Genomic DNA, 70,830 nt, shown 5'->3' on the forward strand with positions numbered 1-70,830 from the left:
GTTGTTTGATTGATACGACGGTGTGGTATGTTAGCGAGGGATCTCTTTGCTTCAATTCTAAAGAGATGTCCTGATCCAGCGAGGGATCCATTTCATTTGATTCGTTGTAGCAAGTAATGCCCGCTTGATTGGTGCTTTGCTATAAAAATATGCATAACCCCAAGTTGTTAATTCCTCTGTGATAAATAGATATCCAGGGAAAGAAATTGACTGCTCTCTTTCATCCCTTCTTGCTGTTGTGCAGACGATTGATAAGCTGGGGAAAGCAGGGGAGGTGGTGAAGGTGGTGAAGGTATGCTTCTTTTCTTCTAGTCCTTAAATGTATGACAAGTATGTAGGATAATTGCTGAAAAAGCGTGAGCTTTGGTGTTTGATATGATAAATTTGTCCATCTATATGAATGTGTATTGTTCTATGGACTATACACTCCTGACATCATGCAATATTCCTTGGCACATCTGTTTACTATGGCAATTTGATAGACAGCCTAGAGCTCAGTGTAACTTTGGACTCTTTTCCATTCCTACTCAAAGTTGGCATCGATGCAGCCATAGGATACTCGATGGAAAGGGCCTCTGGCTGATTTGAGACACTTGCTGACCTACAGCTGAACATGTATGCATAAATTTAGGTAAGAAATAAGATAAAATTCATTTCATGTACAGAGTCAAGATACAGTTTACAAGGTCATGTACAGAACCAAATTTGATCTTTCACCTGAAAGACTTCCCAGAACCTGATTCCCTGATGTACAGTTTACAATGCTTGACTAAGCAAGCTGGTTTCTTTTTATTTCTTAGGGTGACAAGCAGTCAATCTTAACAGAATTGGGTGGAGATTGGCATGGTAGTTATAGGCTCGAAGCACATGACCGCTAACAATATGGTTTATTAACATTCTGATGGGTTAAATGATCAATCAGAGAGGTGCCTCCATATAACTTCTGTGAATGTATATTTTGACGGCTTTAGTGGCTGGGACCCGAACCAGCACCTGTGAACTTATGTTTTGTACATTGAAACGAAATGTTACTTACAATTTCTTTCCAACATTGAACAGTATATACGCATGATTGCTGAACTGAAATGGTGCTAAGCTAAAGGCAGCTCAAGTGTGGAGGGCCTGGATTTGGGTTGTATTCTACGTTAAGTGTGAAAGGTATGTAAATGTGTGTTCTTGAAAGGTATGTAAATTATTGACAGTGCAGTTGTGTATATATTTGCTTGCAAGCAAATTATTGACAGTGCTTTGTCACAATTTAACACAAGCAAGCAAGTTAGCTGGTTGCTTACTGTCCTGTAATGTTTGGAACTTGGGGAGCAAATAAAATACCATGTTTTGATACTGACATAAACCTTTAATTTAATTAGTGTGAGAGATGTCCAGAAAGCTGTTGCAATTGAAACATGATTCGTGTCATGCATTGTTTCATACTGCTAGAGGTGTACTGAAGCAACACATACGTTGCGGAAGAATTCTTGCTACATTCCTTTTTTTGGATGCCTTTTCCATACTTGATTCAATTTGTCAAGTACAATGTGTGTTTATGAAACATATCGTCGTGCACTTGTAGATCCCTTCTGTTGCTTCTGATGATTTCTATTTAGATCTATTTACAAGGCAACACGCATGTTTTACTGTCTACACCCTTGTTATCTTAACATTTGGAATAATACATCGATTGCTTGTGAATGAAAAAATAGTTGATTGCGATCCTCACATTAGTGATGGGTGAAAAGGCGGTGTGGGATAATGCCACTTTGAAGCACTTCATTGATATTTGCAAGGAGGAGGTTATTCTTGGGAATAGACCAAATGGTTGTTTCACTAGAACTGGTTGGAAGAACCTTGAGGATAAACTTCTTGCAAGAACCGGGTTGAAACTAGTGAGGTCACAATTGAAGAATAAATTGGACAACATGAAAAAAGATTACACCGTGTTCATGGAACTAAAAAATGCTACCACTGGGCTTGGATGGGATGATGCGAATCAAACTGTTGAGTGCTCTAGCACGTGGTGGGATGAACATCTTGCGGTGAGTTACGTTATGTTTTTTGAAGGGAATTCTATTTGCCTTTGTTATATGTCGTTCCTAACCTTGCTAAATTTATTTTACAGCGATGCAACAACCCAGAGAGAGGTATCAAGTGTGTCCATGTCAAGTTTCGAAAGAGGGGGCCGAAGCACCTTGATGATTTACATCTGCTGTTTGAGAAGGTGCATGTCACCGGTGCTTCCGCATCATGTCCGGGAGATATTCCTTCAAGTGACTCGAGTGATGAGGAACCAGTGGAGATTACTCCCATTGAGAAACCAAAACCAGCAGGAAAGAAGCGCAAACAATTGTCTAGTCAGATTGAAGAGAAGGAGGAGAAGAGTCCATTTTTCCGGATGACAAGAACACATGCATGAGGATTGAAAGTGCAGCTGATAAAATTGGCTCAAGTCTTGAAGCATCATCGGCTCCTCCGCAATCCAGCCGTGTTCCAACTATTGCAGAATGCATGAGAATGGTGAAGGATTGTGGGATTCAGGAAAAAACTGCTTTGATGCACACTGTTCACTTATGCCTCATGAAGCCTGAGTTTAGAGAGTTTTTTGGTGCGCTTGAAACAAACGAAGGAAGGCTTGATTTGATTGAGAGGGAGCACGAGTTAAAGAAGGGCACATAGATCAATTTCTCTTGTGTTTGAACCTTTTATTTGCTTACGTTCTCGTATGTTCGAACAATTGTCTTGTATGTTGGAACCAGTGTTGTTTTTTAACTTGGAACGAGTTTTGTTATGTATGTTGGAACCAGATTTGTAGTGTATGGTGGAACTATTTTTTCCCGTGTATGTTTAATAATTTTTTCTTGCATTTTTTGAACAATTTACTTTCTTTATGTAGATGGATGCGAATATGGAAGAGCTGGCTAGAAAAGGCCAGCAGTCTCTTCTTTCATTAAATGAGTTATCTCAACATGCTGCGCTTCTTGGAAATCTAGCTGATCTTTACAATGATCGGTATGCTAATAAAGCTGAATATAGAGCAAAGGAAGATTCGGAATCTAGTTATGATTGGGTCATGAAGTGCTTCAAGCGTCCAAGATACTTTTACAAGATGTTTCGGATGAGTACAGAGGTTTTCATGGCTCTTCATGATTTATTGGTGTCTTCATATAGTTTGAAATCCTCTAGAAATGTTACATCAATGGAATCATTAGCAATATTCTTATGGATTGTTGGAGGGCCTCAGTCATTTTCCCAAGCTGAAAACCGTTTTGTCCGGTCAACATGGACAGTTCATATAAAATTTAAAGAGGTATTGAAGTGTTTACTTAAACTAGCAAAACACAACATCGCACCGAAGGATCCAACATTTAGCAATGATCATGAGAAGTTAAAAGAACCTCGTTTCTGGCCTCATTTCAAGGGTGCTATTGGTGCAATAGATGGATCACATATTCCGGTTATTGTTCCTGTTGATGAGGTAATTAACTACACTTGTCGTAATGGATATACATCACAAAATGTACTTGCCATATGCGACTTTGATATGAGGTTCACATTTGTGGTTGCTGGATGGGCGGGTTCCGCCCATGATACACGGATCCTTAACCATGCATTGGCAAACTTTCCTTCATTTCCTGTACCTCCTAAAGGTAAATTGTCCCTTATACACTTTCATCATCATTTTGTACAATGCTAACTTATTTTTTATTTTCAGATAAATACTATCTTGTTGACTCTGGTTATCCAAATCGAACCGGATACCTTGCACCTTTTAAGGGGACTACGTACCATATACTAGAATTTCGTCATCGTCGTGGATGTCCACCGCAAAGGAAAGCATGAGTTATTCAACTTTTTGCACTCCTCTCTCCGCAATGTCATTGAGCGAGCATTTGGAGTTCTCAAGCAAAAATGGCGCATATTGAAAGCTATGCCGAGTTTCTCAGCTGACCGGCAGAAAGAGATCATTATAGTATGTTTTGCGCTACACAATTTCATTCGTGATAGTCAGTTGCGTGATAAGGAGTTTGAGAGGTGTGACGCAGATGAGGAGTATATGCCACGAGCATCAAATGTTGAGGAACAAACTCAAGATGATGGTCGTGAAATAGAGGGAGAGAATGAACTTACTATGAACACAATTCGTGATAGGATAGCTGCTTCGATAGAAAATGCAAGGGGAATATGAGATTGCTATGTAGCTCACAACTCTTTTGAAATTAACAATGCATTTATTTATATATGTAATATAATTTCGTGAAAAATATGTCGCCAATGCAAAGTTTACATCATTACGCTCATTTTACATATATACAGCATATCAGGATCTCAGGGGCATTACGGATATTTTACAGCAATTCACAGTTTCACAGCAGATTGAACCAAACGGTGTTCAGCTTTTTCATAGCAGCTTTCTCACAGCAGCTTTTTCACAGCAGCTTTTCCACAGCAGCTTTTTCACAGCTCACAGCCGAACCAAACGCACCCTAAGAGGTGCAACAATTGTAAGGAATGGATGTTACCACCCAAATTGTCAAAGTCTTTCGGTGATACATTGGCGCATCCAGCGTTCAATGAGCAGTCAAAACATTGAACAGGTATTGGCAGTAAGCGTAGATGACAGAGGCATACCTGGTTGCACAAAATTTATCTGGACGTTTAAACTCCTTGCTAGCAAGGCGCTGGCGGCCTCCTCCTGCTTGATGTCAGCAAACTGGTGTTGTTCCTGCTGCAGCACCTCATGATCGTCGAACTGATCCTGCTGCAGTACCTCATGCGCGTCGACGGAAGAGCGGCGGATCTGCGCGACGGCGGGCCGGCGGACACTCCGCGCAATACCATCCGGCGGGGTTGCCGACGCTCCAAGCATCGGGAGGACGGCATCTCTGCACGGCTTCGATAGGTCGGCGACGCATGCCCGAAGTGACAGCGGGCCAGTGGAGCACCCACGCTCCCTTCCCTCGCTGCCTCGGCACTGCACGCTCGCCCCTGCGCCTCCCTCCGTAGCCAGGTCCCTCGCTCGCCAACCGCCGCACTCCGCGCCGCCCCCAAACCAGCGCCTTAGCTCTCGGTCGTACGGCGCGTCCCGGAGGGCGGCGAGGCTCACCGGCGAGGGGCGGAGGCGCGAAGAGGCAGTGGCGGGGTTGCTCCACGCGAGGGACGACGGCGAGCGGCGGAGCTCCGCCGGGACCCTGCGGAACGAGGAGGAAGGGAAGGGATTAGGCCTCAAACGGGTCGAGGAAGGCGAAGGGAAGCCATGCGTGCAAGGAATCGAGGCGGCGCTCACCGGAGGCGACGGATTTCGACGGCGGCCGGCGGCAATGGAGGAGGAGGAGAAAGGGTTAGGCGAGCAGAAAGCGGATGGCCGGCATGATTTTGGCGAGTGGACGTGGGGCAGGGGGCGGCGCGTTTTTGCCGAGCGGTGATGCGGGATTATGGAGCGGCTAGGATTATCTAGCGGCAGGACCATAATCGTCAGGTGGCGACGGTGGCACCCGGGACACACGATGGAAGATTTCGTTCCTCTTAATCCCTTTTTAGGGCGTGTTTGGCATGACTCTGGAGTCCAACTCCGAAGGGGAGCAGGCCAGAGCCAGCCAAACGTCCCAACTTCGGAGCAAAATGCTCCTTGAGTCGTAGTGGATTTTGGATCGGAGCAACGGAGTACCTGGTTTCCAGCTCCAAACGCTCGTGTTACAAACTTCGTCGTGGAGTTCGGATGAATTTACCCGCCACTGCCACTCGTTACAAGAAAACGATTCGTTTCTATCTTTTCTTCTCTCCCGAACGCGTCTCTCCCGCTCCCCACATCCACCGCCCCTTCTGCCCTATCCGCCGCCGCCCGGGAGGCCACCCGCCGCCGCCCCTCCTCCGGGCCCCCGCCGCCCTCCGGTCCCCCGCCGGCCTCCGGCCCCCCGCCGCATCGCCCACCGCCACGACTCCCCCCGCCGCCGCATCTCCCCCCAGGCGCATCCGCCCGCCGCCGCATCCGCCCCCGCCGCATCGCCCCCACCGCCACGACTCCCCCCGCCGCATCTCCCCCCCGCCGCCGCATCTCCCCCCCCCCCCCCCCCGCCGCCGCCCCTCCTCCGGGCCCCCGCCGGCCTCCGGCCCCCGCCGCATCGCCCACCGCCGTGATTCCCCCCCGCCGCCGCATCTCCCACCGCCGCGACTCCCCCCGCCGCATCTCCCCCCCCGCCGCCGCATCTCCCCCCCGGCGCATCCGCCCGCCGCCGCATCCGCCCCCGCCGCATCGCCCCCCACCGCCACGACTCCCCCGCCGCATCTCCCCCCCCCCCCCCCGCCGCCGCCCCTCCTCCGGGACCCCGCCGCCCTCTGGTCCCCCGCCGCATCGCCCACCGCCGCGATTCCCCCCCGCCGCCGCATCTCCCACCGCCGCGACTCCCCCCCCCTCCCCCCGCCGTATCTCCATCCGCCGGCAAGGTTAGTACAATTGCAAAGTATTCTGTGTTCATCTGTTGTTGACATTCCCATGTTCATCTGTTTCTGCTGGCAATGCAGTCGAATGCCTCCACTGGCCCCCAACTATGAACTTGTAGTAGTACCTGAATGAGTAGGGGATTAGTTTCAGTTAACTCCATAACCATCAGCATTACACATATATTAACAAATGTTTCAAGAAAGAACAAATAAAGCAATAAGATCCCAAGTTGCCCAAACAATTGCAGCTCTGCATGTTAAACAAATCCCTTAGTTCCAAACCGATAATCATAACAACTGCAATAGCAATTACAATAGGCTGCTCTTTGATATCACAACTGCAATAGCAATTACAAATCCCTTAGTTCCCAGTGTAAGTATGATATCACACATGCTGGTGATCTATCATATCCGGTGGTACAAGTCACATAGATACGGTAGTTCTTCCTTATAAGGCGCAACAGAAGACCAACACAGAAAGGAAGCTTCTTCCTAAGGTCCATGGAATCCACCTCTCTGAAAAAAAATCCACCATCGACAGTTTAGTGAATATTGGATTGCAGAAAAAGGGTTTTAGGGTTTCCTATCATATCTAAGGACCAAGAAAGAATTTCACCAAAAGTCCATTAGAACCTCCTTTTTTTCAAATAAGAATTAAGGTGATACTGGATGAGCTTGCAAGCTTGAAAGAAATAGTACACATAGAAATAACAGTGAGCTATTTTTCTGTGCCTATGCCTGTTGATTGGCCTTTTTTTTAATATTGCTGAGAGGTGTCAGCGACATGTTATTGGGGATGTTTTGGAGGATAGAAATTGATGATTTCTAAGTTGTTTTAGATGGTTGAAATTGATTGGAATGCTGTCAACACTCGGGAACTTTGCAAATTGTTTGCTGAACAAGTTCGTAGAGGGAATCGCCCCAACACGTATTTGAATTCGGTTGGGTATGCTGAAGTTGAGAAAGGGATGAAAGATAGACTCGGTATTGAGGTGAGCAAGCTGCAAATAAAAAACAAATGGGACAAGCTGAAAGAAGATTTCAAGGCATGGAAAAAATTGTTGTTGAGGCAAACAGGAACAGGTTGGTGTCCTACAAAGGGCACCATCGTTATGGACGACGAATGGTGGAAGAAAGCTAGAGCGGTAAGTGTTGAGCTGTTGCTTACATGTTGCATCTTTGTGTACATTTTAGGTTGTATTTATGTGGTTTTTGCATCTTTCAGGACATTCCAGGTTGTGGAAAATTCAGGAAACAAGGACTCCAAAATGAAGAGGAACTACAAGTGTGTTTTGGTAGCATCATTAGTATTGGTACAGATCATTGGTCTCCGCATATGGCGAGTGCTGAGGAAGGACAAAATGGCACCAATGAAGAAGACACAGCAGAGGGTGCAGCTGATATTGGTCAAAATAGCACCAATGAAGGGGACACACAAGAGGATCCATCTCCTGTCAATGAAAATGGCAAAAGAGCACCAAGGTTTATCCAAGAAAAAGGCAAGAAGCCGAAAACAGGGACTGCATTACTCATTCAAGAGGCAGTGACATCCATGGCTACTTCAGCTAGCTCTTATGCTTCCAAGAAAGAAGGAAAATATTCTATTGATGAAGTGATGGGACACGTTCTTGCTTGTGGTGCCGATTATGAGACCAATGAATATTTCATTGCATCTGAATTATTTGTGAAGAAGGAACAGAGAGAAATGTTCATGACGTTTCCTTCTAATGAGTTTAGGTTCAGCTGGCTTACTAGGAAGTATATGGGCAAGTATGGAAAGTAGAGATTGTGTGGCTCCTTTCATGGTTTGACTTGTGTCATGTGTTTTTTCCAGATTTTGGGGCTCCTATGTTTTTTTCAGATTGTTAAACATGTATCCTGTATCATGTATCATGATCTTTTTCAGCTTGTGTCACTTAATAATTTCTTGTATTTTCAGATGTCAGAAAGTGAGAGTGACAGTTCTAGTGATGATGGTGACCAGTTTTTAGACATTATCACCAAAGGTGCTAAACTTGCTGAGATCTATTGTGATTTGTATTTGCACAAGGCTCCACCAAGAGTATCAATTCAAACTGGAATTGGATGGTTACAAGAGACCCTGAATACACCAGGAGAGTGTCACAAAATGCTTCGGATGAACACAGAAATATTCATTGATCTTCATGATGTATTGGTTGAGAGGTACGGGCTACAACCATCCAAACATATGAATACTTATGAGATACTTGCAATTTTCCTCTTCATTTGTTCCGGTTGTGAGTCCAATTGGAGGTGCCAAAACAAGTTCAAACACTCAGGTGAAACTATTAGTAGAAAATTTCATGAGGTGCTAGATTGTCTGGTGGCGATGGCTGAACAGTACTTGAGACCAACCAATCCTAATTTTCCCACCGTCCACAAGAGGATTCGGAATGATAAAAGAGCATATCCACACTTCAAGGATTGCATTGGTGCACTTGATGGCACTCATATTCGTGTCTCTGTTTCACCTGATGAACAAGTCAGGTACATTGGAAAGACGGGCATTCCAACTCAAAATGTGCTTGCTGTTTGTGATTTTGATATGCGTTTCACCTATGTGGCTGCTGGTCAACCGGGGTCTTACCATGACACAAGTGTATTGTACCATGCATTTGAGGTAGATGAAGATCACTTCCCACATCCTCCAGAAGGGAAGTATTATGTTGTAGATGCGGGCTATCCTAACCGTCCGGGATACTTGGCTCCATACAAAGGTGAAAGATATCATTTGCCCGAGTGGCATAGAGGTATGGAACCTAATAGTCCAAAAGAGAAGTTCAATCGGGTGCACTCGTCTGTTCGTAACATTATTGAGCGGACATTTGGACTATGGAAGATGAAATGGCAAATATTGTACAAAATGCCTAAATATACCATGCACACACAAAAAAAGATTGTTGCTGCCACTATGGTCCTCCACAATTTCATTCGTGAGCACTCAAGTGGTGATGTGGATTTTGCTAACTTTGATCGAGATCCTAACTTCGTGCCTACAATCCCTGATAGGTACAACAAGTATGCAGTGTCACCACATGCCTCTGATGATTCAACAACTGAAGCAAGCTTTCTTACCATGGATGAATTTCGCGATAGAATAGCGACATCTCTTTCTCTAGCTTGGAATTAAAATCTAATGTTTAGTTTAGAAGGTTAGATGAAGACAATGGCCTTGTAATATTTTAGTAATTGTGATTAGTACAATGACTCATTTCTCAGTATCGTGGGCAAATATTTCAATTTCCTTTGATGAATTAACGGCAAAAACAATTACATATGCTTCATCATGCTCAACAAACATACATTCAATAAACAGGGGTAAGAATATCTTTCCACACTCAAAAACCTCTTTTCTGGAGCTGTGGACACCAATCTTGCCAAACGCCACAAAAACTCCAGAGCAGAGTTGCTCCACCCTGGAGTTCTGGAGCAGAGCAGCTTCGGGACGGAGCAGAGCCCTGCCAAACACGCCCTTAGTAGTAGTAGATAGTAGAGAGGGGAATGACTGCACTAGGGGCCCTCGTTTGCTACCACGACAACCCAGAAGACCAAGGAGCTCCAGCACGTAATTAGCGGATCATTGGTTTTGAGATAAATTTCAAGACGCGGATGATTCATTCTCTTTTCTTGTTAAGTTTGTCCCCATAATCACTTCACCTAGATTGTTCAACATAATTTATTTGTTCTGGATCTAGAGAGATTCGTTTTGTCAGGATTGCATTGATTTTATTTGCTAGTGGTTGTTTTAGCGGAATGTTCATGATGATTTTGGATTAGAGCTGCTCTGTCACATCCGGCCACAAGAGGCAAGCAGTGCATTCTCAACCTGATGCTTTCTCCCCTTGGACAAGTGACAAGTCTATAATTTCCTTGGTTCATTTTTTACAGAGCATCGGTACTTCTTTTTTAATCAATTTGGTTCTGACAATGCATCATTGGTGGCGCGATCTTGATGTTACCATCACCTAACGCACCAGGTCCGGAGAGATGGGGAGGAAGAAGCGATTGGTTGGTTGTCGGCGGTTTTTAAATGCAAAATCCAATCGGAGAGCAATCTTACTTACTCATATATTTGTATCACTAATCTAGTTCCACAGATATAATATCAACAAGCTATTTCAAGGATACAAATCTAAAATAAGAGAAAAATACGTAGAGCACACAGAAGAAGTACATAAAAGATCCCATTCTTGAAGATCAGGGCAAGGATCCACCTATCAGCCAGCCAGAAGAAATCAGCAATGGGGGAGGGGCCACCAAGGGTCGGCCGACCCAGGGGGTTGGTCGAACCTGGTCGGCTTCCCGTCCCCCTCTAGCAGAAAGGCTCACATCGTCATCCTCAAATCGGTTTCCAATGTTACCGTACTTACCTAGGTCAAAAACCATCCTCGGAAGACTATAAAAGGAGGAGGAGCATCTCCTCTTTCCACACACCACACTTGAAGCATCTCTCCTTCCATTTAGTTGTGACTTGTAATCCTTAGTCCAGTGGAGCTAGGCTAGAACTCTTCTTAGCGAATTCAAGTCGTCCTCGGGGTCGTTGAGGAACCTTAGGCCCTTGGTATGGCTTTGTATCCAACTTGTCGGTATTCTACTCATAATACAGAGTTAATTCGTGGTTATCATGCTATCTTGATAGTATGTTATACCACATCTTATGCTCTCTCAAGTTATATAACCATATTTAGCTTAGCATTAAGTCCCAACATCGACAGGTTTGGTGTGCTTTCAGGCTTGCGCTAGTTCTACGCCTATCGATCATCATGGTTGGAGTTCGGAGGGGCTAGAGCAGTGATCATGTGCATGGGCGTCGTGCCCAGGGCACATATGAACCATCGAATATGACTGCATCCCACAATGTGTTGGGGGTAGGCGGCAGGTGGTGACAGCCATATCCGTCCCTTGTAGTCCCTGTCGGTGTTTTACCGCCACGCCCACTGAGGGGTACCCCCGAGATGGTGAGTTTATAGGTAGGGTGTCGCCGAGATCAAGAACTCGAAGGTGCAAGGAACATAAAGTTTAGACAGATTCGGACCGCCGAGAGCATAATACCCTACGTCCTGTGTGTGGTTTGTATTGCCTTAGGTGTTGATCGGGTTGATCTTGTTTGGAAGGGGTTCTTGCCCGCTCTTATATAGTTTGGCGGGATAGGGTTACATAAAAATTCTAGCCAGATACGAGCTCAGGAGTCCTACCAGAGTACTTTTCGAGTAGTTTCCTTCTATTCCACTAGTTCTACTACGGTACGAGTAGTTACAATTGGTGTAGGGTGTGGGCCATGTTCCACCCCTATCCTAGAATATGTACGCCATGTGCGCAGTCCTGTGATCCTGGGTCTGACAAACCCCGAGATCTTCGTAGTCGAGTACTGCAGACTTTCAAGTACTTCTGAAGGCGTCTTCGAGTTCTCCCGAACTCCATCTTGAAGGTGTCTTCCGAGTATTTCCTTGGCTGCATCGAGGCTATGAGGTGCTCGTGCCCCGAGTAGTTGCCAAGTCTTCTTTTATATGGGGTGCAATTAAACTCGCACTCCGTATGGAGTAGCCCTTCAAGTCTTAGGTTGACTTGAAGAATCGGGCTGAGGGTCAAATTAGTCTTGAATCTTTTGTCCTTATCTTCTAAAAGATTTAAAAAAGTCGTTGATGACACGTGTCCCGCAGCCCCCGAGCCTTGAATCCAAATCCCCAAGGTCTGAAAAAAAGGATCCAAAGAATCGTGTTATGCAATATATGACCGTAAAGATTTGATGGTTAAGATGGGCAAATTAGTTCAGAAATTCAAAAACCGCTTTTTTCAGGATGAATTCCTAAAAAGATGGTTAACAAATGACTTCTCCAAAAAGCGCCCTAAATTACCACTCAAATCAAACCTTTTTCTTTGAGTCAATGGTTAGATAAGATCTCTGTGTTAAAAATTTGCAAAATCATTTATTTCGGAATAAAATCTCTGAAATAATGGTTAAATAATTATCTTCCCGAGATAAATCTTCAAAAGCCTCTTAAATCAGGTTCTTCTACGAATCTTCCGAATAGTTTTGCGACGTCCAGCCCCCAATCGTGGCCCTTTATATTTATAAGGAGGGGAGGTCTTACCCCATTAGGAGTCGAAACTCATACAGATCTTGTATCAAAATACAACTCCTAACTCGGATTATACAGCTTGGACCGGTCTGATCGGTCTACCGGACCGGTTTGACCGGTTCGATCTGGGCCAAGTGTTCCTGAAGTCATAACTCTCTCATCCAAACTCCAAATCGGATGTTTTGTATATGCATTTTGATTGTCTCGACAAGAACTACGCAATGGTTAAGTCAAATTGATAATTTGACAATGTTTCTTAGACCGGTCTGACCGGTTTCTATGACTGGTCAGGCTGGTTTGCTCAGATTATCCAGCAAACCCTAAATTATGCTAATTTTGGTTGTCAAAACAAAGTATCTACCCATGACATCAACAGGCAGGTATTATTAACTCAGAGCGTTTGCCATAGATCCAACTTCAAACTTCAGCTTAAGGCAAAGCCACCAAACAACTCAGCTCTACCAATGTTTAGAGCAGCCTAACTCCATGGAGTTGGTGATGTGGTGTATTTTCTTGGAGCACCTCTTTCGCATCTCCAACACCTCCAAAATAAACCTAGGGGGAGTTAAGAGATACCAGTTACACAAATATCTCCACCTCCTCATTTTGTTTTATGCTTCTACCGCGCTTGCGTCTCTCCCCCACCGCGCCACCTCCTTCCTCTAGCGTTGCCCCACCCCTTGCACCCACCCCCCCCCCCCCCTCCTCCCATGCCTCCTCCTCCATCCACGCCAAGAGCAATAGCGACGGGTTTCTGGAATAAGAGGTTGGAGTTGGTTCTTTATAAAGATTTGTTGGAATTTTATTCCAGCTTGTTGGAATTAGAGGTTGGTCAGAGCATCAATTGAATTGGGTAAATAACTGTGAACAAGGGTAAGATTGGGAATTCACCATCAAAACCATCTTTTGTGAAGACGAGGGCACCCTCCTAGTCAAACATTCCCTTCAGATAGCTCCAACTTTACATTTCCTTCAAATAGCTTCAACTCTACATGAAACATGCTCTACATACAAGTTCTGGAGTGTGGTAGAAACTAGTGGAGTTGGAGTCATACCAAACAAACCCTAGTATCTGTAAAACCTATAACTCCACATGATTTAGGGGAAGCTAGAAATTTCCATTTGGTATTTCTTCTTTTCATTGTCATGCCAGAAGAAATTGGGCCCTTTCTGCGTTTAATTTTATGATGAAAGTAGGTTGTTTTATGCTCTATGGTAACGTTTCATAGATTCATAATTACAGAGAAAACAGACGAAGCCAATGCTCCCGTACCGACTGACACCTTTCATTTCCATCCAAATAGGACTGACGCCTTTCAGGCTCGTAATCTCGTTCATCCGAGAACATTTTTTAAAAAAAATGAAAAACAAGAGAACATTTTTCTTAACACAAAGGGGGGAACATTAAAAACCCTAGAGCCGGAAACATCAAGCAGCCATGAGAATAAAGTACATACATATGAACAGCATAGCATACTACGATACGTGTATTTCATGTCCAGAATCCAACCCAATAATCCAAACAGTATACAGCCCAACCGGGACCTCATACAAGAACCTAGCAAAGAAACACCAAATCCAATAGCCAATTACACCGTCACTACTAAGGTGATGTTAATAAGAACATTGCATTCCTCCACCACGAAACGAGCTGAAAATACCGTGGCTGGTCTTCACCAATCTCCTTTAGGTGTAAGGGCCCATGCCGATGCTGGAGGCGCCATAGGGTGCGCCACCAGCGGCTTCACGCGACTTTGAGTAGCTGAGGTAGTAGACCTCGCCCAGGATGGCCGTGAAGAAGGTGAAGGCTGCGCCAGCCGCGAAGACACCCTTGCGCACCGTCTCGCAGGAGAGGGGCTCGCCATAGAAGTTGCCCCTGTACCGGGTGTGGTACGCGTTGCGGACTGATCCTGCCAGCAAGCACACCTCCGCGATGAGGAAGGTCACCCTGTCAATGAGGACGAGACAGGTTACTGGTTAATGTTTTTGGATATGCTGAATCAATGTGTTGGGTACCCGAATCTGTTTGACATATGACATTCCTGCACCAAAATATAGTATAGCTCCAATTGTAGGTACTGAATTAAGAAACTCTATTCATGTCATAACAGCTTGAAGCTGGCAGTGACGATGCACCCAGTTCAGGTTTCATCATATGAATTGAGGAAGGGAAGCAAGCAAGCAGCACCGAGAAAAGAGAGACAACTGAAGTGATTCCAAATGAAATTTAACTATGGCACTGGCACTGGCTTTTGCGAATAGATTATTGCAGTTGATTCCACCGGAAGGCTTGCTAGGCAAGGACACAAAGAAAGCAAGGCTATTAATTGATGTTGACTTAGGAAATGTTATTGTCACATGGTGATCCCAAGAGAAACAGATAAACAAATCGATGACAGACTATTAAAAAACTAATGTGGTTCAATAGGTTCATCGAAAAACTTAACAGAAGTCAACTAGTGTGCAAACAAATAATCATAAGCGTAAGTACTAAAGTTTAATCAGTTAGGATATCATATCAAGGCATAGATGGTGAACTGTACCAAGGTACCTAACATTAAGGTCTTGTTGGGCTTCTAAGCGTACAATAGTGAAAGTAGTTTTTTTGAGGCTGCGGATTGTATTAAAAAAATCACTCATTTGAGACTGGAAGGGCTTTCAACGTCTCCATGACATCACAGAAAAATATATTCAGTAACTGTTACACTAAAACTCTTGGGAGACACTAAATCCTACAAAGTGACCCATACAAGTACACTAGGAGCAGTTGGACATCTACCATCACCAACATAGAAAATATAGCAGATCTACGGCATGTACTGAAGTCGACCACTAATAGCTTCGTACCAAGAATTAGTTAGATTCCTAGCAGAGCTTAGCTTGCACGAGGCTACAGAAATGTCAAAAGTGAAGGACACGACTGTTATCAACTTTGAGGTGCTGAATGGCGTGCAAGTGTAGCTCCTGTAATGGAAGCAAAAGCCACATGCCAGCAGGGGACTAAACCGGAAAAGGTGGGAGTAATACCTTGCATCTGGATAGAGAAGCAGTAGTACTATCTGATGGATCTCAGTAACTCACCACTCCCTCACCCAAAACTAATAGAAGGAAGCACTGGTTAAGTACTTGAATTTTGATTTTGTATAGACAAGAAAGCGACATTTTACCGCTAGAAGAGCACGAGGCGCTTCACCTACGATTCAAATTAGAAGAGGGGGGAATGCCCCAGCGCAAAGATTCAGTTCAAAATTGCAAGATCCGGCTTCAGACCACCCTGCGGCAAACGGATCTTAGGCAGTTAGGCTCTTAGCTAGCGCCGTGCGCTAGCAGCTCAGACCACACAAAACACGATTTGCAGATCCCAATTCAATCCGCTCCCAGAACCATCCCCTGGGATTGGATCTCGGAGAGCAGAGCACGGGATCACCCGCCCAATCTAGCGTTGCCGGTTACCACTACGCCCCCGGCCGCAGCGGAGACAAGCAATCGAATCGACGGGTGGGCGTGGTCAGTCGAGCTCGCTTACCATGTGAAGAGGAAGAGGATGAGCGCGCAGGCGCGGGAGCCCCCGGGCTTGAGGCCGCGTCCGCAGCAGAAGCATCGGCTGGCGGTCATGAGCACGACCTGCGCGGCGGCGAGCAGGAGCAGCGCGCCGACGCCGTAGCCCGTGGCGATGTCGGAGTCGTAGACGCAGTAGTCGTACTCCTTGGCGGCGTCCGGGGTGACGGTGGCCCGGCTCCGGCGCTGCTCAGCGGCGACGCCCAGCCCGAAGGCGATCACGTCCAGGAGGATCACCACCGCCTGCACGATGATGGACGCCATCGCGCTCTGCTAGCTTCTAGGCCCCCGCGCGCCGCCGCTCCCCTCCTTCGGTTCGCTGCGCCCCTCTCCCTTGCGGCTGGCTGGTGGTGTGGCGGTGTCCTGGGGGCTGGGGGTGGTGGTGAGCTTGAGCTAGCTGGGGGTGGGAGGTGGTGGGTGTAGTTAAAGGCGGTGCGGTCGCGTGTCGGTGTAGAGTGCGGCGCGGAGCAGAGCAAGGGAGAGGAGTGAGACTAGGAGGAGCCTCTGCTTTTGGGTGGGTAGTCACGCGGCGGATCTGGTCGTGGTGCTGAAGGGGACCGCCCAACGAATGCGGGAGGTGGGTGGGGGCCCGCACGGCAGCCGCTACCGGACGGGCGTTGCGTTGCGCTCCCCTGCCGCCGGGTTGGTGCGCTTGGCTTGTCGTCGCCGACGCCCCGGTTCCCCACGGCCTCGGCCCTCGGAGGCGAGTGCCACGGCCCGCGGCTGTAGGAGAGCTCGAATACGCACCCGGCAGTCCGGCACGACGTGTACACGCCGCTAGAGATCCATATGCTTTTCCATGCGTGCTGTGCTCCATGTATTCTACAGTACATTTCTTTATTTCCGAAGTAAAGATATTCTACATTTCTATGATGCTCTACCGATTGATGGTTTCCAGGTTGTGCACGGAGGCCACGCCTAGCACAGGCGTGTCTTTCGTGGGCTCCATCTAATTCTGATTCTTTATAAAAACTAATTTTTTGCGAGAAGTGATTATGTGGCTAATAATGATTTTATTTGATTCTCTAGCATAAACTCTAAATCAGGAGAGAGAAAATTACTTGATAGAATCAGGAGCAGCTACTTTTTCAGCTCCCAGCTTCTTAGTTTATTTCTCTTAAAAACCGTTTGGCAGAGCTCCTGCTAAATTAAGCAAAGAATCAGCTCTAAAAGCTCTGTCAAACGCACCTTTAGTGCTCACCACTCACCAGTTGTTCCTTGCTAGCAATAGGGCGATGCACATAATTCCACACTGCAAAGGTTAGTTGTGTCAGAATTACTTACACCCCCTCCATCCCCCCCCCCCCCCGGTCGCCCCTCCCAGGTGACACGGGGGCGCCCCGCGCTGCTGCCCACCACCCCACCCTGGGCCGCCGCTACCGCCGGCGACCATCTGGGTGGCGGCCCACGGCCGAGCTGAAGCCGGCTTTGCTTGCAGTCTCCCCCTTCCCTCTCTCTTCGCTCCCGTCTCCCTCTCCCCGACCTTCAAGCCTTCGCTCGTTGACGCTCCTCTGCCAGCCGCCAAGCCGGATCAGGCCTCCTCCCGGCCGGATCCAGGGTTCCCCGAGCCGGATCCGTCACCGCCCCCCCCTCCCAGCCGACTGGCGTGCTGCGCCTTCGGGTGGCCGGGGGTCGTGGCCGCTTCACCGCCTCCATTGCTCGCCCCAGGGCGGGTCACCGGGCGCTTGCGCCGCCTCCAGACAGGCACTCTTCATCGCGGGGGCCGAGGCCAGCGCTTTACGCGGAGTCGCGGGGGGCGGGGGGAGGAGGGGGCAGTGCTCTCTCAGCTCGGTTGCTAGCCGCCGGCCTTCGGCCGGGGGTGTTAGCCCCCACTCGCTCCACCCTTCCACTGGCGTCTGGGTGGTTGGCTCTACCCCTCGCTGGCCGTCCCCACCTGGTGGCCTCCTGCGGCAGGGTGCCGGCCTGCGAGCTTTTCCAATGCTGTGGCGGCGACGTTCTAAGGAGGGATTAGGAGGGATTAGGGTGGAGGCAAAAGCCTTAGGTCCGCTTGCGGGCCGATGACAGCGACGCCCTCAGACGCCATTCACCTTCTTGGAGACGTCATTTTTCCTCCTCTTCCCTCCTCTCTGGTGTGTTTTACGAGTGAAAGCCTTGACCATGTTGGTCGGATGACAACGGCGTATGTGGTGTCATTCCCTCCCTTGGGGCGTCGTCTTGGAAGCTTTGGAAGCTCTGGTGGTGGTCGTCAGCTCTCCTTGGAGAGTTTCCGCTTCTGCGCCTGCCTTCACTCTGTTTCTTCTATATCATCCGGGTTGCGTAGGTCGTCGTCTGGCGGATGCATTGCCTCCCCTCTCGTCGTTGGTGGATACTTTGCCGCCGTTCTACTCTGGCGGATGCTTTACCACCATCTTCATGTTGGTTCGCTTCAGGCGAATGCTTTGCCACCTTGGTCGGGTGAATGCTTTACCACCTTTGATGTGTTGATTGATCTTTGCACCCTTGATGTTATAGTATATTTTAGCAGATTCAGCTGTATGATGGTGTCTAGATTTGAGGGTTGGTGTGTGTCTCCTCCCCTATTATTCTTGCTATTGGGGTCGCCTACCTATTGCTTGGTGGAGCTCTGTTTCCGCTTAATAGTATCTGCCTAATCTTTTTAATGAAATACGTGCTTAGGCACACGTTAAAAAAAAAGTTCAGTAACTTCTTTTTTAAAGAAAAAAATGGATCCAAGTTCTGAAGTTCATTCTCTGGACGTATCCAAAAACACGTAACAAGAGGCCGTAGGGAAGCAAGCGCTTTCTAGTTCCGCGTTTTATAAGCACCGGCACGCAACGCAACAAGCAAGCACATTTTCTTTTTCAGGACTACGCAACACACGGTTGTTTTGACGGTGTGTTCGTTGGTTCTGCGTGCCGGTGCCACGCTGTGCTCCTGGACCGTCTCGTGCGTAGGGCCGCAGGCACACTGGTGGTTGTTGGTCAAGGGTCCTCCCGCTCGTGACAACTTGCTTGCGTGCACACCTGTTAATAGTATAAATCTGGCGCTGGTCTTGCCATGGATCGCCACGAGTTCTCTCGGCAGATCAGCAAATGGGCCGGAGCACTGGAGCAGTGTCAGAATTTTATTTTTTTCTTATTATCTATCTATTTATTTATTTATCCAATGTTTTGTGCTTTGCGACGAGGCGTGGGTGATTGACGCCGGGGCATAGCGTCAGAAATTTTGAAAAAAATTCAGACAAGTGATGCTCTGCAAATGCTTGCACGGCTTGGCTCATGCGCCCGACACATAGCACTCGTATCTCGAGATAGATTTCTTCTACTAGTAGTTCCTACTTGGTGATAGATTGAATACGGCTGCACAAGATGTAGGCCCAGCTGTGCTTAGGTGACGGGATTAAAAAAGTGATATTGACATCAATACAAGATTGCTACAAGATAATTGTGCAAGGAATGGGATTGTAAGTATTGTAGTATAATTCTCGGAGTACGTGTGACTGCCGAGTCTACAATATTTTACTTGTGAGTATACCAGGGTTGCATGAGATGAAGAGAGTGGATAATATCTGGCTTACCAGGATCGATTTGTGCAGGTACGGGCTACACCACTACACTTAAGTCGACTGTAAGTCGTCTTACTAACAAGCGGGTGATCCTAAGTTTTTCAAATTGTTGGAGCCCGTCATTTTCACAACATAAAAAACAAGCAAAACATACGAATCTTAACCACAAAAGATTGAATTTTAGGAATATTAATACGAATGAAAAAAATGAAAAGAAAAGATACAGCAGCTCGTGGCCTCGTGGGCTTTCTTTCTTTCTTTGTTTTGCTGTCCCTTTGGAGGCAACGATGCGTCGGTCACTCGTCATCCATCATTGCGCCAAATCTGCCCGGGACTCGGACCGCAGTCAGCCACCGAACCGGAGGAGGCAGGAGCAGAAGCCAAACAGGCTTGCGAGAAGATGCCGCCGCCGCCGCCGGTTGATCCGCAGCGGCTGTCGCCGGCGGAGTCCCGGGAGCGGACGCTGCACTTCTTCCACGGCCTGGGCGTGGACGTGCCCCTCCCGGCATCGGCCGAGCGCGCCGACGCCTGCTCCGCGCTCGTCCGCGCCATCGTCTCCTCCGCCACCGTCTCCTCGTCGCGCGTCTCCTGCACCCTCACCATCTCCCCCGGCGTCGCGGTGAGCGCCCTGCTTCTCAAGTAGCTCTCTCGATCCATCACAGTCTCTCTGCCTCTCCTGATTACCTCCGGGCCGGCGCGTTGGGTGCAGAACCAGTACAACACGCTCCACGGCGGCGCGGTGGCGGCCGTAGCGGAGGCCGTCGGGATGGCGTGCGCGCGCGCCGCGGCGGGGGACAAGGAGATGTTCCTCGGCGAGCTCAGCACCGCGTACCTCGCCGCCGCGCGAGTCAACGTGAGCATCCTCGAGAAACTCTCATACACCCTCTGATGTGCAGATTTTGTTTCCCCCCAATTGTTTCTTCCATCGCCATCCAGCACTCGCTGTGCAGGATCGAGTCGATCTTCACAAACAACAGTGCTCTGTGCTTTGAGGAAATTTCTTGAAGTAGTTCAAAGATCTAGCTCCTTGATAATTTGCAGCGATTGGTTGATCTCTCGATCCAGAGAGAGACAGACAGACAGACAGACAGACAGACCAAAATTAAGCTAGAACGCCGAGCATCCGGGGTGACCGTCGTGTCTAGAATATTTGCTTGTGAAATAGTATGCCAGGGTTGCAAGAGATGAATAAGGGCAACTCCAACCAACCCCTCAAATTCGAACCCCTACTCTCTCATACGAGGACCTCTCACCCATATTCTAGCCCCCTACTTGTCTATGCACTCCAACCAAACTCTCATTTAGATCCTTATATTTCCTCTCGTATCTACTTTATTCATATTTTGTAACTAACAAAGTTTACTTTTCGTATATGTAAATCATAATTTTTGCAACCACAATTTGTGGAAGGATAATATTTGCAACATTTTTAACTGTTATTTTAAAGCATGTTTTGAGGTTATTTTTTTAACCAAAAATCGATGAGGGCGGGGTCGCGATTCAGAGGCTTCCGAGCCATGGCGCGAGTCGCGGTAGTTGGTGGCGGGGACGGATGAGGGCTCGTGTAGGAGTTCCTATATCTAGGAGGTCGGGGGTATGGACAAGAGTTCGGATGAGAGAGGAGGCTCAGGTGAGGCGTCGGTTGGAGACAATTTTTCGCGTCTGAACCCTCAAAAGATGAGTAGGGGTTTGGATGAGGCATTGGTTGGAGTTGTCCTAAGGTCCCGTTTGGAAGCCTGGGTGGATTTTGGAATCCTGAATTTTGGATGGATTTGCAAAATTTAGATTATGACTAGAATCTGAATAGTGCTGTCTGGATTCTTGGACTCTAGAATCAGATTTTTTTGGATTTTGGTTCATACATTTCTTATATGCCCTTGATATTTTTTTCTTTCGGCCACCAAATGGAGCACTACTTTCCACCAATACATATGACCTTTAACCTGATCAAACTGCTGCTCAACATTACTCACGAAGACACATAAAGATACAACGTGCAAGAGTACAATCATGTAGATATAAAAGCAGTACAAACACCCTCACACCTTCCCTACTAGGGCACCTTTTGGACGAGATTCTAGATTTTGGAGAAGTTAGATTTTGATGGATTAAGAAAATTTGGTTTACATTTGAAAAGGCTATGACACCTCTCGTACCATAACTAATGCAATTTTGTAATCCTTAAAAAAAATGCAATTTCGTATTTCATTTTGTATCCATTTCACCGGTCTATGAGATATCTCTATTAAGGACTATAAGGACTATACTGTAAAATGGTAAGGATATTTCCATCTTATCTCTTCTCCCTCCCATTGACTGTTTCTCCGATTCTACTCTCTCTCTCTCTCTCCCGTGATCCCGTTTCTCTCCCCTATCGACCAAGGAGATTGCAGCAGGCCCAGCGGGTGGCCTCTCAGCTGCGGGCGGGGAACGGTGCCGGCCGCGGCAGCCGCACGTGCCGCCTGGCCGGCCACGGCGGGAAGCGGCGGCGCGTGCCTCCTAGCCGGCCTCGGCTGGGAGCGGCGGCGCCGGGCCAGCCGCATATGGGCGAGCAGCGGCACGTGCGGCCCGCGTGCGGGGAGTGGCACCGCCGGGCTGGCATCCGCCTAGCTTCTGGGATTATAGGAATCCGAAAATCCAATTTCTGTAATCCTTCCGGCCCGTTTGGAAGCTGGCCAGATTCTAGCATTTGGATTCTGAGAATATGAGGGTTTCAAACGGGCCCTAAAATGGATAATACTCCATCCGTCTAAAAAAATACAACTGTCGTTTCTGAAAGAGTCAAACAATTTTAACTTTGATCAAATTTATATAAAGATACGAACATTCATTTATATCTCTAAATAGATTTAATACGAAGATATATTACATGATTAATCTAATGATATTTATTTGTAATATAAATGTTAGTACTAAGTTTGATCAAATTTGGGATTGCTTGACTGCTCCGGAAGCGAGAGTTGTATTTTTTTTAAAGGAGTAATTGGGAACAATTTGTGTGGTACGCGGGTACGGACTGCTACTACCATGGAACGAGTGGTAGCTCTGTTAGCTGTCGGCTCAAATAATAGGAAGGGGTCTCTTGACAGAAACCGGTTTGGGGACATCCTTTTCGATTTCTTGTTGCTTCTTGTAACTTTTTTATGCAATTCAGAACTGCATCTCATGGTTTATTTGAGCATATAACTCACTTTAAAAGAAAAGAATTAACTTAAATCGAAAACTTGATAAAAAGAAAAACAGCTGCACGGTACCGGCCCAGGCGGCCAGGCCCACAGCCTCCGGCCTGCCTCTTCTTTCTCCCTTCTCTCTCGTCGCGGCGCTCGCGGACCTCTTCTAGAAGGTCTTGGGCGGTTGCGCCCCACCCGATTTCAGGTGGCTGGCCAACATCGTCTCTCATTTATTTGGATATCCTAATCTAAACTTTAGCTCAACTGTTAAAGATTAGATCCTCAAATGAAGAGTTTAAGTTTAAATTTTTTGCTTAGTTTTGAGGTCTAAAATTTAGATTAGAATATTAAAAAGATACCTTTTCCCTTTAATTATGACGGGCAGTTAGAGAGAGAGAGGGGTGAATGTGAAGATAGGATGTGTTTCTTCCTACTCTAAACCACTTTTAGACTTTTTAGCACACCTTGAAGGGCTAATGGTCTAATAAGGTCTAAACTTTGGACATGCATTTTTAAACCACCTGTTTGGTTCTTCAAGATCCAAAAGTGGACTAAAAGTGCAGATCTAATCTCTAGATCATGGGAACCAAACAAGCTCTAAAACCCCGTTTAATTTCGAGGGACTTAGCCTCGTCACTTTAAAAAATCTTACTATTTAGAAATATTAAATAAAATCTATTTATAAAATTTTATACGGTGCTAATCTGCAAGACGAATTTAATGAGTTTAATTAATATATAATTTACTATTACAATAATACTATATTGACCCTACATTAATCATAAATTAATATACCTCATTAAATTCGTCACGTGAATTTTTAGGTTCTGCAATTAATTTTATAATTAAATTTTATTTAAGATTTCTAAATAACAATAACAAGATTCTTTTGATAGCGCTCCGGAACAAACACCACTAGGGCTAATCCCAATGGAAGTTTCATGGGATGTTTCATGGCACTAATTAGCCTGCCACATCAGCAATTTGGATAATATGGCACATCATTTAAGAAATAAGAGTTTCATGGAGTTTCATGAGGATGAAACTATGTTAACCCATTTCCAAGAACTTGCAAACCGTGTGAAACCTCCATTGAGAGTGTTTTGTTTCATCTTCACACAATTGAGTAAATTCTATTGGTTATTTATTTGCAGTATTTAAGTAGTACGTTGATATATGAAATAGTGAGATAAAACTCTCTATTGAGAGAGAGGCGTTACATCCTTCTTTGTAGAAATGTTGACGTAGTTTTCGTAGAAATGTTGACATGAAACACCGTTGGAAGCCTTAACTCACATGCCCACCCACCCAACCCCGCCCGTGATTAATAAGACGGACTCGCCCCGACCGCAGCCGGAGCAGCAAGAAAAGCGAGCAGCGAAGGTGGGGGAGGAGATGGAGAAGGAGGAGCCGAGGCGGAAGCTATCGCCGGCGGACTCCCGGGCGGTGGCCCTAGCGTTCATCCGCGCCCTGGGCGCCGGCGCGCGCCTCCCGGCCGCGGCCGACCAGCCCGACGCCTACTCCTCGCTCGTCCGCGCCATCCTCTCCTCCGCCGCCGTCTCCGCCTCCCCGGCCCCGCGGGTCTCCTGCACCATCGCCGTCTCGCCCGCCGTGACCGTGAGCTGCGCTTACTACTGCTACTGAGCGCCCCGTTGAAATTCCTCTCTGCTGCTCTGCTCCTGCTCCTGCTTCTTACCTACCTACTGCTCTCGCGGGGGCTGTGCGTGCAGAACGCGTACAACACGCTCCACGGCGGCGCGGTGGCGGCCGTAGCCGAGGCCGTCGGGATGGCGTGCGCGCGGGCTGCTGCCGGGGACAAGGAGATGTTCCTCGGTGAGCTCAGCACCGGTTACCTCGCCGCCGCGCGCCTCGATGTGAGCTTCTAACTAAATCCTCGGCACCACGATGCATTTTGGTTTCCCAACAATTTCGACCTCCATACCATCCGGCATCCATTGAGTGGGTTATTCGTCAAGCTTGTGATACCATGGGGGAATCGGGGTTGGGAAACTTGCTATTGCTTCTTTAATCAGTAAATCCAGTGAATGAGTAACTGTTTGTGTGTCGTTTTACAACCTTTCAGAAATGGGTTTGTTTGATTGAGTGAGGTCTGTTTGTTGTAGGACCTCCACCCAACATTTGAGATCAAGTTTCTTAAAGTTCCATCGCGTTCTGATGTTGACATCTATTTTGAAACAGAGGGTTTAATATGGATTTTGGCCTTTATAATCATTATAAGAGGGTTGGGTTTTCATCCTCAAAAGATCCGAAGTTGTAATAATTTGAGATTTTGATTTGGATGTTATAACTTTCACATTCTAAAAGGTTTTGACTTCTGTATGATTTATATAACCTAAGGAAAAGGATGAGAGAGCTTGAGGTTGCCACTAGTAATTCCTCATCCATTCAGTAGTAATCTGTGTTGTGCTACTTAGTCCTTGTTGGGAAATTGGAATGTGATAAAGCGGACCCTGAGCCTAAATTTTGGGTCTTGATTTGGAATAAATCTACCAGATGCCACTTCATAGGTCTATATTCTTCAACATGCTACTCGCTGTGAAGCGGCGAAGCCCCATCTCAGTGAGACATTAGTGCTTCAGTATCCTTACATTTAACTCCCATAATCATGCAATTTCAGTTTTGAGTCCAGTACATGAGAGTAGGAGAAGTATGAAAACGAAGTATTAAGTTATCTCATCTGCTGATCGCAAAGAGAACCTTGTAGCTAATGAACCCCATTGATGTTGCTGTGAATAGTATACTGCTATCAATTGTTGCCAGTTCCATAAACTTGGGAAGGGCAGCACAGAACTTGTTTTTTCACTGTTGCCATAATTCATTTTTCTGTGCTGTCTTTGTACTAGGGTTGCTAAGTTTCTTTTCAAGCATTACAAATCCACTCCCAAAATTTCATGGCATTACCACTCTCCACCGAAGTTAAAACTCGAACGTAATACTTCTAGTAGAAAGGTCTTTCAAACATACTTCTAAAAATCCAGGCAAGTGAATGAATGATAGGAATATAAAGCATTAAAGCCATTTGAGTTCTTTCCTCTCATTTTCAGATATTTTACATGTCAGAGTGCAAGCGTTTACTCTCTTAATTCCATTGTCCATGTTCATGCAGTCTGAAGTGGATGTTGAAGCGCAGATACTGAGGAAAGGCAGGTCGGTCGTGGTTACCACTATCGAGTTCAGACTCAAGGACACCAAGAAGCTCTGCTACACATCTCGGGCCACCTTTTACATAATGCCCGTGGCAAGCCTATGAACAATCAAGTTTTATATGTGCAAATTGTTGTATTTACAGGACCAGATTCTGTATTGTGTATAGTTAAATCGGATAACATATATCTGTTGCATTAATGATGAAATAAAAACCATATCGACTCATGATGCCGTGCCGCCGCAACTGTTCCCTGATGAAAGTAAAAAAAACAATCACTAGTAAGGATGCTGTTGGGGCTCAGAGCAATGGTAAATATGCAATTTTCACAAGATATAAAAGCCACCTTTTATTAACTTTTGCTCCTATGGTTTCCAACGGTTGCAGCGGAAAAGATTGTGTTCTGGCTTATCCAGGAAGTGGAAGATTATGACCAAGTGATTCTTCAAGTTTCAGGTCGGAAAATGTCTGTTGTGTTACTTCGTCGTTCCCATCTTCACCAAGGAAGGGATATGCGAGTCCAGGCTATAGATTGCAACAAGTGAGGTTTGAAGAGCCCTCATTTTAGTACATCAAGTCTGTCAGACCCGTGGCCACCAGTGAGATCGAGCCGGGGACGTGAGAGAGGAAATCACGACGGGATCTCGGTATGGTTGAGACTTGAGAGGTGGAAGATGTCCTCTTTCTCTCTGAGTCTGAAACTCTGAATGTTAGATGATGTCCCACCCGCATATTCTGAGGTTCAGTTATACTCGACTCGCGCATTACGTTGTCCGCTGGGCCCCCCATGCTCCACTTTGAAGACGTACTGTTGCTTCCCGCCGACGACGCCGTCACCACTACTTGACGCGTGGGCTGCTCCGCTGCTGTGACAGAGTCCAGCTTGTTTACTCTGGCTTGTTTGACTTAAGGGTTGGTCAAGGCCGGAGTATGTGCACCACCTGCTATATTTCCGACTCTTCTTCTTTTGTTTGAGGAGGCTAAGATTTTTATTTCTTCCTTAGTCCTTCAGTCAGCATGGTATATGAGTTATCCGAATATGGGATAATTCTTCTTGTTCCAAAAAATAAACAGAATATGGGATAATCCTCTATTCTTGCTGGCAACACATTTGACTTTTCTCCAAATCACACGTGCTCAAAATTTCAAATCACAACACAATATCACTTGACTTTTTCTCCGAATGAGATCATATGATTTGGCACAAAAAATGATCATGTTTAGCTAGAAAAAAAAGGAGGATGCCAAAAGTATCTGCAATGGGGCAACCCTCTATCCTTTCGGTCACGTGGTAATCACATCAACCTAACACATCCAGTCATGGCTGTTACAAATGTACCAAACGGTCCACGCCCATCACATCGCGATCATAATCCAGTGGGTCAGCTCCGCACACTCAAAAATCTTATTTAGCGAACATTCGTTGCAATCGTTTCCAACGAACTGCATCGCCGATACACAGGACTTGGGGAGAGGAGGGTGGGGTTGAAGGCGGCCGCAGCGGGAAGGTGGGCGGAACGGCCAGTGGCGAGTTGCCGCTGGCCGCAGGCGGCGGTGGAGGCCGGCGGGGGCGGCACAGTGGAGGGGTTAGGGTTAGGGATTTGGGGTCTGGAGGTTTTGGGGTTCCATGGCCAGCAGGGTTAGTAGGGAGGTCGGGGCCTAGTTGGTGGTTGCGGGTTGTGGGCGGCGAGGTCGGTGGCGATGGCGGCGCCGGCCAGGTGGTGGAGGAGCCTCGGTGGGCAGTGCTGGCGTGCGGGGACGAGCACCGGCAGCGATGCGGGTGCGGGTGGCGGGTGGGGTGGCGAGGCGGGGGCGGGTGGTGGGCGTAGCGGTGCGGCGGCAAGTCGCCGCCGGGCATTGGAGGAAGAAGAAAGAAAGAGGGAAAATAAGGATAGAATAAGGAAGGAGAAAAAAAGGAAGGACCTTCATTCGCTGCGAACGGGTCGCGGCGAGCGACCACCCGCAAGTTTAAAAGTCTTATTTGGTGAATGTTCGTTGCGAGTGGCCCGCACACTTCAACATGCCCACGTTGCTTGGCAAGCAGGCATAGGAACCTGGAAAGTCTCCACATTGTCTTTTATATATACGGAGTACATGCGAAAAAATTCACACCGATGTATCATGACTCGCACTATGATTCAAATGTGCATATTGTAGTTGTGTTCATATCCCAGATACTTTACAATTTTCCCCCTTGAACCACTACTACAACAAACATTTTTAGGGACGGTAAAATAATATTTGCAGGGGATTGCGGTACCTGTTCCTACTTTTCACATCTACAAATAGCTATTTATAGAAGTGGGTAATATGTCCGTACCTATAAATGCATTTTCAGGGACGGATCACCCCATAGCCTGTCACCTGTCCTAGAAATGGTCACCCGTGATCCGTTGTATTGCCAAGGACAGATCACGGGTGACCCGCCCCTACGAATCAATTTTTAAAAAATAAAAAATAGAAAAAAAATCAAAAATAGCAAAATAAAAAAGTAAAAATATCTCAGCCAATCTGCCACCACCACAAGCCTTATACAGAGGTACAATTTTTTCAACGAAATATGCACACTTGCGTTAACCGGGGTTCGAACCGCTTACTTCAAGCTTCGCGTGTACCCTCCTGTCTACCACGCTACACAGTCACTTGTGACTCTATGAGATATGACATTGTTTTATATTAACTCTTAAATAGATTTCTAGTGCAAATACATTTTCAGGGGCGGGTTACACCCCCACGTGCCCCTAAAATTGGTTTTCTATTTTATTCCAAAGATTTGTATAAATTTTGGAATATAGCTAAATAAATAAATAAAAAGATGAAACTTCTAACTATGATTATTGTGAACTAATACATATAATAGATATAGAAAAAAATATCCCAATCATATTTTGTTATATATAAATGTTAGATTGTCGAAACCTCAAAGTATGACTTAAAGTTGTACGAGATACTAGTGTGAGAAGTCGATGAATGATGAGTTTACGGAGAATGTACATCAGACTCTATGCATTATGTTTTGAATCTTCTATTATGATAAAAATTCATTTAAAGTGTGATACCATGCCAATTTACCGAAGATTTGAACCTCTTTTATATAATTGCACTACCATATTCATAATACTTCTAGATTTCAAAATTAGAGAACTTATAATAATCTTTTGAACTATTAAATGATTTTAAATGAAAAGGTTATCATAAACCTCTACAATTTTGGTATAAAGTTTAACTTCATCCAAGATCATATGAAAATATTATGAATTTATTTGTGTGGATCATTTGTAGGGGCGGATCATGCCATCACTCGTTACTGAAAATTACTTTTATGGACAGGTGACGCCTCACCCGTCTTTAGAAATGCATTTCTAAAGACGGGTGATGACATCACCTGCCTCTAACAATAGTGGTCATTTCTAAAGACCCCTCCTAAAAATATATTTTCAGGGGCGGTTCGGAAGCTACGGTAACCCCGCTTCTTTTGTTAGAACGGGTTACTTTTTTTTACCACGCCTAGAAAAAAAAGAGAGTAAAATTTATTTTTATAGCAGTGAACTTGAGTCCTATATATCGTTAACCAAACTTTTCCTATCTTTCTCCTAGCATCATGAAGCACTTTGAAAGCATCAATGCCACCAAAAATATGACATCTAGCTTCAGTAAAAAAATTTGAGTTTTTTTAACTTTTAACGATATTTGATGTGTAACTTCGATTATTTCCTCTATTAAACCTATTTTAAAATCTGATAAATTCATAAGACTATGAAAATACTTTAAAAAAATGCGCATATATGATTTTCATGTCTTCAAACTAAACATTTTAAAAATTATTGACAATCATAGTCCTAAAAAGTTTGACTGTATTTTATCCGAAATGTCAAGTATGCATTCTCGTGCAAACACTATTATTTTAAGTTAGCCACTCCATATTTTGAGAAGGAAGTTAGCAACTCCATATTTTATTTTGAGAAGTTAGCAACTTCATTTGATGCAACATGTTAGGGGCACACGATGATGAAAACCCAGCTTGTGGCAAGTTATGACTTGTGCCCTTAGGCACCTAGCCAGCTTATAGGCCGTGATGTTGATCTCTCTGTATGCGTGGACTATTCTATCCAGCTCCAACTATCCTCCGAATTGTTTGGTTGCTGGGACTGTCTGATCCTACCATCTGGTAGTCATCATCTGAGTACCATTTGACCACGTGCCCGCATCTATTGTCAGCTGCCAAGTGACGGCTATTATTAGGGGCAGGGACTGATACGAGATTTTCATAAGGACAGCTCACAGCTCCCTCGAATCAATGTAGAACGAGGGCCTGAGCGAAAGATCACCAAAGAAATAAAAAGCGGCGCTAGAAATAGAAACATCCCCGGATTGACAGGGATGCAGTGGCTAGCCAGTGATGTTTTCTAATTATAAGTGGCTAGCCAGTAATGTTTTCTAATTATGATGGCATATCACTCTAATTTATTTCTCCCTTAAATTTATTTTTTAACTTATTACTGGGTCGGCCCAATGACCAGAATATTTATAACTTTCAATCCTAAGCTTGATGCAAATTATGAGTTGTAACCTTCTAGTCCTAGGCTCCAAGCCAGCTTATTTTTTAGGCCGTGATGTTGCTTATAGGCCGTGATGTTGCTTTCTCTCCGTGTGCATGCGTGGACTATTCTATCCAGCTCCAATTATCCTCTGAATTGTTGGTGGTTGGGTCCGCCTGATGCTCCAATCCATCGACGATGGCCAATGAGACTATTCTACGAGTCAACGAATTCTCAGCCCCTGCATAATGTACACATCTATTGTCAACTGCCAAGTGACGGCTATTATTAGGGTAGGGACTGATACGAGATTTTCACAAGGATAGCCCCCTGGAATCAACGTAGACACGAGGGCCTGAACGAAAGATCACCAAAGAAGAAGAAGAGAAAAAACGGCGCTAGAAACCTCCAAGGGGCCAACCCGCCGTCGGTCGCCGAACTCACGAGCAAAGCAAAACGCCCGCAAACCAACTCGCCACCAACAAAACCACACCCAAATCACCGCCAGCAACGCGAGGAGAGGAGGAAGAAGAGAACAAAAAGGGTAGGAGAAAAATACACCTGAGCTAGGGTTTGGCCGATTGGCTCCCGCCATGGCGTCGACCTCCCCGCACCGCTCCTCTGGCGGGGACCCATCCTCGCCGTCCTCGCCGCTCCTCCCATCACCGGCCTCCCCGTCGTCCGGCGGCGCCGGGGGCCCGCTCGGGCGGCTCACGAGCCTCCGCGGCGCGGCGCGGTTCATCCGCCGCACGGGGAGCCGGCGCCTGATGCGGGAGCCCTCCGTGGCGGTGCGGGAGACGGCCGCCGAGCACCTCGAGGAGCGCCAGACTGACTGGGCCTACTCCAAGCCCGTCGTCGTGCTCGACGTGCTCTGGAACCTCGCCTTCGTCGCCGTCGCCGCGGCCGTCCTCGCCGCCTCGCTGGCCGAGCGGCCCGCCGTGCCTCTCCGCGTCTGGCTCGCGGGCTACGTGCTCCAGTGCCTCCTCCACGTCCTCTGCGTCACCGTCGAGTACAGGCGCCGGCGCAGGGAGGCGGACCAGGATGGCGCGGCTGATGGGGATTTCAAGCTCAGGTGAGCCCCTGCTCTGCTCGGATCGAGCCCCGACTCGTGCTGATGGTGGTTTGGTCATAGTTCCGTGTCACCTGACGACCTCCTTATGTTGAGCTGTGTTGACCATTTCTGTGCTCATGCTGTTGATTGTAGATTAGATTTGTAGTAAGTTCAAGTTAGCGGAAACTCGAGTCAGTCAAGCCCTTCTCGTTTGAGCTGTGAGCTAGATGGAAGTTATGAGTCCCCTCTATTGGGACTCATCATTTTTCCCCCCTTTCTTTGGTTTTCAATGGCAGTCTATGCCTATTGGAGAACCTGTGATGTTCTGTGCCTATAAATTTTTGCATAGGGGCATGATTGAAGGTTGGTCGTGGTGTAACTTTGTTATTTCAGTTAAGGTTGCCTTCTTAAGGAAATTTTTGGGAGTCATTGATGATAGCACGCTCTGACTTTGCAAGTTGCAATCGAACTAGGAAGTCGGCTTCAGGTCTGGGAGATTTCTCTATGGATCTTATAGGATTTGGATCCGTCTTTATTAGTTCCCAATGCTGAAACCCATGTTTAAATGACCAGTGTCTACAACTTTATAACAGTATTAGTTGCCAACTTCATAATTACCAAAATGCTTCTATTGAATGCATTCTCTGTAATGGCCACAAACATGCTTTGGATATATTTACTTTTGATTCTTCAAGGTTCCCTTGCATGCTAATATGCTACTTGATTGCAATCCATTCAGAAACAAGTGATTTTGATAGAAACTACCATTCGATGTACAAATTAAATCAAGAGTTTCAGCCTGTGAGCTGGGTTGCTTGTTGTTGGAGACTGTTTAATATGAACCAATATTTAACAGAGAAATGGCGCCAATAAAAATTTCCCATTGATTTTATGGAATTGTCTATTATTGGCCTTTTGGTGGTTTTGTACTGCCCTCTTCACATTTTTTCCACTCAATTTACTTAATTCACCTTAGGAAGTAGTTTAATACTTCAATGCAAGTCACCTGCTCTTGACATCCTAATTATTTTATTCATCACCTTGTTCAGTATTGTGAAGCACTTGGAGTCCGCGAACACGATGTTTTCCTTCATATGGTGGATCATTGGGTTCTATTGGGTGTCTGCAGGTGGTCAAGCTTTATCGCATGATGCTCCTCAGCTTTACTGGTATATCTATTTTTAACCTTAATGTGCGAATAAGAAAAATATGAGTGATCTTCATCAAATTTGTTCTCTAAGACGGCTGATCTTCTTTCTCTTCTTTTCTACAGGCTATCAATTGTTTTTCTGGCGTTTGATGTTTTCTTTGTGGTCTTTTGCGTTGCCTTGGCCTGTGTGATTGGAATTGCTGTTTGTTGCTGTCTTCCATGCATTATTGCGATCTTATATGCTGTAACTGATCAGGTATGCCAGTTCCTGTGACCACCATGGTCTTCTAAATACGGTTTCTTCAACTTTTCAGTCAAATACAATGCTAATACCTTCTAGATGATATAGATACCGCTGTTGTTGTCCTTATCTGAACATTGATGTCCCCATGTCACAAAAAGAGTAGCATGCCCTGTACTGTTATCTGTAATTTTAAGTGAAGCATTGCCCATGATTGTTTATATGTTATATATGCTGATATGCAATAACCATGATTTTTGAACCTTTTCACTGTAGCTTTATCCCTCTGACACTACCATGACTACTTATACTCACTATTATTGAATTGTTCATGCTTAAGATGGTTTCTGGCAGAAAGGAAATAGCTCTCTTCTCTCCGCTTCTTGAATCTTTACACAAATCCAAATGAAACGAAAAGCACTGTTGTTATTGTTTATACTGAGACAAATTTTTAACTTTAGCAGGAGGGAGCATCCGAAGAAGACATAAACAACCTTTCTAAATTTAAATTCCGGACGATGGGTGATCAAGACAAGCTAGTTGCAGGCATTGCAGCACCTGTGGGTGGAGTGATGACTGAGTGTGGCACTAATCCTCCTGTGGAACACATTCTTTCAGCTGAGGATGCAGTAAGTTTGTCATCATTATTATGAGAAGTTTTGGTGATACCATTGCATTATCATCCCCCTTTTGTAGGTATCTATGATTGTCTTGAATGGGGTAGAAATTGCCATTTAGTGTTTAAATGATTGTGGATTTTAGGATATTTCAGCAAACTGTTCACACCATGTCAAAGTTTCTTTTTTGCTCAAGGTCTAAATCTATCTATCCATATTATGATTAATCATTTCCTACACTGGAGTTTGCTTTTCAGAAAATTTGAAATTGCAGTTGAATATTGCCTAAATCTGGAAAGGTTTTGGCTTCCACAATTGTCATATTTTGGAAGTTGTCCCCCTTTCTCTGTCATAGTACCTGCATAGTTCCATTTGTGTTCACATGGCTAAGCATTAGTATGTTTAGGTTTAGTGTAGAATGTCAATTTGTTCATTTTCTCTGTTGCCTTTCTCAATTCTCATATCTTCCTAAGTCGTATGATGTGCCTTTGTGCCTATATGGTATATGAGACCTTGTTATAGCTATAGGCAGTCCTACTACTTCCTCAGCTCCCATGGTTCTGACTCTATGATCCTAGTTGTCTATGTACATATAAGCTCCGTGTTGAAATATTTGATGTGGACAATTTCATAGATAGGAGTGCGGAAGGGTTTGAAATGCAGCATTGCACTATCCATTTTTCTTTGACTTTGTTATACTATTTACATTGATTCCAAATGATTTAATATTTACATTTAAATAATCTAACTTACTTTGAATTTGTAGAAAATTTTTATTATATAGAAGTAGACTATATCGGATTTCAGTTGTGTAGTTAACCTATTTAAGAAGAATATGGATTATTGCTCAATGATCTTTTTTTTCTAAAAATGTTTTACCTTGCTATAAACTTTCAAAATACTGAGATGTTGGAATTTCTGAAGCGGTGAATTAGTTTACGATGGAATATAATGTAATGCTCCATCATTCAAGTAGTATATATATACAAAGGAAGAAAAGTGACAGTAGATCTAAAACCACACAGCTTTGTTTTGGCATGTACGTTTGCAACTTGCCATTTTTTATGTTAGGGAATCTCAAATTGAACTCTGCTGCAATGGTACTCTATATGATGGAATATGGATCTGGAAATAAAAAATAACAATTCTGGTGCTAGCTTATCTAGCTGGCTCATGAGCTCAACTAGTTGCTATATATTTTTTCAATATATATATAAATATAAATATATATAACAAAATTGGAGCCAACAGGCAAACCCCATGTTTTGTTATAAGCAATCAAGTGTGGTGTCATACATGTGGACATGTGACAAGCAGATGACCTCGATTAGCAATGGGCTTAGTAGCATTCTCAGTGCCTGCAAATCAATTTTCCCATTTGCCCATGTGTGAGCTAAGCTTTTGGTTGAGCAGCACACCTATCAGTAGGTATTACTCACTCTTGCAGTATGCCATTCACTTTATAGGTTCGTGCCAGTTCTAATGGAGCTCATGTTCAGTTGTGAATATTTTGGGCTAGTTCAAACGTTTGTCATCCTCTGTGAAAGTGATATTATGTTTGGGTCCAGATTTATTGACTTGCTAATAAAGAGTAATATACAGTATTGTAGCATTGGGCATTTGTGTTCAACTGGAGTATTTTTTGAAGTTGAGATGTTCACTTCTACTAGTCAGAAAATGCTATTCAAATCAGACTATCTGATTGTCCCATTTTAAATGCAGGAATGCTGTATCTGCTTGTGCCCATATGAAGATGGTGCAGAACTGCGTGAGCTCCCTTGCAACCACCATTTTCACTGCAGCTGCATAGATAAGTGGCTTCACATAAATGCGACGTGCCCGCTGTGCAAGTTCAACATTGTCAAGAGCAACCTTGACAGAGAAGAGGTCTAGGTATCACAAGTCAAAAATCTTGCCAAAGCTTCTTGACATCTCCCAACTGTCGTGCTCTCCATTGCTACTTCATTTGCAAACAGAGTTGTGATTATCGGTCATGTAGTTTCAAGTTATAGTTGACGCACAGATGGTTGCGATATTGGTTGTCATGACTCGTGAATATATTTTAGCAGTTTCTTGCAGCGATTGTACATCCTCTTTCTGCTCGATCTGACTGCATTGCAGATTTATATGAGTGGCCGTGTTGGATCGTACACGCCGTCAGTCATTTGTAAAATGATTCATGAATTGGAGGTTAGTATACAGTTACTTGGTGTAAATGCGTTGAGGGAAGTATGGTGTTTGATCACATATGCAGCTGATGCGAGAATGGGTTTATGCAAATATGGTGTCTGTCTGTTCACTTCCAGAACATTGCAAAACAATTTTTGCGGGCAGAACATAAGAATTATCCGATCACATTACAATGACGGTACAATATCATCTGTGTTTTAATTGCGAGAGAAGGCATATTGGCGTCGGTATGAAAATGTAGTAACAAGTGGTTAACGGAACATAACAAAATTGGCCAGCGGAATCTTTGTGCTCTTTTGTCGAGAGGTTGATGCGCCATATCTGGACCTCCCAAATCTTCAAGTCTGGGCCGTTTCAGTTCAACCAAACTTTGAATTTATACCAAACTCAAGTGAAATAACTGAAGATATACAATCATACAAACCAGTTCACTGAGTTGAATCGGCTCTATATAGTATATTTCATAAAGTCAAGTTGGTCAATTTTGTAGTCTAAACATCAAAATCCTTGAACAGGCACAATTCTTGCCGCCACTGGATAATATCTAATCAAACAACGAGACAACATACTTTGACATCTAATCCATCCATTCCAAAATATAGGCCGTTTTGCCTTTTCTAAATTCTTAGCTTTTGCTATGCACCTAAATATAGATTATATATCTACATGCTTAACAAACACTGTAAATCTAGAAAATCAAAACAACCTACATTTCGGAACGAAGAGAGTAAGTATCTAACTAGTGGTCATGAAAATTAACTCACATCTGAGCAAACGACCATTTATGCATGTGCTATCAAAACGGGGGTATTTATTCATCGTACATACGATGTATCATCGCACATGTCCATTAGAGATAATAATATTTTAGAATAAAATAAAATATTCCAAAATAAGATAAAAATATTTTGGAACATCGTTATCTCTAACCTTTTATTTTATTCTGGAATATTTTATTTTATTCTGAAATATTATTATTTCCAACGGATAAGTGCGATGATACGTCGATGAATGGCAAAACTCGGCTAAATGTAGCTAATTCGATCCCGACCGCATTGCCAATCGTGACGATCCATGATGGTAGCCAGGCAGCGTCAGCAATCTTCCCGCTCCGTGAAGCCGTTGGCTCATCGTGCCCGCATGCATGGCAGGATCTCACACCACAGCACCACCACGGCATGCAACGCGCACATGAAAAGCGTCGAAAGCAACGGGAGCTCAGCCGAAACCTCCACTTCCACCTACCCCAAGTCCCCCACGCTCTATAAGGCCATGGCGGCCACGGGGTGGTCTCTCGTAGTAGTAGTCGGCGCCGCCGTGGCCGCGGCCGCCGTCGCCCTGTCTTGTTCATCGCGGTGCGCCGCCGCGGCGGCCGCGTTCAGCAAGCCACTGGCGTACGCGGCGGGCTCCGACGACCCGTCGCCGCCGAAGGCGTCGCTGGACTGCGGCACGGTGACGTCGCTGCTGGCGGGCTGCGGGGCCTTCGTTCGGCGCGGCGAGGCTGCGCCCTCGCCGTCCGTGCCGGCGCCCGGCGCGGCGTGCTGCGAGGGCGTGGCGGAGCTCTACGCCGTGGCGGCGGACTCCGCGGACAACTGGCGGTCGGTGTGCGGCTGCATGGCGGGGCTCGTGCGGCGGTACAGCTCCAACGCGTCCGCCATCGCGCTGCTGCCGGTGCTCTGCGGCGTCCTGCCGCCCACCGGGCGCGCCGTCGGCGACACCCTCACGTACTGCACAAGGTACGAGAGCACACACGACGCACATCTTTCTTCATTTATCCATTCGATCTGGCGCTCGTTAATAATTTACTACTGATTCTTCTCGCAGCCCTCCTTGACCTCGCAGCCATGGCCCATGGCCGGGCGTGCAAGTGTGGTAACCACCAAAAAGCAATCTGATGGTGATCTGTACACAGTAGAAATAAAGTTTGGAGCAGTGATTTTTTTTAATTCTTAGAGAATAGCTAGGATTTTCTAGTAATTTGTTTAGTGTTGGCCGTTTACTGTATTTTGATTCGTTGCGGTTTAATTCGCCCCGATTCAATCATCGAAATTGCATTTGAAAATCTTTCAAAAAAATGCATTTGCATCTCAGTGAAGTGGAAAGTGCTAAAACGACATGCGGATTGCAAAGAAACCGGCCGCCATGACTCGCGAGGGGTCGGGTGGGCTCCGACCACCCACACTCCACGCCAAGCTCGACTTAATAGGCTGAAATGGCCCGTTGGGCTCGAGCAAGGAAGTGATTTCTACCCAATCCTACATTTCTGCGCATCGTAAATTTTTCTTAGATTACACAGTTACATGTCGACGACGCCGGAGGCTCGAGGCATTGATAAGCAACCGTGGGGCTATGCTCCCAAGCAGCGATGACTATTGGTGATGTTACTGTTTAGGGTTAGATTTAGATGCAAAGTTGATAGGATCCGATCCCAGCTACCCTGAGCTGCCCACCGTGATTGCAGAGGATCTAGGCGGAGCAATTGGGAATCGTGCATCCTAGGGGGTGCAGATGATGGTGTCGTCGGTGGTGCCGTTGGAGTTCGGAAGGGTGGTGAAGAAGGCGTTATATATTTTTTCTTGGTTGCGAGCGAGGTGGCGTGTTGTAAACTCTCACTTGTTTTTAATAAAATACTTTGTTCAAGCAAATTCTCAAAAAAGTGATGAAAGAGAGGAAGAAAATATGTTATTGTTAATGTGGAGGAAGAAGAGGTGCAAACAAAGAGCTAGAGATGTAAGAGCTCCCGGCGTCGGGGATGGTGAGGTGGTCGGGAGCTGGCAGAGACATTACAATGAGGTTGAAGACGGAATTTAGGTTAAGATATCGTGATTTTTTTGAACTAATTAAGAGTTTTAGTAGGCAGATCAATATATGAGTTACTTTTTCAAAGGATCCCAGAGGGTTTATAAAAAAATATTATTTACCGTTGAAATTGGAATGGTATTATTCTTTTTATCCTATCAATTTTTTAATTTATTTTTGTCATTCAAGCTGTGGTTATAGTTGGATGTTTGCGGGCATTAGGCCCCAAAGATAAGACTGTACCTGAAAAGTCTTAAATAGTTCAGCATTGAGCCTTAAATTTCCAAATGGAACTGTATGGCTTATCTCATCAACGTCTGGCTGAACTCATGCTTCAAATTTCTTTAAAATCCAGTTTGGCAGGTCTCGCAATTCAATGCCACATGACCAGCAAATAGCTGTGCCCCATAAAGTATGGACCTCCTTGTTATTAGGCATTAGTGAGCAATTCACACCTGATGTTGATCTAAATTCATGGATTCTATTTGGCGAACTAATTACACAGGTCTATCGATGATTCGAAGCAACCTTTACTTACGACACAACAGTACTAGGATGAGATTAAAAAAGATGAGTGAGCTCTCACAGAGCAGTATATTGAAACTTCTCTTTTTGCAACTATTGTTGAAAGGTTTAAACCGTGCATCTCGAGGAATGTTGGATGGAGGGTGTTGACCGTTGAACCGAACCGACCTTAGGAACTGACCAAGCTATCATCCGATTCGGAGATTCGTGCTCGGCACGCGGTCTGATTGGAGTCGTCATACAGCCACATGTTACATGCATGTACCTGGGAAGGCGGGAAGCAGCCTCACCTCCCAACCAAACCGCAGTCCGCCTTCCCTCGCGCCGCCTTCCCCTCCCACTTGCGCCACAAGCCTAGAGCAGGCGACCCCCGCAGGCGGCGGTGGCGGCGGCGATGGCGGACAACGATTACAATGACATGGATATGGGGTTCGCCTCTCCTCCCACCTAGCACCTTCCCTCTTCCCACCGTCCCTTGTATAGGTGTCGCGTGAGCGGAGGAAGCTTGGGTTGCGGCGTTCTTAAGGGATCAGGATTGAGGAATTATTGTCTAATCCTGGGGGTAATAAATCAGCAAACATGTTTCTCGGTGGTTTGGCTCATTCCACGGAAATATAGTGTGGGAATTTCATGATCCTGTGCACAGTGAAGCCTTGCACGGCAAACGGGCAATAGCTGAAATTGATAGTTTATTTTTAAGTCAGAAATTGATGATCTTTGAAATTGGTGGTCGATCTGTGATCAAATAGATGGCTGTAGGCTTCTTTGTACCCCTTAGCAGGAAGCTGTGCGTGTTCATGTGCATGAATTGTGTGAACTGTGAAGTTCTCTGTTATATGGATGAATGTGTGAGTTGGTTTTCGTGGAGTTAAGATATGTTATAAATTATGGTACTGATTGGGGGAAAGGATGGCTTTATTCTATTTTTCTTCAATTCTCGATTTTGGAATGGATTTAGATTGTTTAATTGATAGCAATGAACAAAGCTGCTCTCTTGGTGTTAATTCGCAAAAGGAAACTGAGTTTGTTCGAGCACTCGGGTGTACCTTTGGGCTGCAAAGAAAATTAGGAGATGATTAAGTTTTCCACTTGTTTGTTGCATCCTTCATGGTTATTGCTCAATCTAATAAGGCAGAACTTGTTTTTCTAGAATGTTTTGAATTACTGCATGTTGGTCTGAGCTCATAGAGAATCTTGTTGTCTTGCTACCTATATAAAGTTTAAGTTGCTCACTAGTCTATATCTATACTATAAATAGTCTATATCTATACTATAAAGATTAAAAATAATTAAAAATATTTCTCACCCATATCGGATCCGCCGTACCCCTCACGCTGGACCCATCTAATCGAGAGAGGTGGGAGGAAGGTAGATCCGTAGAAATCACGAGTTGAAGAGTGTTTCCGCCAAAAAGCAATTATTTTTCTCACCTCCGTGATCTTACCCGCACGTCCAACCCACCGCGCCCAAAATCCCATAGATTGTCGTGGCGTTGGAGGATCGGAGCTCGCCCTCCGCCCCTCCCGCTCCCCCGCCCCGGCGCTCCGCCCGCACTCCTCCATACGTTCCTCCGCCCGCCACTGCCTGCACTCCCCCTCCCTCTCTCCTGGGGGCACGGTCGAGCGTCGCCGAGCCCAAGCCGCACGCACGTGTTGCGCCCCGCCCTCCCCGTGTAGGCCTAGCCCGACCGCGTCGGCCGCCGTCGCCAACTCGCCGCACGCGCCCACATCCCGAGCCGAAGCCTCAGGACGAGCAGGCCCGTGGCCATGCCGCAAGGCAAGTTTGTCGCTGCATTGGCGGCAAAGGACCAGATCGGCACCTTCACCTACTTCCCCTCCCTCGCGCTCCACCGCGCCGCCGGGGGGTTCAGCGCGCTCAACGTCTACCAGCGCCCCGCCATTCCCGCCCCCCGCTGGAGACTTCACGCTCCTCGTCGGGGACTGGTACAAGGCTGGCCACCGGCAGCTCAGGCAGAGCCTCGACGCCGGCGCCACCCTGCCGCCGCCCGACGGCCTGCTCGTCAATGGCGTCCAGTCGCCGCCGGCGTTCGTCGGCGCCAGCGGTGGGACGTACCTATTCCGCGTCTCCAACGTCGGTCTCAGGGCCTCTATCAACGTCCGGATCCAGGTATACCGGCTCCGGCTGGTGGGAGGTGGAGGGGACGCACCCCGTGCAGAACGTTTACGACTCCCTCGACGTCCACGCCGGCCAGTCGCGCTCGACCAGCCGCAGCTGGACTACGCCTTCGTGTCCACGCGCTTCGCCCCCGCCAACCTCACGGCGGTGGGCACGCTGCACTACGACGGCGCCACCGCGAGGGCGCCTGGCCTGCTACCGGCCGGCCCGCCGGGGAAGTTCGACTGGTCCGTCAACCAAGCGCGGTCGTTCCGGTGGAACCTCACGGCCAGCGCGGCGAGGCCCAACCCGCAGGGCTTCTATCACTACGGCGCCATCCCGACGTCGAGGACGCTGGTGCTCGCGAGCTCGTCACCGGCCCTTGGCGGACGGAGGCGGTGCGCGGTAAACGGCCTGTCCTTCGTCGTCCTCAAGCTCGCGGACAACTACGACATCGCCAATGTCATCGAGTGGGACAGCCTCCCGGCGCCGCCCGCCGGCGTGGCGCCGCCGCGCGCCGGGTCGCCCGTCGTCAGGCTCAACCTGCACGAGTTCGTCGAGGTCGTGTTCCAGAACACCGAGAATGAGCTGCAGTCGTGGCATCTCGACGGATATGACTTCTGGGTTGTCGGGTGAGCATTTACCCATTTTCAGTACCCATTTTCCGGCTCTTGCGGGGCCATGGCGAGCGGAGCCGACGACAAGCACTTGGCCGAGCTCGTCTCGCTGCCTACGGCGGAGGTCGCTGCGGCCCCCATGCAAGGCTGGGGTAAAAAAAACTAATATTTGCTCATATTTATTAACATGTCTTAGTCATTTGTAGTTTGAAAATATTCTATACTATAATATGTTCTTGAGAAGCATATTCTACACAAGGTTAAATAATAATGGAAAGCGTAAATGATAGTTGCTTGTTTACTAGATTATTTATAAATATCATATACTACTTGTTTACTCGGTTTCTTGAATACTAGATGAAAATAATTATAGTATAAGAAATGGTTATAGTGTTATTTAATGCAAGAATGACAAATATGATGGATCCATAATCTTGAAGGTTTTTCAAAATACGCACGTACACTTTACTAGTTGTCTGAAACATTCGATTCCCTTGGTGATGGCCGGTCTTCGTCTTGGTCCAGAACCATCTCTGAAGTTAGTGTGATTCATGATCAAAGGATATATGGATCATGATGAGGACTATAGATATATTAGCCAGAACATTTTCCAACTATCATTTTGCAAGTTGCTGGCTGATGATTCAGATATACCCAACCATTGATTTGACTTTGCAACTTAGATCTTCTTATATAATATGAACCCTGTTTGTTTCAGGTATGAGGATGAGCCCCCAGAACCAGAGATTGAGGTGCATGCCCATTTCTGTTCAGTACTCACGTTTATCTTGTGTTTTTGTAGAGGGAAGAATTCTGATTGACTTGTTTAATGAACAGGAGGGGGCTGAGGAGGAGCTTGAGAACAACAACGAGGACGCTCCTGACGATGTCGTAGGGGCAGAAGTTGAAGACAAGGAACAGGAAAAAAAAGGCACGCGATCGGAAAACATCAAAGTATACGAGGGCAGCTCCAGCGTTGGACAAAATCGAATCGTGTGGGTGGAAAACCGAACCGAGCACACTAGAGCATTGGACTGCTCGTTGTCAGCCAGGAAAATCGGACTCCAAATTCTGTTCAACTTCAACGAGACTTCAACGAATAAACAATTCGTCACGGGCGAAGCGAACGTCCAATAAGAAGCGGGAATAAGAAGCGGGGAGAAGGAAGATTCTCAATTCTTATATGTTCCGCTAGGTCCTACCAGTCGAACTCCACACAGGAGGCCTCGAACCGTGCTTGCCGCTGATATTTCCCTCTCCAAAATCGATGCTGATAATGGAGCTGCCCTGACAAAGTATGAGCGTGCACGCATTCTTGGTGCTTGTGCTTTGCAGATTAGGTATGTTTCTATTTCTGTGTATAATACCATTGGGTAAATTCTTCCGGTTGATTTAAGTTGACATTGTGAATTACTTTACAGCATGAATGCTCCAGTTATGGTTGAGCTTGGAGGGGAAACTGATCCTCTTGAGGTAAAGTTGTGCTGCCTTACAATTGGGACTGGCCTAGTAGAATAATGTTCTTCTGCAGTCGTTTTGGCTGTTAATTTTCATATACCATAAATGAATTTGGTTAAAAGGTCTCATCCTTTTAAGTATTTTCTTTTTCGTAATCAACATTTTAGCTTTTGAATTGAAGGTTGGTTGCTTGATCTTTAGAAACTCGAGTGTGTAAACATAATGCTCTATCAGTGGCCATAAGTTGTCCTTCTTTCTGAATCTAAGAAATATTCAGCTGCCAACATATGAATGTGTTTCATGATGAAACTAATTAGAACTCAGTAATTGACATACAATGTTGGTTAAACGGGTGTTACTATGTTGTGGTAGATATATTGGCAATGTAGAGACCCAATGAACTCGCCCTCCATGGGAGGCTCTGAGTTGTGCTTAACCTCAAAGAGTTCAGTCATGCTTCTTATATAGCATCGACACTAACCGATCTCCTAACAAACTCAATCTCCTAACAGATCTCCTACTTGGAAACCAATCTGCTAACAATACGAAAACTAACAAACTCTAGCCACTAGATGATGGATCAGCCTGCTTTTATTTCTTCCTGCGCCTGTACTGGTTCCCCAGGAAGGCATCCACAACACTTCCTCCCTCCTCCCGAAACAGCTCGTCCTCGAGCTGAAATTCTAGGTAGGCTTCCTTGAAATCATCGAGCCGCTCCCAGGTGGAGTTCGATGGCTCACGGCTGACCCAGCGAACACACAGCTCCCAGGTGCCACGGTTGAGTCATGCACGCTTGATGGATGCCGGCGTAGGCACAACGCGTCCCTGCACCACCTGAGGGAGAGGCACCACTGCAGCTAGGGGATCACCGTGGTGCTTTTTGAGGAAGACCACATGAAAGACGTCATGAATCTTGGCGCGAGGAGGCAGCTGCAGGCAATAGGCCACCTCACCGATGCGTTCGAGCACCAGGTATGGACCAAAGTACCTCGGCGCCAGCTTGCCAGTGCTCTTGTCGGTGATGCCGGTGGTGGAACGCTGGTAAAGATGTAGCCATGCCCAGTCTCCGACGTCCAGAGCGACGTTGCGGTGACCCTGATCATAGTACTGCTTCATGTGCGCCTGGGCGGTGAGAAGACGATCCCTGATTTCATGAATGGAAATGTCCCGCTCCTTAAGCTGCTTATCCAGAGGTGTCGCCCGAGCCACGCCCGGCTGGTATAACGCCATGGTCGGCGGTGGGCAACATAGACAAGTAAATACTAAGGCCACTCCAAGGAAGCAGCGACTCCGTAGATTGGCTCAGGACAAGAGGGAGGCGATAAAAAAAGAGATAGCTAAACTACTCGCAGCTGGTTTTATCAAAGAGGTGTTCCACCCAGAGTGGTTAGCTAATCCCATCCTCGTGAAAAAGAAGAATAAATAATGAATGGAGGATGTGTGTTGACTGTACTGATTTCAACAAACACTGCTCGAAGGATACCTTTGGGCTACCACATATCGACCAAGTCATTGATTCCACTGCCGGCTGTGTACTACTTTGCTTCCTTGATTGCTATTCGGGCTACCATCAGATTGCCCTCAAGGAAGAAGATCAGATCAAGACTGCTTCCATCACCCCCTATGGTGCGCACGTTTATATAACCATGTCCTTCGGGTTGAAAAACGCAAGCGCAACGTATCAGCGGGCAATTCAGCTGTGCTTCGCTGACCAGGTACAACACAATGTGGAGGCCTACGTGGATGATGTGGTCATCAAGACTAGAAACCACGACGACTTCATTGCGGACCTAGAGGAAACCTTTAGCAGCCTATCAAGTTCTGATGGAAGCTCAACCCGACTAAATGCGTCTTTGGCGTACATTTGGGGAAACTACTCGGGTTCATCATCAGTCATCGAGGAATTGAAGTCAACCCGAACAAAATTTCCACCATCACTGACATGGGGGCTCCAGCCACAGTAAAGATGTCCAGAAGCTCACAAGGAGCATGACGGCTCTGAACAGATTCATCTCACAACTTGGGGAACGGGAACTACCCTTCTTCAAGCTCTTAAAGTGGCAAGATGGTTCCAGTGGACAGAGAAAGCAGAGCAGGCACTGCAAGACCTCAAGCATCACCTACAGTCGCCCCCATCCTAACGGCACCACTGTCAGGCGAGAACTTGCTACTCTACATTGCCGCGACTACCCACGTGATCAGCACAACCATTATGGTAGAGCGCTCCAAGAAGGGCCATGCATTTGGTGTGCAGAGGCCTGTTTATTTCGTTAGCGAAGTACTCTCCGAATCAAAGGTCTGTTACCCGTCGATTCAGAAACTTCTGCACAATACTCATCACATCCAGAAAGCTCCGCCACTACTTCGACGAGTACCAGATCTCAGTTGTCACTTATTTCCCATTGGCAGATATTCTCCACAATCGGGACACCATTAGATGCATCTCCAAGTGGGCAGTGGAGCTGGGAGCTCTCTCCATCAACTTTAAGCTACGCACAACCATCAAGTCGCAAGCACTAGTCAACTTCATGGCAGAGTGTCGGAAAAACCAGTTCTGACTCCAGTCAAGAAGCTAGAGCATTGGGTGATGTACTTCGATGGCTCCCTTAAGCTCGACAGCGATGGTACTGGAGTACTCTTTATATCTCCAAAGGGCGAACAACTCAAGTATGTTCTTCAAATCCTTTGGAAAGTATCCAACAACGAGGCTGAGTACGAGGTGTCAGACCCGGGGCCACCGGGCTGGGCACGTTACGAAGTTTAAGAGATTAAGCCCGTCTTGTCTCTTATTCGTTTTGTTTATCTCTTGTTTATCCCGTTTAAATAGGAGATAGAGCTAACCAATACAGAGAGGATCTACTCGAGATCAGTTCTGGTGTGATCCCTCGGAGGGGGTTGGTTAGCATCTTTGTAACTCTGACCTCTCGGATATATAAGGGAGGTCAGGGACCCCCCTCAAAATAGAAGATCATTAGGTCATTCAATACAGAAGGCAATACAAACCATACAGGACGTAGGGTGTTACGCTCCGTGCGGCCCGAACCTGTCTAAGTCTTGTGTTCCTTGCACCTTCGAGTTCCTGATCTCGGCGTCCCCTCACCCAAAACTTACCACCTTGGGTATACCCCGCGGTGGGCAGCCGGTTAAACGCCGACAGCTGGCGCGCCAGGTAGGGGAGCACGTCGAAGATCCACCGGCGAGCTCGATGGCATCGTTCAGATTCATCGGGTCAGTTCCCTCTCAGGGTACGATGTTCGTTTTTGGTTCATGGGTCTGCATCGCAGATGGTGCGGGCAGTTTCCGGCGATTCCTCATCGACATGAAGCCAAGAACCTCCGCTGCGGACCTCCGCAGCGACCTTGACAAGTTCATCGACGGGCTCGACAACTTGCCGCTCCACGCTTCCGCAGCGCAGATCGAGTTGGAGTCCGATCCAGCTTCGACTTCTTCTGGTGTTGTGGCAACTCCCCCTGGTTTGGATTCGTTCCAATCTAGGGACCAGCACAACCGACATCAACTCGGTTTGTGCGATTTGGCCACTAACCTTCAGGAGGCCCACGACTCTGGGTCCCTCTCCATGTTTGAGAAGGACATGGACTTGTCACTCCAGATCGGAAAGCTTGAGGCCACCGCGTGTCGGGGGGCTTCGGGCTGTTCCGGTACCGGTGATCTGGTGGTCACCCCCCTGCCGGAGGGGCACGTGGTGTACTGGAGGGGCATGACGCTCCCCCAACTACTCGAGGCAGAGGGTCGACTCGTGGCCCACCTCGAGCCCTTGCCTTTTCAAGAAGGCAGGCCGTTGGCCACCGAGGCTGAGGGGTCGACTGAACTAGTCGACGGAAGTTCTCATGAGCTTTCCTCCCGCCAGGTGCTGATGGCCGAAGAAGGCGAGGACGATGGGGATTTTCCCATCGACAACTTTGAAGCGGTTTCCGAGGACGAGATCACAGCCAACGTCGGCGACGAAAATGACGCCGATCGTGAAGCGCGAAGGGCCAGAAACAGGGCCCGCACAATTCGGCGGAGGAGGGCCAACGAGCGTAGGAGATCTATGCATCGTGAGCTTGATCCTGAGTTCGCCGCCGTCAGCGAACGGGGGTTTCGGACTCCGGTGGCCAACATCGCCAGGGTTACGGCCATCCTCGAGCGCAGCCATGACCCGGAGGTACGTCAAGCACTCTTGTATGCGCAGAGGGCTTGGATCCAGTTGGATCAACACAACCCGGCGCTTACCATCAGGGAGGAGCGCGTGGGCGAAAGTCGAAGTCAGAACCACAGCCGAGCGGCTGGCGGCTGTCCTCGACGTCAACCCAGCAACGACAACGCTTGCGGGAGCCAGACCCCTGGCGGGAGGCAGCAGCCACCGCAAGGGGGTCAGCCACGACAAGCCCATCATCGACTCCCTCCGGAGGATCTGCGCCAACACATTAATGAAGGCTGCGATGCGCGCACCGTGATTTCTTCCAGGCGCAAGACCCGTGAAGAAGTTGAGAATGAAGGTACTGATTGTAGCGATCGATTTCCTGCTTTTTCCGCTCGTTTCAGCAGCTACAAGTACCCGGAGGGCTTCAAGCCGATTGGCATCACCAAGTACGACGGCAAGCAGGCTCCCCAGCAGTGGCTTCGTTGCTACTCCACAGCCATTGACGTCGCGGGGGGCTCAAATATCACCAAAGTCGTCTACTTCCCGATGGCTTTGGACCCTGCGCCGCTCACTTGGCTGGAGAGCCTCGGCAGCAACACAATTGACTCCTGGGAACGGCTTAAGAAAGTCTTCATCGACAATTTCCAGGGAGCGATCGCTCGTGCAGGTACTCGACATGATCTTGCCCAGTGCAAGCAAGAACGCAACGAGCTCCTGCGATCCTACACGCGTCGCTTCTTCGACGTCCGCGCCACTATCGCGAACATCTCGGAAGAAGACATCGTTGACTGTTTCTACAACGGCATCACCGACCCCAGCATCTACAGGGATTTCGGGCGGAACAGGCCAAAGACTGTTGCGGGCCTTCGTGACATGATGCACGATTGGTCCGAACAAGAGGAGAAGATGCGGGAGCGGTTCCCGCGGCGTCAAGATAATAATTTGCGGCGCTCAAACGACAACCGCAACGACACAAGCCAGCGGGACTTTTCGGGTTCACTCCGAAAACGAAAGCCAGATAATGTTATCGCGGCTATCGATCGTCCTTCGCGGGGCAAGAAGTCGACGACGCAGGAGGAGTTCGAGAAGCTCCTGCAGAAGAAGTGCCCATGGCATCCGGGCGCTAGCCACGCCGCCATTGACTGCTACCACCTTCGGAGGACGTTCAGTAACACCGGTGGTGGAAAGAAGAATAAGAAGCCTGCCGACAAAGAACCCGAGGATGACGATCACGACGACCAGGGGCGTAATCCGAAGTTTCAGGATGCCTCGAAGGTCGTCAACGTTATCTTCGGCGGTGATGAGGATTTCGGTTCCAAGAGGGACCGGAAGCTGCTTCTTCGTGAGATCTTGTCCGTCGAGCTGGCGGTACCACGGCCGCTCCGTTGGTCGGAGGTCCCCATCTTGTTCTCTCGCGACGATCAATGGACGAGCTTCTCGGAGCCCGGTAAGTTCCCATTGGTTCTGGATCCCGTGGTGGCGGAGGTCAAGCTCACCAAGGTCCTCATCGATGGCGGAAGCGGGCTCAATCTCATCTTCGTCAGTACTTTGAAGAAGATGGGCCTGGATTTCAAGGATATGCTGGTGCCCAGCAAGTCTCCCTTCTACGGGATCGTCCCAGGTAATGCGGCGCACCCGATTGGCACGGTGGTCCTCCCAGTCACCTTTGGCACGTGGGAGAATTATCGTACCGAGTTTATCAAGTTTGAGGTGGCTACTTTTGATTCCTCTTACCATGCAATATTGGGTCGTCCGGCACTAGCTAAGTTCATGGCAGTGCCGCACTATGTTTATCTGCTTCTCAAGATGCCAGGACTCGGTGGAGTGCTCACCCTCCGTGGCGACTTGAAGAAGTCCTATGACTGCAACCAGGAGGCGATCCAATATGCTTCGACTACTCGTGTGCTAGATGCTTCGGGAGAAGTACTCGCGGCCGCGCAGTAGCTTTCCCAGTCTGGGCTGGAAATTCCCTCCTAGAAGGCCAGCAAGTCGAGCATCCAGTCGACTGATGGCGTGGCCCTCAAGTCGATCCAGCTCCAGGAGGGAGATCCGTCTAAGACCGCCGTCATTGGCGCGGGCTTAGGCGACAAATAGGAACTCGCGCTCGTCAGCTTTCTTCGGGCTAACCGAGACATATTCGCATGGAAACCTGCGAACATGCCAGGGGTGCCCAGGGAGTTGATCGAGCATGCTTTGAATGTAGACCCGAAGGCCACGCCCAAAAAGCAACGCCTCCGGAGGTTTGCCCACGACAAGCGTGAGGCCATCAAACGGGAGATCGCTAAACTTCTCGCGGCTGGATTCATTAAAGAAGTAATCCATCCAGAGTGGGTAGCGAATCCCGTTCTTGTAAAGAAAAAAAATAATGAATGGAGAATGTGTGTCGACTACACTGATCTCAACAAGCATTGCCCAAAAGATCATTTTGGGCTGCCGCGTATTGACCAAGTTGTCGACTCAACAGCCGGCTGCGTCCTTCTTTGTTTCCTTGATTGTTACTCAGGCTATCACCAGATCGCGCTTAAGGAGGAGGACCAAATCAAGACTGCCTTCATCACCCCGTACGGGACCTACGCTTACAAAACAATGTCCTTCGGGTTGAAGAATGCGGGAGCAACTTACCAACGCGCGATCCAGATGTGTTTCGCGGATCAGCTGCACCGGAACATCGAGGCCTACGTGGACGACGTGGTCATCAAGACCAGGGAGTCCGATAACTTGATCACAGATCTGGAAGAAACTTTTAGCAGTCTACGCAGATATCGGTGGAAACTCAATCCCACCAAATGCGTTTTTGGAGTACCTTCAGGGAAACTGCTCGGGTTCATTGTCAGCAACCGGGGCATCGAAGCCAACCCTGTAAAGATCACGGCCATCACTGATATGGAGGCTCCGGCCACAGTCAAGGATGTGCAGAAGCTGACAGGTTGTATGGCGGCCTTGAACAGGTTCATCTCCCGACTCGGGGAGAGAGGACTACCTTTCTTCAAGCTCCTAAAACGCCAAGACAGATTCCAATGGACGGAGGAGGCCGAGCGGGCCCTACAAGACCTGAAAATTCATCTCCAGTCGCCTCCGATCCTCACCGCTCCGCTACCAGAAGAGGACCTACTACTCTACATTGCGGCAACAACCCATGTTGTCAGCAGCGCTATTGTAGTCGAGCGAGGCGAAGAAGGCCATGCGTTTGGAGTGCAGAGGCCCGTCTACTTCGTCAGCGAGGTCCTCTCCGAGTCAAAGGTACGGTACCCAGCAGTTCAAAAGCTCTTATATGCAATTTTAATCACATCAAGGAAGTTGCGCCATTACTTCGACGACTACAAGATCACTGTGGTTACGGATTTCCCGCTGGCGGATATTCTTCATAATCAAGATGCCACGGGACGCATATCTAAGTGGGCAGTGGAACTGGGGGCTCTGTCAATCGACTTCAAGCCACGCACTGCAATCAAGTCACAGGCTCTAGTCGACTTCATGGCTGAATGGAGGGAGAATCAAGTCCCAACCCCAGTGGACAAGCCAGAGCACTGGACCATGTACTTTGATGGATCCCTCAAGCTCGACGGCGGGGGTGCTGGTGTCTTGCTTATCTCCCCACGAGGTCAATAAGGAATGGGATTGCAACAAGGAGACGATGGAGGCATACGTTCAGGAAGTGCGCAAGCTGGAAAGCAAGTTCTCCGGCTTGGAGGTCCACCATGTGCTACGAGAACACAACGTTGGTGCAGATATCCTGTCCAAACTGGGGTCAACACGCGCTCAAGTCCCACCGGGAGTCTTCGTCCAGGAGCTCGCTCAACCATCCATCAAGCCTTCTCCGCCGGTAACCATCGACTCGGGTCCTCAACAACCCGACCGAGAGGTTCTGATGCTGGGGGAGGATTGGCGAGCGGCCTTTATCGACTTCATTCAAGACCAACGGCTACCGGCGGGAATCGACGCCAAGAGCGCAGAAGCGGCACGCATCTCGCGAAGGAGCAAGGGCTTCGCCCTGGTCAAAGGCAAGCTCTACAGGCGTGGCGCTCGGTCAGGAGTTCTCATGAAGTGCGTCACGAAGGAGGACGGTCACGACATACTGCGGGAGATTCACGAAGGCGTCTGCGGCAACCATGCGGCATCAAGAACGCTGGTTGGGAAAGCGTACAGGGCTGGTTTCTGGTGGCCCACCGCAGTCACCGACGCGGAGGATCTCGTGCGCAGGTGCCAAAATTGTCAATTCTTCGGCAAACAGACACATGTTCCGGCCCATAGCCTCATCACTATACCGCCATCTTGGCCGTTCGCTTGTTGGAGTCTCGACATGATCGGGCCCTTCACGACGGTGCCAGGCGGTCTTACCCATGTGCTGGTGGCTATCGACAAGTTTACGAAGTGGATCGAGTACAAGCCAATCGCCAAGCTCACGCCAGATCGGGTTGTTGATTTCATCTCAGATATCTTGTACCGTTTCGGTTTCCCCAACACCATCATCACGGACTTGGGGTCAAATTTCATCTCAGATATCTTGTACCGTTTCGGTTTCCCCAACACCATCATCACGGACTTGGGGTCAAATTTCACGGCCAACCAGTTCTGGGAATTCTGCGAGAATGCCTGCATCGAAGTTAAGTATGTCTCAGTTGCTCACCCGCGGGCCAATGGACAAGTCGAGCGGGCGAACGGCTTGATAATCGACGGCCTCAAGAAGCGGCTATATGACGAGAATAGCAAGAAGGGAGGAAAATGGGTACACGAGCTGCCGCATGTAGTCTGGGGGCTTCGGACTCAGCCGTCCAAAGCCACAGGCCAAACACCTTTCTTCCTCGTATATGGATCCGAAGCCATTTTACCAGCCGATATCATGTGGAAGTCCCCGAGGGTCGAAACGTACAATGAAGGCGAGGCGGACGAGGCGCGGCAGTTAGAGCTCGACTCTGTAGAGGAAGCTCGTTGCACCGCTCTTGTCCAGTCAGCCCGGTACCTACAGGGGATCCCCCGATACCATGATCGCAACGTCAAGGAGCGGTCATTCAGTGTTGGCGACTTGGTCTTGCGTCGTATCCAGGATGAATCTGGCCTACACAAGCTCAACTCAAGGTGGGAGGGCCCGTTCGTCGTCAAGCAGGTCACACGGCCAGGGTCGTATCGACTACAGTGCCCCGAAGGCCAGGACATCCCAAATTCCTGGAACGTCCAACACCTGCGTAAGTTCTACCCGTAAGCAAATGCCCGGTGATATCCGAATTCCCCGGGGGCTTGAAGATCTCCTTTCCTCGATTCATATTGGAGGCTTCGAGCCACAATCTTCGGGTTGAACACTCCTTCTCCGGCGACAACAGCCACGGCCACGGGCGAAACTCTCGTGTAAGCTGGCTACTCGTCGTGAATAAAGTTATGACTACATTCACAACTTATCGACTTCATTTTTTGTCGAACCACCTGCTCCGGCTAAAACCCCTCGATATATCGAGTTCCGCCACGACCTTAGGTGGTCGCACGCGATTGAAGTCGCACCTTGTCCAACTCAGTTGATCCGCTCGACTGGCTAAAAGACAGCGCGTTGGAAAGGCTCGCATAAAGAGCCACCTCGACTACATCATGAGTGGCTGCACTCAGAACAGTCATGTTTTTGCCAAAAGAATGGCCAAAACGCGGCAACGACCGCACCTGCTCCTAACAAGCTCGATCCGTCCGCCCGGGTCTCACCCAGCTTACGGAGCACGCTCATAAGCACGAGCGTTTTCGACTACAATCAGAGTCACCGCACTCGAGCTAGTCCTAACTTTTCACCCTACGCACGGCACCCCCGCGACGATGCTCGCGTTCTTCCCTAACAGGTCTAGACCCGCTCAATCGAGTTGTGGCTACTCTGTTAGACGAATTCTAGCTACCCTCCGGGTCGTTGCACCCAAGGACGCGTCTCTCCTTGAGTCTCGTAAGCCTGGATCCCAATTCAGCTAAGACGTGCAAACAAGTAGAGATGTCAAGGGAAGCATTTACATAAGAGAATGATTAAGTGTCTCATACACCCTAATCCTGCAGTACATTGTGTACAATCTGTTCTGCTACAGGTTGGGCCTCTCGCAGGTACTCCTCGAACCGCTCGTCCGAGCAGTCCGCCGCCATCCCTTGCGCGAAGATGCTCAGCTGCGCGGTCGGCACGAAGGACTTGACGTACGCAAGGGCGTTGCTTACGCAAGCGACTGGAGCTTCGGATAAGAACTTGAGCATCTTTTTCGGGGCTTCACGGAGCCGTCCCAGCAGGGGCCGCGGGCCGGCCTCGCCTTCTTCGGGCGGGTCCACCATGTCCACCAGTTCCTGGGCGGCTCCCTGGAGGTCCTCCAGCTCCTTGCGCCGCTGCTCGTCCCTCTCGCCCAGCGCTTTGACTTGCTGAAGGCAGTCGACGAACTGACGTTCAGTGTCGTCGATCACCTTCTGCAGCCTTTCGACTTCATCTGTACGACGATACAGCATATTCTTCACGTCAGTAAGCAGCTCCTCTTTGTGTTTTATTACTTTCCTAAGCTCTGTGGTGAAGATGTTTCAGCAAGCAAGTGAAATCACTAAGGAAAAGTACTCGAGGGAAGCGAGGGCCTACCTTGATGCGCCTTCTTTTCTGCCTTGAGCTGCTCCTGGTACTCTGCTTGTTGCTCCTTGAGCCGTTGTTGGAGCTCGGAGTTGGCCTCTTCAAGGTTCTTCAGGTCATTCTTGAGCAGCCAGGTCTCTCGAGTCCTTTCCTGCTTCAGCATATCAAGCTCGCGCTGCAGATAGCAGTTCTTCGTCTTCTCCTCGGAGATGCGCTTGTGCAGGGCACCTAACTCCCGCGCGTCACTCACAACCGCGCGGAGTTTCTCCGACTTCTTCTGGGATTTGGTAATCACATGCTGCGCCAAAGGAGGAGAATGAGTACTAAACAACTCACCAATGCACATACCCGGAACTTCACGCGAGTACTACCATGGAGAAGTCGTATAACTCCTTGAAGGTGCTCTTGAAGGTCTTCAGGTTCTCGGCCGTTAGCAGAGGATCATCCACCAGGTCGGTGGTGATGATGTTCTGGTACCCTGGCCCGGTCCTCAGCACCTCACGGGGACTCTCCGAGGGCCCGGCGGCATCCTCGGACGGTGGCGGCTGGACACCTGCAAGCATACGAAATAGTCACCACATTGTCCCCGGACCCTGGCATCAAGCCGCGGGCGGGTAAGCGCGTACCTGTACCACTGGTAGGAGCGGCACCAGGGCCGCGACTTGTTCCTCGCCACTGGGCCTGGCTCCCTGTTGCCGGGACCCGGGAGGCGGCAAGTTGGGGAGCCCCGCATCCGCCTCCGGGGCCACGACATGTTCATCGCCACCGGGTCCGGCTCCTCCTTGTCGGGACTCGGGAGGCGGCAAGTCGGGGAGCCCCGCATCTGCCCCAGGGGCCACCTCTGCGGGTACAGGCCCCCCAGGCGCCGAGGGCTCGGGGGCTGCTGCAGCTGAGGCAGGCGCCGCAGCCCTGCCCGGTTCCAGCTGGAGTTGCACCGCACTTGCAGCCCTGGCGACATCGACAACATGGTTATTCACGCAGGCGCGGCCAAGCTTTTCAAGCGATCGAAGCAAAACTCACAGTGTCGACTTCTTCTTGGCAGCCTTCTTCACCCGCCAGGCCCGACGGGGGACGCCCGCCGCGGATGGAGGGGTCTGATCGGCCGATGGAGGGGTCCCCGCCACGGTGATGGTCACCATCGTGGCGGCAGAGGGGCCCGCCGCCACCCCTTCGGGCTCCGTCCCGGGCGGCGGAGCAGCGAGGCTGCAAGGGGACGCTGTCAGTACTCAGCACCATGGAAACTTTGGAATTGTCCAACACAGTAATTCCGTACCTGGAGGACTCGACTTCTTGAGCCTAGCGTTTGCGCACCTGGCGCTGGCCCTTCGGCACCGGTGGCAGAGCGCCGGTCAATTCCACGCTCTGATCGGAGGAGTTGTCCCCGTGCAGCTCCCCCACGGTCCCTTCACTCGCCTGCGAGCCCACGCACCCGGTGGACTCGCTACTGCCTTGAACCGCAGCATGGCGAGCCGCCTTGGTGGCAACGGCGGCAACAGGGCGCGGGCCTCCCTCGGCTTCTTCCCCCGCTGGCAAGACCCTGCGTTCGGTGGCATCGTTGCGGCTTTGGATCGCAGCAAGGCGAGCTTTCTTGGCCGCCGTGACTGCAGAAGGAAGGAGGTGATACGCTCGGGGGAGGTCCGGCTGCGGCGGATAGCTGCAGTACAGTTCCGAGTGTCCCTGCAGAAAGTCCCTCAGTTCAGTGTGACATCCAGGTAATAAGATTCATACAAATTAAACCCTGGATATAATATACATAGATGTTAAGGGTGTATTTGAAAATTTTCATGCCTTACAAGTCTTTTTGTGCAAGGTGTGTGCTTTAGGTATGGCCATAAGGTGAAATAAGCTCTTAAGTAATAGCAAGGGCCTATGTGTAAAAATGCAGGATTACAGGGTCTTTTGTGCAAAAAGTAAGGGGTAAAAGTAATTTTATGCTTACTTAAGGACCTATCTGTAAAAAAATAATTGTCATCATGATATCCTAAGAATAATGTAAAAATGTCAAAAATTTGATTAAAACCTGATTTGGTAAGGACAGGGGTAAATTCATTTTACCTTGATTCAAAATTCATTTTGTAATAGGGCAAACTTTGAGTTTTTGAATTTGAGTCTTAAAGCAAAAGTGTAGAGCTTGAAAAACCCTACAATTTTCATGTTGGACTTTTTCTCAGAAAACCCCTAGATTAGTGGGAAAAAGTACTTTTCTGTAAGGTCCCTGTAACTTTCACAAATTGCAAACAAGTCCCTAGATCTCTTCCCCTTTCTTCTTCCTCTGCACCCCTTCTGCTCCTCTGCTCCTGCCCAGACGCCGGCGACAGTGCGCCTCCCCTGGCCGCCGTCTTGCAGTCGCCGCCGTCCACCTCATGCTGCCCCTCTCCACGCGTCAGTCCCTTCCTTGCCCACCGCAGCAGCCCCTGCTCCGGTGTCCTCCTGCGCAGGCGCCACGATGCCCTCGGTTGCATGCCGGCCGCCGCCTCGCCGTCGCAATCCAGAGCCGGCCGTGATCCATTCTTTTTCCCCAGCGTCTCCCTCTCTTCTGTGAGCTAGTATTGCTACAACCGAAACACACTCCCTCCTCTTTCCCCAAGCTAGATTGCCCTGTGTTCTTCTCCACGGTCACCAGAACCCGAGCTCGCCGCCGTGCATTCCCCGCCAAAATCCGAAGCACTCACTTCGTCCCAATCCAATTCCTTGCACCGGTAGCTCCTCCACCCTCTCCTCTTGCTCCTCAGCTCGAGCCCCATCAACCCCGACCGCCCCTTGGCCGGAATCTTGCTCATCCCGAGCCGCCGCCCGCCGGAGCTGCTTGAGCTCGGTCCTCCCGTCGACTGCCCCTTCCACTCGGCCTCTCGCTCCACCAGGTAGACAAACCACTCCCCAATGGTTCACTGGTGCTCATGCGCCCCTTCTTGGCCCGTGTTCGCCGTCCCATCGCCGGGAACGGCGATGCGCCGCCACGGCCGCCGCCCCCATCCGTCGGTCGCCCTGTTCATCTACTACCAATCCTGTGTTTCCTTGTGCTATACTCTTCCGAGGTCGTGTAGATGGTGATAGACCCCTCCCCCTTGGCCGGAGTCCTCGCCGCCGGCGGGAACGCCGTCGTGCCCGACGCGCCGGCCGTCGCGAGGTCGGGCAAGGACCCGGATGCAATTAGTTCTGTGGTCCCAGGGGTTCCAGTGCAAAATTACCGAGACCCCCCCCCTCCTTAGATGTCTATTATTTCATGTGAGGTGCATATGCTGCCTTGTAAAATACATAACAAATCGTAGGAAATTCCAAAATTAGCAAAACTTGTTTTGTTGGAAACTAGATTATGAACTCTATAACTTTGGTTAAAAGGATTTGATATGAAACCAAATATTTTTGAATCTAATTTAAATTTGAAACAAGGAAGTGTAATGTTTTTAATTCTTACATGTTGTGTTGATTGTTTGCAATTATGATATGTAATTTTCATACATGATGTCTAAAATGATGCAAAATATTCAAAACCAAGTTTATACTACAATTTAAATCCTTTTAAATTATCTTAAATTAATATTAGCTAAACATATCTTTTCAAACTTTAACTAATTAGATCCTTTAGTTATAAATTAAGAGGTAATCTATTTCTTTTTAAGTGTTCCAAATTTTATAATCTTCTTTACTTAGAAGTTTAAATTCAAATTTAAATTTAATTTTAATGTATGCTTTGATGCTTATCTTGAATTAATTCAATGATGTGGTTAAATTAAGCATCAATTATAAATTTAGGCTAAAATTTTCTTTGTTTTGGCCTTTCTCGGAGTGTTAATCTTTGAAAGCATAATCTTTGATGTGACTCAAATAAAAGAATGCGCATTTCTTAATGATATTTACTTTGCATATCATGTAGAACCGATTACCCTCGCTGACGGTGACTACGAGCTAATCGCGGATCAAGCCGAGGAAATTCCTGGAAATCCCGGAGACACCGTCGAGAATCTAACTGAAGGTCCGAACCAAAGTTCGGAAAACCTCAATCCTTCTACCCTCAACCCTGCTCAAGAAGGCAAGCCCCGGACATAACCTACTATTTTATTACACTGCAATCTATATCTATTTACGTATTCTATGCATTAAGTTCTTAGGAATTGCTTGAAACCCTAGTTGCATTCTCCTAGGAACCAATGTAATGGATACTAGCACTTGAGTCCGACTAGCTGCTATGCTAATAGGACCGGTAGAAGTCGGGTGATTTCCTGTCACTCGCGCGATATAGGAATTGTAATGCTTACATTCCTGTTATCACTATAAGGATGACGGACGGGAGTTTTGTGAGGTATCATGATTGAGGTGATACCCCGTCTGCGTTGTTAAAATTACTGATAAGGTCGCAGCGTGTGGTGATCGGGGTTAAGCGTTTGAAAGTACTAACCACATGCCGCGAAATATGGTAAGCGGTAAGCCTAGTAGCCAATCGGCCCGAGTAGTGGACATACCTCCCACCACTCGTCTTGCTTCTTTTGGTTACTTATGTTCGACGTGTAGGCATACGTGTTGCTGGGCAACCAGGAGTACGGGTTTTGTAGTCGCGCTACAGACGTACGTCCTGCACTTTGGAAGTGCGTATGACCTGCAGTCGCTTGTGGTGGACCTGTCCACGAGTCGGAATGAAAGGTAAACGGTTGCTTCGGAACAACCCTGTGGTGTTCCAAGCGTGTGTGTTAGGTTCACCTTGCAAGGTTAAATTCGATTCGAATCGTCCGCCTCTCACGATGATTGAGACTGCTTAATTCCTTTGTCACATTGAGTAATAAGAGCAATCTTATGATTATCAAAGATGATGCTTGATCAAAGATTTTACCATGCTTGAGTAGTTATAGGTGCTTACCTAGAATGGATAATCAACTAGAATCTGAAAGCTAAAACTTGAAATTAAGGATCTACTCTTTGTTGCTTTTCAGCTGAAACTAAACCCAGAACCATTATAAGCTTTCATAAGTCTAGTTATGGGCTAAGTATACCCAATCCCGGGTAAGCCTTGCTGAGTACTAGAATACTCAGCCTTGCTTTATAACTTTTGTCCAGGTAATGCTACTGCTGATCAAGCTCTGCCTGTACCGTGGCCTTACCCTCTGCCTGATGGTTGGTCCGTGGAGTGGGACCCGTCCCCGGCCAACCCGGTACCCTTCGAGTGATGCCATGCAAGGGCAAGCATGACATCCTTACTGACGTCGTGTATTATATCGTACTTTGATATTACTGTTCACTCTAAAACTTACGTCGTTCTGTAATAATTTCCCGATGGGAAAGATCCTGTACTTTCTAATACTCATGTAATATAACTGTCTGTGATGTAAATTATGGTGGCCCTTGTATCTCTGGACTCGCCTTCGTGCGGGGTACCTTGTCATGATCCTGTTTTCGGTGGTTTATCGGGACGTTACCCGACAGGCCAATGAGTTATACCGTTTGAAGCACGCCGGAGCCCGTTAAAGTGGTCTCGCGTACTTGAGCCGGTGTAATTCAGGTTGGTTCTGCCACAGCTGGTATCAGAGCTAACAAGTGTACACTGGAGATGTAAGGTGCCTTAAAAACACTTTTAGTATAAAATTTGCTTAACAAGGTATTTTGCAAAAGGAACGTTGGATCCGTTAAGGTTGTGTTTAGTACGTAAAGCCCTAGGGTGATGTCTAAGGGAAAATAGAGGTGGCCATAGTATATATGTATATAAATCTAACTTCCAGCATTACTTTCAGTCAAAACTTAAATTCATGCATAACCCAATCTTACTTTCTGTAACGACATCTTCGATCGGGAGGTAAGAAGGTAAGGATCCTCAGCCAACTGAGGGAGCTTGGCCTTCCTGTCGGTGATGCGAACCGAACGCTGTTTCTCAAGCAGTGGCCTACTTGAGATGCTGCCAATGTACCAACTTAGGTTGACTACATTGGGAGTATAAGGTTCGGCGCAGGGTATGGCGATCGCTGTTCATACCCCCGCATTTTGCGGTACCCCCCGTGAATACGTTGTTTCGATGACGTATGCTAACGTTGTCTGTACGGCGGTAATTGTACAGATGCTGTTTCTATAGTGAACAGTAATGATTGGGGACGCTTTCATGACATGCTGGCATGAAAGGTTCATTGAATATATATATTTGTATTGTGGTTTTTCTGTAGGTACACTAACCACGATTATGAAATTAGGACGGATAGGGCTTATCGACTAGTTATTAAGGAGAGACGTATGTACTATGCCACCGAAACTAACCACGTAAGTCCGAAGATATTCGGCAGTTGTTTTTGGTTTGTGAGGACGAGTAGAACGTGCATGCATAACTCATCATCAAATACATGAACGCAATGTGTGTTTTGGTTCTTTTAAGGATGTGTGGTAGAATGTTGATCCTTGGTGCGAATAACGGGATTCTTGTGGTAGTGTTAGTTAAGCCTCTTAAGTATCTTTCTGCTTTCCAGCTCTTGCTATATCAAAATCAGTTATCTCATCTTATTTACCTTGTAAGTCTTTAGCAGGGTAAATAAATCTTATCATCTAAATTCTTGTTTCAGATGGTTGGAGCCACACGTGGAACCCCGGAAGGTTTCCGGGCAGATCGGGCCAGTGGTTCTCAACAGATGCCTCCGCCACCTCCCAACCTAGCTGAGGTGATGGCACGGCAGACGGAGCTTCTTAATCTGCTGGTGCAAGCACAACAAAACCAGCAGCGTCAACCGTTTCGTGGAGGTCGTGATGACCTTCCTCCTCCAGTGGCCAGCTATCAAGATTTCCTTAGCACTCAACCTCCGTTCTTCAGTAAAGCCGAAGAACCTTTGGATGCTGATGCCTGGCTTCATATTATTGAGTCCAAGTTCACTCTCTTGACTATACCGTGTGCGGACTCAAACAAAGCTTCTTTTGCTGCCCAGCAATTGCGTGGTGCTGCTCGAATTTGGTGGGATAACTTTTATGCCATGCAGCCCGCGGGACATGTCATCTCTTGGGATGAATTCCGGACTGCCTTCAGGGCACACTATATCCCTGAAGGATTATTGGAGCGGAAGTTAAATGAATTTTTGGCATTAACTCAAGGTTCCAATACAGTCTTGCAATACGCATAGACGTTCAATCATCTGTGCCAATATGCTGGTCATCATGCAGATAATGATGCCAAAAAGCAAGACCGCTTCCGTCGTGGCCTTAATACTAAGCTCAAAGAGCGTTTGAATCTTGTCAGGCCCAATAGTTTCAATGAGCTGGTCAATATGGCTCTAACCCAAGAGGACTGCATTATAGCACATCGTGCTGACAAGAAGAGGAAGACCCCTACGGGATCCTCGAGTGCTCAACCGCCAAGATATCGGGTTGTTCCTAACACCCAAACAAGAGCACCCCAGTGGAATGCTCCCGTTGGTCGATTGGTTTTTAGGCCGCCTCAACAACAAGGTAGCTATAGACCCTCCGCACCTCCACAACAACAATAACAATTTGGTCTAAGGCCAAATGCGCGGCAAGCTCCACCAAAAGGCAGCAACTATCGCTGTTTTAATTGTGGGAGTGCAGATCATTTCATCAGGGATTGTCCACGGCCTAAGAAACCTAACCCAGGGCAGAGTTCTAATCAAGGCAATCAAAACAAGGGTAAAAGGCCGTTGATGCAAGTTCGGCAAGGGCAAATCAACTTCACCACCCTTGCGGAACTTCCGGACGGAGCCCCTGTTATGTCGGGTACGTTTTATATCCATCATCAATCAGTTGTTACATTATTTGATTCAGGAGCAACTCATAGTTTTATTAGTAACAACTGTAGTACCCGAATAGGACTTGAACTATGTCCTACGAAGGGGTCATATATGATATCTACACCAGGAGGAACAATTATGTCTGACCAAATAGTCAAAAAGGTGCCAATTCAATTTGGTAGCAAAGAGATTAGAACAGGTTTGATTTTGTTAAACCTAGAGGGTATAGATGTTATACTTGGGACAAATTGGATGACTGAGCATAAAGTACTCCTAGATATTTCCTCCCGAGTTGTTGAGATTAATTCACCCCATTGTGGAGCCATTACCCTCTATCTGCCCAGGCAGGAATATCTTTATTCTTGCACTTACGCTATCACGGACCTCAAAGTTAAGGATATTCCGGTAGTTTGTGAGTATCCGGATGTCTTTCCTGATGATTTGCCTGGGATGCCACCTGACAGAGATATTGAGTTCATTATTGAACTCCAACCAGGCACTGCTCCTATCTCTAAAAGGCCATATCGTATGCCTCCAAACGAATTGGCCGAGCTTAAAATTCAACTTCAAGGTCTTCTTGATAAAGGTTTTATACGCCCGAGTGCGTCGCCTTGGGGTTGTCCTGCTCTTTTTGTCAAAAAGAAAGACAATAGCCTAAGGCTATGTGTCGACTATCGTCCACTCAATGCGGTCACCATCAAAAATAAGTACCCACTTCCCCGCATTGACATTTTGTTTGATCAATTAGCTGGAGCTAAGGTCTTCTCAAAAATTGACTTACGCTCTGGCTATCATCAGATCAAGATTAAGCCTTGTGACATTCCGAAAACGGCTTTCTCAACCAGATACGGGCTATATGAATATCTAGTTATGTCTTTTGGGCTTACCAACGCTCCGGCATATTTCATGTATCTTATGAATTCAGTCTTCATGCCGGAACTTGATAAATTTGTCGTAGTCTTCATTGATGATATCTTAATCTATTCCAAAAATAATGAAGACCATGCCAATCATCTACATATCATTCTTCAGCGATTACGTAATCATCGCCTTTACGCCAAATTCTCAAAATGTGAATTTTGGCTAGATAGTGTGAAATTTCTGGGACACACTATCTCTAGCGAAGGTATATCGGTTGATCCAACAAAAGTCCAAGAAGTTATGGATTGGAAGCCCCCAACTTCAGTCCATCAAATCCGTAGCTTCCTTGGATTGGCAGGGTATTATCGCCGATTTATTCCGGATTTCTCTAAGATAGCTAAGCCCATGACTAAGCTTCTTAAGAAAGGAGTTAAATATCAGTGGAATGATAAGTGTGATGAGGCATTCCATATCTTAAGGAAACTTCTAACCACTGCTCCCGTATTAGCTCAGCCGGATAATACCCAACCTTTTGATGTTTACTGTGATGCTTCTGGGACTGGTCTCGGTTGTGTTCTAATGCAAAACAACCGAGTCATTGCTTATGCATCCAGAGCACTCCGGAATCATGAGAAAAATTATCCAACTCATGATCTGGAATTAGCAGCTGTTGTCCATGCTCTTAAGATTTGGAGGCACCATCTTATGGGTACTAAGTGTAACATTTACACGGATCATAAAAGCCTCAAATATATCTTTACACAAGCGGATTTGAATATGAGGCAGAGGCGATGGCTAGAATTGATCAAAGATTATGACCTTGAGGTATATTACCATCCTGGTAAAGCTAACGTGGTTGCGGATGCACTTAGCCGCAAAGCACATTGCCATTGCGCATCCATGACTACTATTAATGATACTCTCTGCTACCAAATGAAGAAACTCAATCTAGAGATCGTTCCTCAAGATAGTCTAAATCTTTTAGCCTTGGAGAATACCCTTCGGGATAAAATTATCATGTCACAACTACATAATAAGGGTATCAAAATCATCAAATCAGAACTATCCCAAGGAAAGGCTAAATACAAGTGTTTCTATCTTGAACCTCAGGGAGTCTTATGGTTCAACAACCGCCTTGTTGTACCAAAAGATCATTAGCTTCGCAGACAAATTCTTGATGAAGCTCATTTGTCCAAATTCTCTATTCATCCCGGTAGCACCAAAATGTATCAAGACTTACGACAACATTTTTGGTGGACTAGGATGAAAAGAGAAATTGCTAAATATGTATCTGAATGTGATACATGTCAAAGGGTCAAGGCCAGTCACCTTAAAGCTTCGGGTGCACTCCAACCATTACCCATTCCATCGTGGAAATGGGAAGACATTAGTATGGATTTCATTGTTGGTCTTCCCAATACTTCCCAAAAGCATGATTCTATATGGGTAATCATTGATAGACTTACAAAAGTGGCTCACTTTATTCCCGTGAATACCACATACTCCGCCAAGAAGTACGCTGAAGTCTATCTTGATCAAATCATTCGATTGCATGGTATTCCTAAGACCATCATCTCTGATCGAGGAGCACCATTTGTTGCACGCTTCTGGGAACAATTACAATCCGCTCTCAGCACCAAACTAATTCGAAGCTCTGCATATCATCCTCAAACAGATGGACAAACTGAACGAGTCAATCAAATTCTCGAAGATATGCTCCGAGCTTGTATCATTCACTATGGGACAAGTTGGGACAAATATCTTGCCTTGGCTGAATTCTCTTACAACAACAGTTACCAGTCCAGTCTCCAAATGTCACCTTTTGAAGCTTTATATGGTTGCAAATGTCGAACCCCTTTGAGTTGGTCTGAGACTGGTGAGCGCAAGATTTTTGGACCAGATTTGGTTATGGAAGCCGAGGATAGGGTCAGAATCATTCAAGCTAATCTTAAAACAGCTCAATCTAGACAAAAGAGTTATACGGATCGGAGAAGGAAACCCTTACAATTCCAAATAGGAGATTTTGTATATCTCCGAGTATCCCCCACCAAGGGCGTTCAGCGTTTTGGAATAAAAGGAAAACTAGCACCCCGTTATATCGGACCTTTCAAAATTCTTGAAATTTGTGGCCCAGTGGCTTACAAACTTCTCCTCCCACCTCAAATGGGTGCTATTCATGATATCTTCCATGTCTCTCAGCTTAAAAAGTGCATCAAGGTACCCTCGGAGATCATTGAAATCCCAGCCATTGAGATCGAACCCGATCTATCCTATGTTGAACAACCTATCAAAATCTTGGATACCAAGGAAAGAGTCACTAGAAGGAAGACAATTAAAATGTATAAGATCCTATGGAATCATCACACTGAAGAGGAAGCAACGTGGGAAACGGAATCTTATCTTCAACAGAATTTCCCGACCTTCCTTTCAACTAATCCCCAAATCTGATCATTCTATTATCTTCTGCTTCCGAATCTCGGGACGAGATTCTTTTTAGGGGGGAAGGCTGTGACATCCAGGTAATAAGATTCATACAAATTAAACCCTGGATATAATAGACATAGATGTTAAGGGTGTATTTGAAAATTTTCATGCCTTACAAGTCTTTTTGTGCAAGGTGTGTGCTTTAGGTATGGCGATAAGGTGAAATAAGCTCTTAAGTAATAGCAAGGGCCTATGTGTAAAAATGCAGGATTACAGGGTCTTTTGTGCAAAAAGTAAGGGGTAAAAGTAATTTTATGCTTACTTAAGGACCTATCTGTAAAAAAATAATTGTCATCATGATATCCTAAGAATAATGTAAAAATGTCAAAAATTTGATTAAAACCTGATTTGGTAAGGACAGGGGTAAATTCATTTTACCTTGATTCAAAATTCATTTTGTAATAGGGCAAACTTTGAGTTTTTGAATTTGAGTCTTAAAGCAAAAGTGTAGAGCTTGAAAAACCCTACAATTTTCATGTTGGACTTTTTCTCAGAAAACCCCTAGATTAGTGGGAAAAAGTACTTTTCTGTAAGGTCCCTGTAACTTTCACAAATTGCAAACAAGTCCCTAGATCTCTTCCCCTTTCTTCTTCCTCTGCACCCCTTCTGCTCCTCTGCTCCTGCCCAGACGCCGGCGACAGTGCGCCTCCCCTGGCCGCCGTCTTGCAGTCGCCGCCGTCCACCTCATGCTGCCCCTCTCCACGCGTCAGTCCCTTCCTTGCCCACCGCAGCAGCCCCTGCTCCGGTGTCCTCCTGCGCAGGCGCCACGATGCCCTCGGTTGCATGCCGGCCGCCGCCTCGCCGTCGCAATCCAGAGCCGGCCGTGATCCATTCTTTTTCCCCAGCGTCTCCCTCTCTTCTGTGAGCTAGTATTGCTACAACCGAAACACACTCCCTCCTCTTTCCCCAAGCTAGATTGCCCTGTGTTCTTCTCCACGGTCACCAGAACCCGAGCTCGCCGCCGTGCATTCCCCGCCAAAATCCGAAGCACTCACTTCGTCCCAATCCAATTCCTTGCACCGGTAGCTCCTCCACCCTCTCCTCTTGCTCCTCAGCTCGAGCCCCATCAACCCCGACCGCCCCTTGGCCGGAATCTTGCTCATCCCGAGCCGCCGCCCGCCGGAGCTGCTTGAGCTCGGTCCTCCCGTCGACTGCCCCTTCCACTCGGCCTCTCGCTCCACCAGGTAGACAAACCACTCCCCAATGGTTCACTGGTGCTCATGCGCCCCTTCTTGGCCCGTGTTCGCCGTCCCATCGCCGGGAACGGCGATGCGCCGCCACGGCCGCCGCCCCCATCCGTCGGTCGCCCTGTTCATCTACTACCAATCCTGTGTTTCCTTGTGCTATACTCTTCCGAGGTCGTGTAGATGGTGATAGACCCCTCCCCCTTGGCCGGAGTCCTCGCCGCCGGCGGGAACGCCGTCGTGCCCGACGCGCCGGCCGTCGCGAGGTCGGGCAAGGACCCGGATGCAATTAGTTCTGTGGTCCCAGGGGTTCCAGTGCAAAATTACCGAGACCCCCCCCCCCTCCTTAGATGTCTATTATTTCATGTGAGGTGCATATGCTGCCTTGTAAAATACATAACAAATCGTAGGAAATTCCAAAATTAGCAAAACTTGTTTTGTTGGAAACTAGATTATGAACTCTATAACTTTGGTTAAAAGGATTTGATATGAAACCAAATATTTTTGAATCTAATTTAAATTTGAAACAAGGAAGTGTAATGTTTTTAATTCTTACATGTTGTGTTGATTGTTTGCAATTATGATATGTAATTTTCATACATGATGTCTAAAATGATGCAAAATATTCAAAACCAAGTTTATACTACAATTTAAATCCTTTTAAATTATCTTAAATTAATATTAGCTAAACATATCTTTTCAAACTTTAACTAATTAGATCCTTTAGTTATAAATTAAGAGGTAATCTATTTCTTTTTAAGTGTTCCAAATTTTATAATCTTCTTTACTTAGAAGTTTAAATTCAAATTTAAATTTAATTTTAATGTATGCTTTGATGCTTATCTTGAATTAATTCAATGATGTGGTTAAATTAAGCATCAATTATAAATTTAGGCTAAAATTTTCTTTGTTTTGGCCTTTCTCGGAGTGTTAATCTTTGAAAGCATAATCTTTGATGTGACTCAAATAAAAGAATGCGCATTTCTTAATGATATTTACTTTGCATATCATGTAGAACCGATTACCCTCGCTGACGGTGACTACGAGCTAATCGCGGATCAAGCCGAGGAAATTCCTGGAAATCCCGGAGACACCGTCGAGAATCTAACTGAAGGTCCGAACCAAAGTTCGGAAAACCTCAATCCTTCTACCCTCAACCCTGCTCAAGAAGGCAAGCCCCGGACATAACCTACTATTTTATTACACTGCAATCTATATCTATTTACGTATTCTATGCATTAAGTTCTTAGGAATTGCTTGAAACCCTAGTTGCATTCTCCTAGGAACCAATGTAATGGATACTAGCACTTGAGTCCGACTAGCTGCTATGCTAATAGGACCGGTAGAAGTCGGGTGATTTCCTGTCACTCGCGCGATATAGGAATTGTAATGCTTACATTCCTGTTATCACTATAAGGATGACGGACGGGAGTTTTGTGAGGTATCATGATTGAGGTGATACCCCGTCTGCGTTGTTAAAATTACTGATAAGGTCGCAGCGTGTGGTGATCGGGGTTAAGCGTTTGAAAGTACTAACCACATGCCGCGAAATATGGTAAGCGGTAAGCCTAGTAGCCAATCGGCCCGAGTAGTGGACATACCTCCCACCACTCGTCTTGCTTCTTTTGGTTACTTATGTTCGACGTGTAGGCATACGTGTTGCTGGGCAACCAGGAGTACGGGTTTTGTAGTCGCGCTACAGACGTACGTCCTGCACTTTGGAAGTGCGTATGACCTGCAGTCGCTTGTGGTGGACCTGTCCACGAGTCGGAATGAAAGGTAAACGGTTGCTTCGGAACAACCCTGTGGTGTTCCAAGCGTGTGTGTTAGGTTCACCTTGCAAGGTTAAATTCGATTCGAATCGTCCGCCTCTCACGATGATTGAGACTGCTTAATTCCTTTGTCACATTGAGTAATAAGAGCAATCTTATGATTATCAAAGATGATGCTTGATCAAAGATTTTACCATGCTTGAGTAGTTATAGGTGCTTACCTAGAATGGATAATCAACTAGAATCTGAAAGCTAAAACTTGAAATTAAGGATCTACTCTTTGTTGCTTTTCAGCTGAAACTAAACCCAGAACCATTATAAGCTTTCATAAGTCTAGTTATGGGCTAAGTATACCCAATCCCGGGTAAGCCTTGCTGAGTACTAGAATACTCAGCCTTGCTTTATAACTTTTGTCCAGGTAATGCTACTGCTGATCAAGCTCTGCCTGTACCGTGGCCTTACCCTCTGCCTGATGGTTGGTCCGTGGAGTGGGACCCGTCCCCGGCCAACCCGGTACCCTTCGAGTGATGCCATGCAAGGGCAAGCATGACATCCTTACTGACGTCGTGTATTATATCATACTTTGATATTACTGTTCACTCTAAAACTTACGTCGTTCTGTAATAATTTCCCGATGGGAAAGATCCTGTACTTTCTAATACTCATGTAATATAACTGTCTGTGATGTAAATTATGGTGGCCCTTGTATCTCTGGACTCGCCTTCGTGCGGGGTACCTTGTCATGATCCTGTTTTCGGTGGTTTATCGGGACGTTACCCGACAGGCCAATGAGTTATACCGTTTGAAGCACGCCGGAGCCCGTTAAAGTGGTCTCGCGTACTTGAGCCGGTGTAATTCAGGTTGGTTCTGCCACATTCAGTATCGGCGCAGTAGTCGATTTCTTCGGCAACAAGAAGTCGAGCACTTACCGGCGGGGGCGGATGTTGCGCGGAGTACAGGGTGGGCACGTACGGCACGGTGTTCACGTCCAGCAGCACCCGCTGAACCCGCTGGAGCGCGACTTCATCTGGCACCTCCTCTGTGCACATGCGAGAAGGGTCAACAGGGCCGGTGTACTCGAAGCCCAGGCAACATCTCTGTTGGATGGGTTGGACGCGGCGCTTGTAAAAGGAGAACATGACGGAGGCGCCGGTCACCCCTTCCTTCTTCAGCGCGTCGATGGCTTCCAGCAGCTCCTTGACTTGAATCATTTCCATGCTGGAGGGTTCAAGGATCCATTCCCCCCTCACCACGGGCGGTTTGTTCGACTTCGTTGGCAGGGGGGAGCATGGTTTTCGATGTAAAACCAGAGGTTTTTCCACCCAGGGAGGTTGGAGGGAAATCTATATGCAAGGTATTTTTCGCCGGACTGCTGTCGCAGTTGGATGCCGGCGCCCCCTACCACAGCGAGTTTTTTCGTGGTTGGCTGGGGTTTCACGCGGAAGAGAAAGCGAAATAGATCCCAGTGGGGTTCAATTCCGAGAAATGCTTCGCAAAAGTGGATGAAAATGGAGATGTGGCAGATGGAATTCGGGTTGAGGTGATGGAGCTCAAGCCCGTAGTAGTAAAGAAGGCCGCGGAAGAAAGAACAAGTGGGGAGGGCCAATCCCCGTTTGGCAAAATGGTAGAATGTGACGATTTCGTCGACATTCTCCATGGGGAACGGTTCACGGAAAGAGGGGCGCCAGTTGACGAGATTTTTCTCTTGCAGCAACCCCTCAGAAACAAGTTTTTTCAGATTGTTGAGGGAGCACTTACTGTGTGTCCACTCCGCGGTTGTTGGTTCCGCATCCTTCTTCATTCCCTCGATCTCTGACTTCTTGGACGTCATCTCCAATGCGCCGGCCACGAGATGCTCGGGGGCTGCGGGGAGAGGGGCGGGGAAGTCGGGGTGGGAGTTCTTCTTGGGGGAAGACGGTGGCGCTTGGTTTGGATTGGGGAATTTGGTGGCTCTTGATGGAATGCAGATTGAAAGCGTGGTTTTTTCCTCCAGTTATCGCAGGGTTAAATAACCAGCGGAGTGGGGAAAAGTTACTGTTCTGAAGGTCAAGAGTCGTTTCGTGGACTATTCCGAAGACGAGGGGTCATTTGGTGATCTGATTAGATTGCATATTTGATTAATCATTTTTTCAGGGCTAATTAGCCCGAAAAAAAGGGGTTTTTCGAATCTTTGGTCTAATTACATCATTTGTACCATCGCCTCGTTCTTTTCTTAACGTGCCGTTGTTTCACCTGTATGCCACGATTTTTGGACCCTTATCTCCAACTTTGTGGGATTTGGATTCAAGGCTCGGGGGCTGCGGGGTACGTGGCATCGACTACTTATTTTTCAAATTTCTTTGACGGGTAAGGAAGACTACTGACAAGAGGGACCCTCAGCCTGATTCTCCGATTCAACCTAAGGCTCAGGGGCTACTCCATATGGAGTGCGATTTTGCAATCGCACGCCATATCAGAAATAAAATTCGGGGCATGAGCACCTCATAGCTTCGATGCAGCCAAGCAAGTACTCGAAGAAGGACTTCAAGACGAATCATCAGAAAGAAGTCGAAGACTGCTTCGAAAGTACTCGATAAGCCTGCAATACTCAGCTACGAAGAGCTCGGGGGCTTGTCAGACCCGGGGCCACCGGGCTGGGCACGTTACGAAGTTTAATAGATTAAGCCCGTCTTGTCTCTTATTCGTTTTGTTTATCTCTTGTTTATCCCGTTTAAATAGGAGATAGAGCTAACCAATACAGAGAGGATCTACTCGAGATCAGTTCTGGTGTGATCCCTCGGAGGGGGTTGGTTAGCATCTTTGTAACTCTGACCTCTCGGATATATAAGGGAGGTCAGGGACCCCCCTCAAAACAGAAGAT

At 47.4% G+C, this 70,830-nt stretch overlaps 4 protein-coding genes and 1 pseudogene across 6 annotated transcripts; 4 read left to right on the plus strand and 1 right to left on the minus strand.

The window, feature by feature from the left end:
• The first annotated feature begins 7,274 nt into the window (after window positions 1-7,274).
• Window positions 7,275-8,218, plus strand: LOC112880052 (L10-interacting MYB domain-containing protein-like). The gene is made up of 3 exons (XM_025944515.1): window positions 7,275-7,495; window positions 7,577-7,586; window positions 7,661-8,218. The coding sequence occupies exons 1-3, from the start codon at window positions 7,275-7,277 to the stop codon at window positions 8,216-8,218; spliced, it is 789 nt and encodes a 262-aa protein (XP_025800300.1).
• A 5,740-nt stretch (window positions 8,219-13,958) lies between these two features.
• Window positions 13,959-16,571, minus strand: LOC112883165. Its single transcript, XM_025948418.1, has 2 exons — window positions 16,063-16,571; window positions 13,959-14,484 (listed from the first exon to the last, which is right to left on the minus strand). Exons 1-2 carry the CDS (start codon window positions 16,356-16,358, stop codon window positions 14,223-14,225), a joined length of 558 nt encoding a protein of 185 aa, XP_025804203.1. The 5' UTR covers window positions 16,359-16,571; the 3' UTR covers window positions 13,959-14,222.
• A 3,350-nt stretch (window positions 16,572-19,921) lies between these two features.
• On the plus strand, window positions 19,922-26,183 carry LOC112883186. 2 transcript variants are annotated; one of them, XM_025948447.1, is made up of 3 exons: window positions 19,922-20,239; window positions 20,330-20,473; window positions 25,918-26,183. In XM_025948447.1, exons 1-3 carry the CDS (start codon window positions 20,021-20,023, stop codon window positions 26,059-26,061), a joined length of 507 nt encoding a protein of 168 aa, XP_025804232.1. In that variant the 5' UTR covers window positions 19,922-20,020; the 3' UTR covers window positions 26,062-26,183. The 2 variants fall into 2 exon arrangements, with proteins under 2 accessions (XP_025804232.1, XP_025804231.1); XM_025948446.1 differs by lacking the exons at window positions 19,922-20,239; window positions 20,330-20,473 and adding exons at window positions 24,072-24,407; window positions 24,521-24,664.
• A 4,732-nt stretch (window positions 26,184-30,915) lies between these two features.
• On the plus strand, window positions 30,916-35,852 carry LOC112882418 (E3 ubiquitin-protein ligase At1g12760-like). 2 transcript variants are annotated; one of them, XM_025947474.1, is made up of 5 exons: window positions 30,916-31,566; window positions 32,595-32,714; window positions 32,819-32,951; window positions 33,401-33,565; window positions 35,276-35,852. In XM_025947474.1, exons 1-5 carry the CDS (start codon window positions 31,088-31,090, stop codon window positions 35,444-35,446), a joined length of 1,068 nt encoding a protein of 355 aa, XP_025803259.1. In that variant the 5' UTR covers window positions 30,916-31,087; the 3' UTR covers window positions 35,447-35,852. The 2 variants fall into 2 exon arrangements, with proteins under 2 accessions (XP_025803259.1, XP_025803258.1); XM_025947473.1 differs by having other exon boundaries at window positions 30,919-31,566; window positions 33,398-33,565.
• A 4,981-nt stretch (window positions 35,853-40,833) lies between these two features.
• LOC112880874 lies at window positions 40,834-41,818 on the plus strand (annotated as a pseudogene).
• The last annotated feature ends 29,012 nt before the right edge of the window (window positions 41,819-70,830 follow it).

This window comes from Panicum hallii, chromosome 2 (assembly GCF_002211085.1).
Source record: "Panicum hallii strain FIL2 chromosome 2, PHallii_v3.1, whole genome shotgun sequence".
Classification (NCBI taxonomy): domain Eukaryota; kingdom Viridiplantae; phylum Streptophyta; class Magnoliopsida; order Poales; family Poaceae; genus Panicum; species Panicum hallii.

Bases quoted from the DNA above. Each gene is read 5' to 3' on its own strand.
- LOC112883186 (XM_025948446.1), top strand. From the start codon at position 24,087: ATGCCCACCCACCCAACCCCGCCCGTGATTAATAAGACGGACTCGCCC. The intron at 24,408-24,520 runs GTGAGCTGCGCT...CTGTGCGTGCAG, and splicing joins CCGTCTCGCCCGCCGTGACC to AACGCGTACAACACGCTCCA. The intron at 24,665-25,917 runs GTGAGCTTCTAA...ATGTTCATGCAG, and splicing joins TCGCCGCCGCGCGCCTCGAT to TCTGAAGTGGATGTTGAAGC.
- LOC112882418 (XM_025947473.1), top strand. From the start codon at position 31,088: ATGGCGTCGACCTCCCCGCACCGCTCCTCTGGCGGGGACCCATCCTCG. The intron at 31,567-32,594 runs GTGAGCCCCTGC...CACCTTGTTCAG, and splicing joins GATGGGGATTTCAAGCTCAG to TATTGTGAAGCACTTGGAGT. The intron at 32,952-33,397 runs GTATGCCAGTTC...TTTTAACTTTAG, and splicing joins TATATGCTGTAACTGATCAG to CAGGAGGGAGCATCCGAAGA.
- LOC112880052 (XM_025944515.1), top strand. From the start codon at position 7,275: ATGGTTGAAATTGATTGGAATGCTGTCAACACTCGGGAACTTTGCAAA.
- LOC112883165 (XM_025948418.1), bottom strand. From the start codon at position 16,358: ATGGCGTCCATCATCGTGCAGGCGGTGGTGATCCTCCTGGACGTGATC. The intron at 14,485-16,062 runs GTAAGCGAGCTC...CCTCATTGACAG, and splicing joins ATCCTCTTCCTCTTCACATG to GGTGACCTTCCTCATCGCGG.